Here is a 63750-nt window from a genome sequence, read left to right on the forward strand (position 1 = left end):
CGGTTTGGTGGGGTTATGGCAGAGTTTGCTTCAGACAAAAGATCCCCGGAGTATTTCTTCATGGGTAAGTCACAGTGCCTGTGTTGGCAACAGCCACCAGACCTGCTTTCATTCCGGGGCCCACAACACACACCACACATTCGATTAAGTGAAGGCCAACAAATCCCGAGTTGAACAGCACAGAAGTGGGCATTGTAGCCCCGTGTGGCACAATTTCTCTTCTTGGCATCAGCTTCCTCAGACCTCGTGGAACTCTTCTCTCAGCCAGTCCTTACATAGGATTTCACAGGCGAATTGTTGTGATCCTGTTGGAATAGCAGTGGAGAGCAGTGTGAGACAGGGCTCACCAATACACTCCTCCCGAGCTCCTGTGCAGCTGCTGGCCAGCAGGACAATGGTGGCAGTGTCACTGCTCAGTGCTTCCACTGCCAGCACCACAGTTAGACTTGTGCTCATCAGTTCTCCCTGTGTCTGCACACAGAGGCCCTCAGTGTGGGTTTGAGAATCAGAGCAAACCCTTCCATTGTTGAAAAGTAAAACTGCGCTGCTCAGTCATCCCAGGAACTGTTCAGCCAACCTAAGCAGGAATTGGCCAGCTCCCCTAGTCCAGAGAGCTGGGGGTGTTGGTCACATCTGATTTTAGGAATTTAAAATATTTTTCTTCCCCCTAGGAATTCTAGTTGGGTTTTCTGAAAATGCCACCTGTTACATGTCAGTTAGTATCTTTAAATAGCAATTATCTTCGACTGCCAGCAACTGCATCGCTCCATCCATTGGCAATCGCAACTTCTCCTTTACATTATAAGACTCAGGATTTTTCTGTTTTAACGTATTGCCCCTCAGGATGAACTCCCCAAATAAAATCCAATTTATACATTCATTTTTGCCATCTACATATGCCAAGTGTTAATGAATCCTGTCCTGCTTTGTCCATCAAGCTACCCTGACAGAGGAGCAGCTGGAGAGCTCCAGGCAAAGAGACAATCTTGGCTGCAAACATGAAAGGATTAAAGACATTACCGGAGGCACTGAGAGTTTGCTATAAATCAATTGTGAGCCAGAGTGTCCTATAGTAGTCAACTACCCATCACAGGACTATTAGCTAGGCTGTGAAGTTACTTTAAATATCCCCTTTTTCTTTATGGAGACCTTGGCTCTTGGTACACCTCAGTTCTAAAGCACTTTTGTTACATGCAACAGGGTCAGAACATTTAGCAAACTGCACAATCCTGTGGGAAAAGACAGGTAGATTATTATGTCCAGCAAAGCTTCTGTGGGAACTTAGGAGGCAGAATAAAACCATTTGGGTAGAAATTTAGCAGGGACATCCAGGTTACTGTAAAATACCTTGTGGCATCTTTATTGATTCAGAGCGAGGATATGTGGTTTATCTGTTCTCTTTTCTCTGAGCTGCTGCTTTAGTTGTACGTTGGACCACAGCTTCATCTCCAGATCCAGTTTATGCCTGGTGAATTCCCTGTGCCATGTCTTGGAACTCTTCCCTGCTTCATGTTCTTATGTTTGACACGGAAGTTTCAACAAGACAGCGCGGTGTTCTGGCCTTCACAATCATTGTTGACCATAAAGGAATAGATCCTGTGGTTCGAATAAGCCCATAGGTGTTTCACAGTTTTGCAGGGTAGATTGTAATGCTGGGTAAATAAGATTTTCTTGGGTCCTATGTATTTAGATCTCCGAAAGATTTAATCTGCTTCAGTCCTGAATAAGAATTACAAAAGCTATTCAGAGATGTTCATTCTAGGAAGCCTTGGGAAATGTTCTTGTAAATGGCATGGTTATATGCCATGCCATTCAATTATTGTTGGGCTAGTTTTCACAGGTATTTATAGAGCTGTATGCTGTACTATGTTACCACCATCAGAGGAAGTGCTAAAGAATGGGACATAAATATGATGAAAGCTTTTTTGAATTTGCACTCTTGGCTAAACTCTACAGCAGATTTTGGCTCTCTCATAATAGGCAATGTGCTCTGAGTGGAGCATGCTTGTAAAAGAAAAACAAAACAAAACAAAAGCCTGCTCCCCTTCATTACTAATCACACTAAATGCTGCTGTGACTCCTGTGTGATGGGGCAGCCAGTGCTGTCAGAAATGTGAGGCTGTTCATGACCTCTGACTACAGCTGTGGTACAGGAGCTGTGACAAGTTCAGTGCCAATGTTTCTTTTTGCAGCAGACAAAGCTACACTTGACAGTCGTGCTCAAATTCTTTAACTCTGGAGAATCCAGGTCTGAGTCTCCCTTGACATTGTGCATTGGGCCCTTCTCAAGGAGCTTCTAGGAATCTTGTTTATTCAACAGTGGGTGTTTTTTCTGTATCAGCCATTCTGGGTGACAGCCAGGATTTTGCATAGCAATTCTTAATATAGAATAAGTCTGCGATACACAAGCAACAGCTGCCCGGAGGGCTGAAAGAGAAAGCAGATCATCAGTATGACTTGGAGATACAAACACATGTTCATACATTTCAAAACAGTTCTATGGCTCTGTTTCACTGAACTCTGTAGCTGCTTTATGATAACTCATGCTCCTGTGACGAGATCAGCTCAAATGTAGTGTTTGGAGAAACCTTCAGCTACATTCAGAGTTTGCTTTGTAGGCAGAAGCACTGTGTAGGATTACCATCTTGCAGATAACATCTCCTTTTCTTGATTTCAAAGAACAGCACATTTTGCTCTCATACTTGAATCGACCTGCCAGCTATATCCAACTGGTTTCTTTCCTGTGCTTCCTTCTTGTGCTTTTTCCCCTCTCTGGACCTGAAAAATTGTTCTAGTTAAAAATAATCAATAATTACATCCTTGCATTTTCCAGTAGCCAGAATAAGTGTCCCCAAACAGCCTTGTCCCTTACCAGCAGCACATCTGTCTGTCTGTCCCCTGGAATAGTTTTTACTACAATTTACCAACCAAGCCTGTTCATCTTTTCCAGCCACTGAAATGTCTTCCTGAGAACTCGCATGCAGCAGTGCCAAGGTCAAGCACGTCTGTGTCGTTAGCTTTCTGTTGCTTGTGGTTTTGTGTTCAGTGATCTGTACTCCTCACTGCAGTTAGTTTTAAAACTTTTAAGTGTGGAACAGGAACCCTTTGTCCCATACAGTCTCCCACTGCTCTACTAAATGTATCAATGCTGGAGCTGAAGATGAGTTTCCAACAGCAGGCAAGGAGCAGCCTCCTAAAATTTTCTCCCTGTAGCCCCTCAGCTTTTGAAGATCCCGCTGTATTGGGAGATATAACAGTGTTTGTATATTGGAACATCTCTTTTTTTTTTTTGGAACATCTCCTTTACTAGTCCTGATCTTAAATTTGAGAATACACGAAGTACACAGAGTATCTGCTGAATGAAAGTTCAGCATTTGTGAGGAACAAAATGAATGCAGGGACTTTTTAAGGAACAGTTCAAGATACTGCTTCTTCACTTTTTTTCATTTGATGGATGAGGATGAAATTCTGGTTTGGCTGCATGGAAAACACAAGGAAAAACTCTGTGAGTTCCTAATGTGAAGTGTTCCATCACTGCTGGTTACAGTAAACAATGAAATGTATGTACCCTGCAAGCCTCAGCCATGGAGAGTAACAAAAACTACTGAGTGTGAATGAATCAACCTAGGTGACTTTCTCCCAGCTGTCAGCACTGCAGCATTGCTTTTCCTGCACAGCCAGAGCTCACAGTGTTTCTCCTATGTTACGCTCTCTTTGCTCCAGTTCCCGGATTCAAGTTGTGGTCCAGGCATTTTTCAGGGACAGACTAATTGTGGGTAAAAGTTTCAGGATGGCTGTGACATTTTCCCTGAGACTCTGAGTCATCATTCTGGCTTTGAAAGGTGCACTTAGATGGTGGATGCCTTAGGATATGAAATCATGTCTGGACCTGAAAGATATTAGTATTTGTTTCTCCATAGTAATGGGTACCCACACAAGCAGGAATTTGCCAGCAGTTAAGTCCACATGAATTCTCTACAATTTTTCTCTTCCTGTGCCTGGTTCTGTTATAGGTCTGTTCATGTATCTTGGGTTCAAGCACTACACTCCCAGTCAGTAATATTTTCTCTCCAAGATCCATAGCCCCATAAATTCTATCAAATTTTAAAATAAGAGTTGTTGGCAGAGTAGCCTCTGTGCAGACATGCAATACCAGAAATACCATCAAGCAGTCCTGCCATCGTGTGTAGGACCTCGCAGAGACTTTTAGTTTGTACTTAAGAGTTAAGTAATGAAATAATCTGCCTTTCTTCTTCTGATCTTATGTGCAGATCCTTTCTTCTGCAGTTAAGGAAGGGAGGTATAGAAGAGACTGACAGTAATTTCCTTACTGTAGAAAAAAAAAAAAAAACCTGCTGCACTGGTAACAGTAAATAACAAACACCAAAAAAACCACCAACGAACCAATCAACAAAAAAAAACACTTCATCAGAAGCTGCTGATGTTGATCACAGTCCTCAGTTTCTGTGCTGGATCACATGACTTAGCAAGTAGCTCCTAAAAGCCAGTGTCCTGACTGAAAGAGTGTAAGGCAAGGCTTCCCCAAGTGAAAGTTCTAACAAAACAAGCTAATTAAACCAAGCAGAAAACTCTGTGCAGCTGTCTCTGATTGCTTTTCGTTTGCAATATGCTGAGAATCAGGAGGCATTTAATTTTCTAATGAGTCACTTAAACATGATAATACGTTTCAAACTATCCCCTTTGCCTGGTAAATTGTCTTCACCTTCCTCCCACCTCACTCTCTTGCTTTGCAGCTACCTAAAAAGCAGCCCGTTGCACAGAGCAACGTCAGCCGAACTGACGGTTATGCCATTTCCTTCTTTGGCTTCTGTAACTCACCCTTGTCTTCAGGCAGCTGCAGATCACCCTAGTGCCCTGTCTGTCCTGTTATTTTCCCCTCCTACATGTGTTTCTCATCTTTTCCAACCACGCTTTTGCGCTACTTGTTTCTTGGTGCTCAACTGAGGGTTTCAGAGCCTAAGTTCTTCTAGGGAGGGGCACATTTGCCTCAAAGATTTTAATTCACACACAACCTCAGGAAAATCTCTTCAAATCATGTCTGGGTTCTAGGACTTGTCATCGCTGTCTCTGGGTCCCTGATGCCAGGAACAGGGCTGCTTGTTTTCTTGGTGGAGTATGAACAGCCAGCGGTTTGTTCAGTGTTGGTTACCCAGCCCAAAAAAGGAAGGAGCAGAACTATTTAAAATGGAAAAAGTGACTGTAACAGCCAGGTAAACATGCAACCAACGTCAAATAAAGCCAGACAGAGGGACACTGTGCCTAAGGACACACACTACCCAAGTGCCATGGGACAAACTATTGAGCTAGTTGCATTTCCTTTCAGATTAGTTTTGCATGGACTTTCCTGTTACCTTAACATATCTTTCTAATCACTCTAAAGAATAAAGAGCAGATGTCTTGAAAGATTCATTCATCTTTTTTTTCTAAAATGGGGATAAAAAAGAAAGCGCCTTTTCATCGCTTAGGTATTTGGGGGTGAGAATGCCTTGCTCTGTGGGACTTGCATGCAGGTGCATTAAGTGTCCCCTGAGTTGCAGGCAGCTGCATGCATGGCAGGTCTCTGCCATCGGGTCCCACATTTGCCTTCTTTAATGTCATAGTAATGTAACTGTTCTCAGTATTGTGTCTTCACATGGTGTCTGTTTCTATTTCGGATGTGTGGTACAGAACATGATGGCAAAGAACTATAGAAACTACTAAGTTGTAAAACCTCCTTTCTTCTTGATTATCAGATACAAGAACACAGACAAGAAGATATAAGAGGAAAAATTTCGAACAGACCACACAAAATTCACTCCTTTCTACGTAGTACTCTTCTATTTTTGTTGCACAACAGGCTGCAGTAGACAGTCTTCTCAAAATTTTCCAGATAAAAAAAGCTCTGTACCTTGACCTGACTTGCACCCTTCTCTTCTCTGTGCTGAGCTTTGTGCAGAGCTTCTGGCTAACACATGTGTTCCACTTTGTGAGTAAGCGTCGTTATTGTTTCTTTCTGCTGTGCAGTGGATGCCAAATTGGAGACCATGGCAGGGCTTTGTATTTTACAGTGGAAGCAGTTAGGAACAGGAGATGATTAAGGCTTTGCTTTCCATCCTGTTTTTTTTTTTTTCTTCTTTCCCCCCTCTTTTTTTTTAAAGGAACAGGATCTAGTGAAGCTTAGTTACTTTTGACATATGATACTATCCCATAGCAATGAATGAGATTAACATCATCCAACTTGTGGACCTCTCTAATTCTTTGCTCATTTTAACTGCTATGATTTGATTGCCACTGGTGGACAGTGTTTCTAGGTAAAACTGTGCCATAAAAACTACCATCCTCATCCTTTTCTTCTTTCCTTTTAGAGAATCTCACTTTTCATTTTAAGTCTATTCCTATTACAGAATTTCAGGTGAAACTTCCTCATGCTTCTTACAGTTGGTGTATTTCTCTATTGCTACTTACATCCTCATAGAAAAAGGAATTCTAGCTTCTGTCTTAGATACTGAAACATACAGGATGTTTCTGAATCTGTTCTTCGGATATCCTTCCAGTAAAGCATGTTCCAGCTGAGCATACCTGGATCTTGGGACTAGGAATCTTCAGTGCAAACTGAGAAGTCAACTGCTCCTTTTAATTTTTTTTTCAAGCAACTCTTGAAGTGTCTCCTTCCTGTGTGAAAGGTTATGTGTGTGTGTGTACATATAGTAGTTATTTATAAACACCATTAGCTTTGTGGATTTTTTTAAGCGTCCTCAGTATTTTCCAGCTAGAAATAGCTCTGTGAGAGTATCAGGCACTACTAGTCCTAGGCTGAGAAGGGACAGACTCTGGAATGAACTCTCCTGAATAGATGGAAGGAGGTGCTTTTAAACTTTTGGCTAGCAAACTACGAGTCCAGGATACACAGCAAGTTCTGCTTTGTTTAGTGAGTGGTGTGAAAAGATCTTCCTGTAACACGCCTTAAAAGGGAAGTTCTGATTGAAGTAGAGGTTTAGCTATGAGTCATGCAAGTGAAATGCCAGCTCTGTCTCTCAGACAAGTAAATTCAAATTCCTGAAAGTGGTCTTACCCCTGAGCCTCAAAGAACTTTGTCTTCTCTGGCTAGAAGCAATAAAAAGGAATGGGAAATTTCTTTCAGAAAAAAATCTTTTTAACAGAAGAGTCTCTTTCTCTCATGTTGCATAATAAGTAATTACAGGGATGGAGTAGGAAGCAACTGGTGATACCCAGTGGCTGCACAGTGACTACACAATAAATGGCCAGGAAGAAACTTGATTTCTTCAAGCAAGCGGCAGCTGTGAGGAAGTCCACAGTCATGATGATAAGCTCTGGGCAAGTTAATATAATTTTCTATGCATATATGTAGCTAGATCCTCTATACTTGCATATTTATAATTTGCTTGTTTTTTCATTTTCTTAGCAATCATTGAAAACTGTCATTTGTAGGGTTTTCTAGATTGGACATGACCTGTTAGCAGTTCTGTTAACTCTAAATCTTTGGGTCAGAATAAAAAATAATATTTTAAACAAAGTATTTGAAAATACTGAACGTTCTCATGAGAAATTTGTGTGGTCAAATCTGAGAGTGGGACTTGCTGTGCATGCTAGTGTGCACAGTCTGTAGTGCCACTGTCCCCTCATGGCTTGGGAGGGAAATGCAGGGAATTTTTCTAGCAGTAGAAAGGCTTGGCAAGACTCTGTGTCCTTGGAATTGCCCACAAAAGACAAAGAGCAAAATTAAAATACACTGCACAGAACCTGTGATACTTTGGCTGGCACTGCACCCAGAGACAGTGCACAAACAGTTCTTGTGGTCTGGTGGAAGCTGATGCCACATGCAAAGATGTGTATTGCATAAGAATAGATGAAGCAGTATACATTTACAACTTAGGAAAGAAGAATTTCATGCTCTAGTTTCCTTTTGTCCTGGAAAGAGATGATACTAAGGTAATGCTGGACTTGTGTATTTGCAGCAGCATTAGGGTGCCAGACATGAGTGTTATTTCCCTTATCCCTACAGTCTCTGTTCTGCCTAGTTCGGAACAAAACTAGGGTTGCAGATGTGCAGGGGCATACTCCTAACTTCCATGTTCTGTATTTGTTTCAGGCCTGGCCTTTGCTGGCAGTCTTATACCCAGATATCTTCATTATACTCTTAATGCATTTAATCTGATGATTTTTGGACTTTTATCATGAAATTTCTCTACACTCACACAACCCATTTGGCCAGAAGCCTCAAATCCTTTCAGCAACACAGTCCCAGGAAGAAGTTGGCTAAGATTTGTTTGGTACTGCTGCCATGTAGCTTACTAAACTGTCCCTGTACAGCATTACAGCACATTTTCAGCTCTGGTTTCAAAATATAAATAAGTCCTCTAGCAGCAGTGTTCGATTTTCTTGCCTTATATGCCTCACTGAGGAGTTAGAGTAGTTTTGAATGGTTTGGAGTATGTGCTTCCTGGACTGAGTTGCTCTTGGGACAAGAAACTTGAGAGGTGGAAGTCTTCTCATTTGTCTTCATGAGGTTTCCCAAGAATTCTGAAGAAATCACTGGCTGCTATTTTGGCGAGAGCCACATTTCTGTGTATCGCAATAGTCTTCCTTAGAGGTAGACTCAGTTGTTGTTTTGGATGCAAATGTGTGGATTTGACAAGATAGAGAGCAGACATTGGGAAGAGAAATCTGCTTAAATTCCTGTCTGAATCTGATTTTCCATAGGACTCTATGTATTGGTGGGAGCAGGGGCTCTGATGACCACAGTTGGATTATTTGGATGCTGCGGAGCATCGCGGGAATCTCAATGTTTACTTGGAGCAGTAAGTAAAAGGTTTTAAGGGCCTTATCTGTGCCAGAAGATCATGCATAAACATATATTTTGTGTTATTAGTGGAAAGATCTTTGCTGCCAATGATCTGAAAAGTCTCATGACCTTTTAATGGCTAATTTAACATCTGAAACTACCATGAAAGTCACTTCTTTTTCAACTCTGTTTCCGTATTACAAGAATTCCAACTTGGCTTTCTTCTCATTGATCCTGCTTACCAGTTTTCTCTATCAGTTACTGAGTCTGCTGTTTAGGCCTGGACAAGGATGAGAGATTGACTGGCAGTCCACATAAAGTACACTGTGCAAAGTAAATTAACGTAAGGTTCTCTTCTCCCTCTGCAGTTTTTTGCTTGCTTATTGGTGATATTTGCTGCTGAGATCACTGCTGGAGTATTTACCTTTATAGGCAAGAAAGGGGTGAGTAACAGTCTACTTCTATTGTAAGTACTGGTTTCCTATGACCAACTGCTCTACAGTCTGGGCCATGCACTGAAAAGCTTCCCAGAGACTTTTCCCAGGAAGATCCTCTGACATTCTTATCTCTAGTCAACAAAAAGCTTGTGTTCTCACAAGTCCCATTTCAAAATGAGATGCAGTTTTCACTCCCCATTTTAAAGGAAATCTACAGGTGCATTAAGCGTTATGTCCAAGAGAAACATCAAGCAGAACTGTATAAGGGGGCATAATTTGGGAATAGTGCAAATAATAGATCCAAGCAGTGAACTTCAATTAATGAGTATTTGACCAAACTGCGGAATACAGCATCTGTAGATTCTGCCTCATGTGGAGTCCCTCTGAATGCCATTGGGCCTCCAAAGCTCCCATATTTTCTATCATGTCTGCCTGAGTTTATACCAGAAATAATTTTCTGCACTGAAGGTTGATGACAAACTGAAAGTTTGCACTGGATTTCAGGTAAGACTTGTTTGCCTCTCACTTGAAAAGTCTGATTTCCACAGGTAATACAGGAAGCCCAGAAATTATATGAAGACATTTATGACGACTATATGAAAAATCCAGAAAAGGTCAATGGGACTATTTATCGCTACCACTCAGCTGTGAGTAGTCCTCCTGAGTTTAAATATCTTAAATATTTGCTGCTTCATAGTACCTTTTAAAATTCAGAATGCCACCCACTGAGATATAAAAGAATAGAATACAGAGGTGCTTAAACTGAAGCCAGAGTCTCATAACTGTGTTTCCTGATAGCTGTGACTGGGTTTCCAATCTCAAGTGATCTCTGCCTTTGAAAGTGAAAATGGCCAGGCGTTTGAATTTGAGCTAATGCTTCTAGTCTTTGTACAAAAGATGTGACTACTAAGGGTCTTTTGGCTTTTGAAGTCCAAGAATAAACACTCAAATACAGAGAGAAGTAGAAACATCAGAATCCATCTCTGCCTTTGTCAGAGAAAAAACTGTGTCCAGTGTCCCAGACCCTACAATGTTACCAATAATATTAATGGCAAATCCTATCACTAATGGCACAACACAGAGAAAGAACAAAAAGCACATAATAATGTGACTCAGCTGGGGCCACCCAGAAAGTTGATGTCTAACCCAGTTTAGGACCTGGGTAACTTCCTGAATCTCACTTGAGTTCCCTCTCTATCAACATTGCCTCCCACACAGATCAAGCCCCCCAAGTCCTTTGTTGCTCTTTACAGCATTCCCACATTCTTTATAACAAATATTTCACAACCTCGGACACTTCTGTCCTTCTCTCATGGCTGTTACTTCTGACCCCAAAAGGAATTCCAAGCATTTTGTAGGAGATACACAAACAGGAAAACAAACCCTCTAAAATGCTCTGATTTATCACCATCTCCAAACCTGCAAACCCAGCATTCTGTCCAAAAGCATACTCTGCTGCTCATCTCACATATCGCCCATTCTACGGCATGTGTTTTTTGAACTTTCTTTCTCTGTTTAAGAACCTCTATTTACTTGAAAGCCAGGAATCTGTACTTCCAAGTGCTTCATTGAGATATTATGATCAAAATCTCCTCTGGAAGATTTTGTCAATACATATTTGTTCATTGTGGCTTGTGACACTTGAAACTGATTTCTGAGACTTTTGTTCTGTGATTGGAACTGTGCCAAAGGCAGGACTGATACAGAGGATAAGTTTCAACTTGATCTACATTGTTTCCTTTTCTCAGTTATTTACTGTTGACAACTAACTCACTTTCAGTATGCAACAAGTCTATGGTTTCTCCCTTCTTCTGACTCTTTTCCCCCTCGCTTTCTCTTATATAGCTGCAATGCTGTGGTAAGGGTAGTACGGAACAACAAATGGGATTACCCTGTCCCGAAAACATCCAGATGCCAAAGGCAAGTGACCTCTGTTCCATTTTTTTCTAATGACTTTCCTATAGACATGTCATATTTTGAAAAACAATAAAACAATTCCCCTGGTGACAGGGAACAAGATACCGTAGATGGTGGCATCAGGATGACATGAGTTTTCTGGTCCTGCAAATTCTGTACCTTGCAAATTCCAGCACGGAAATTCCAAACGGAGTACGGTGAAGGTAAAAGGCAATTTGGAGGTCGTATTAAGCATGTCCAGCCTTCATTTCTCAAGCCTGCTCGTAGCCTCCTGTGGTAGGAGTGACAGTACTACATTATCTGAAAAACAAAATGGGACGGATAAAAGTCCTAAAGGAAATGCCCCATGGAAACTGAAATTTGGCAAATGACTGTCTTTGTCATGCTTAGGGACTCCTAACTGGAAGCTTTGTTGTTGTTGAAAAGGGTACAGTTGTTTTGATCTTTTTGGAATCTGCTTGTAGGCTCAGCATTAACCTGAAGGGCAAAACTTCTTGATTTAACATAGCCTGACAGAGAAGGGGTTTTAAATTTAGGGCAAACTGATTGTAAGATGACTTAAGCATGTCAGCCTGTACAGACAAGAGGTAAACAAGAAAACGTGAAAGTAGAAAAGAGAATATACCATGAAAATTGTCCAACAAAACACAAGGCATAGAAACAAGAATTAGGATAGTGATTCCAACAGCCTTTTTATATTCATCTGTTGCTTAGTGAGAAGAGTTGACAGAATAGGTTGCTGCATAATTTTCCAGGAATAAAAATATTTTAATTTTGTTTTTAATAGAATTGCCTTGTTGAAATCCAGAATGTAATTGATACTTATCTGCGTTTAGTTGGAATTGCTGGAATTGCAATTGCTGGCATCACAGTGAGTATAACCATGCTCTCTTTATCTAAATTTGAGCACAGAAACCTCTCCTTTATTTAAAGCTTTGTGGCAAATGTTTTGCAGCAGCTGATGAGATTCCTCAAAACTAAAGTTATTTTTTACCACTTTCAGTGTGTCCTCTCTCTGAGAATTGCTTATAACTGTGCAAACAAATCTGAGTGAATTCCAGTTTTACTGTTTCGTTTTGTGCCCCTAGATTCACTCCAGAATATCTACTGGTAATCTCATTTTGTTGTTGTTGTAATAGTAAGAAAGATGTGTGTACCTGGACTGAACTGAAAAGCAAAAAGCCACAGTAGCATCTTACCTATTCCAAAACAACTACTGTCTCTTTGAGATATCCATTCCTTAGATTTCATAATTCCCTCTCCAATTATCAGTTTTGTATGGATCTTGCTAAAGGAATGGAATATAAACTGCATAGTGTTAGAACAATATTTCTCACATAGATTTGCAGCACCTGGTTAAAGGTAGTTCATTTATCTAGTGATATCACCAAAGCACTTATCTTTCCTTATCTACAAATTCATATTGCCGTTTCCCCAAGATCTGCTCCTTAGTGTTGAAGCTGTGACCAATAGATGTCACCCTGCTGCAAGGATGTGGCAGGAGTGGGAAGTCTGTATCAAATGCAGTATTTAAGAGAGAGCCTTTTCCAAAGAGTTTGCCATGACTTCATTCAGATTCAGAAATCAGCAAGCGCATGGAGACCCTGAAGATTCAGAAATCAGGAAGAGCATGGAGTCCCTGAAGAACTGTAAAGTAATGAACCTCTAGCTGACCTGAGGAGCAGCAGGTTCATGGAGTGGGGTGGACACTTCAAAGTAGATGAAGGGTTTATGTATGGAGTGGGTAAAAAGGATTTAAATAAGCCTAGGTCACTTCAGGTGTGATTTGTATAATGTGATTCTGTACTCAAAAATACAAAGGAACACAAGTGAAACAAATTTCTGATAGTCTGGTCACTCCTCAAGGATACACTAGAAATATGGGCATCTGATCTATGCCTTCCCATCTTAGAGTAAAAGTTATGAAATTTTACCCTCTTTAACAGCAGAAACATGTCGCTGTATTTTTCTGTGAGTTTCTAACAAATGGAATATGGCTGGTCGGCTATCTCTTCTTTTTTAAGTGGGTATGTGGGGAGGGAGTGAGACTCATTAGCTTAACTGCATGTTAGTATTGACCATCTCCCATCAGCAGCAGTGAGGCCTCTAGAAGTAGCTGCTAACTCTGCTTTGGAGAATAAACCTGTGGCAAAAAGCATTTTTTGGAGACTCTGGCAACAGCCATTGTTCTGTTTTTAGCATTAGTTAATCATTTTTTAACATCCAGTTAACTGTTCCCTAACATGAATACAGTTTGGTATTTAATGTATGACCTTGCATAGTAACTGTTAAAAGCTTAGGCTTCTCTGCAGTACTGCAGTGCTCAACAGCAGTTCCACAGACTTGATTCCTCTGGAATGATTCTCTGCTCTTATTCAGAAGTGTTTATGCTGCTCCAGGTATAACCATTCTGGAATTCAGAACTTTTTGGTGCAGTACTCGGTGTAATGCCCACAGTCACAATTATTCTTGGCAATACAACTCATGTTAAGAATATTAATGTCTGGGAGCTGTTCCACTGGCCACAACATTTAGAATTTAGAACAAGTAAACCAGTGTGGGCAGATAAAATTTTGACTTTGAGTATCAGTGAAGCCTGTTTCGAGAAGCAGTTGCCTGCTATCCAGCAATGAGAGCCTTCAGATTGTTCTGATACAGAGACTGTTTTATAACTCTTTTGTAAGTGGATTCCTAAATTGCATTCCTTCTCTTCTAGATCTTTGGCATGATATTCAGCATGGTTCTCTGCTGTGCGATCCGTAATACAAGAGACATGATCTAAAATTCTCGCTGCACAACTATGTCCCAGGAGTCCCACACTAAACTTTACAAGAAGCGCTCTTCCTACCCAACTTAATAATTGTAATACATTTTATTTAGTGTTTTAACATACTGAAAAGAAAATATCCCATTAAGTGAGCCAAAAAAATGCATTAGTTATAAGAAAACTGAAATGAACCAAAAAAAAAAAGGGGGGAGTGTTTAAATGTTCTTTTTAATGAAAAAAATGGCATCTAAAACTAATTTGATTATTAATGTTTGTATATGTGCAATTAGGGGTTTACACATCTCTAGACACTATGTAAACACATATATATCTCTCCTTATAGATACATATGCACATAAGCAGTTATCTGTCTATTCAATACCTATTTAGGTAAATATGTGCATATGAAATACATGGTGTGTGCACATGTATGTAGGAATATTCTTCCCAGGCCTCACTGTGCAAGAGTGTGCACACATCCATAAGCTTACACAGCTTGAAACTCTTTCATATAGAACCCTTTTGCCAAAAATTAGTATAGAACAAATGCCTTTTTAAAAAAAATAAAACCCATGATCCATCTTGTAAGTATTTTTACCAAAGCCCAGAGGGAAAACAAAAAAACCTTTAAGGGCCTGCTCCTGCAATCCTGTATTCATGTACATAGTCCTGTTGACTTCAATGTCATGCATAGCCTGGATATTTTTTTTCTTTCTTTTTTTTTTTTTTTTGACTATAACCTTTATGCAGATGCAGAAATCTCTGGGGGAGAAAAAAATGCCCAAAGGTCTCCAACCTAAATGAAGAGGAGGGAAGAGGAGAAATACTGCCAAGATGCTCAGTCATTTATGAGCTATCACTGTGGAAAATGTGTTTAAGCTTCTCAGGCTAACCTGAGAGAATAAGTGAGTTAAAGGGGCCAATAATTTTTTTTTCAGATATGCCTTTATGCTGCAAGACTCTCTATATGGTAAATATGCTAGTGCAGGAGTGGGTTTGTATCCAGAAAAGCAGCAGCTTTGTCAGATAACCCGTGGAATCTGACTAACTGATCCAAGGCAGCCAGCTAAAGAGTGAAAATAGAGGGTTAATATCCTCTGTTTCTGCTTCTATGACTATCACAGCTTCCACGGGGCTCTTACCTCAGCCTCTCACCCTTTATTGTAGACGTAAAGGCAGAAAAGGTACGTAGGGCATTTTTACAGAGCCATAAAGTAAAATTTTGTACTGGCAGTTATGCATTGTATGAGGGATAAAAAAATACACTGTACTCTTGAAATACCTCAGGGCTTGTGTTTACATAGTTTGTTTTTTTAATATTTTTATTTTTCTAATTTTCATATTTATTCATATGAAAATGTCTTTTTAAAATAGCCTAAAAATATTCTCCCCAGGCGGAGAAAGTTAAGTACATTAAGGGCTCAAAATCTCTTTCGTTTTTGGCTTTTTCCAGATAATTCACCTTTTTAGGGAATTCATTTTTCCCAAGTAGATGTTTTCACAAAGAAAGGCCATGCTAGTAATGTCCACATAGCAGCTATGTCTCTCTCATTATTACTAAAACAGATTTCTGATGCAGTTGTGATTAGATTCTCTTATGTTCCATATTAAAACAATGGGCATGCTGTGGAAGAGTTTAACTAAATTATATATCTCAGTGAAATGGTTCATGACTTCTAACAGGACTGTGCATTTAAAAGTCATGGAATCTTCCAAGAAGGAAATGAGACTTCAGAAAATGTATCCATTCCAGTGCACACTGTTTGTATGGAATATATATCCCTTGAATTGTTCCTCTTTCCCCTTCCCAAAGAAACTCAAACTGCTATCACTTTTCTATTACTTGAGCATTGGAAAGTGTGCTGCTGTTTCATATTTCCTATTTAATTGACACTTCTTGCTTTCTTTTACATGGCTGTCCTTTCTCTTTGCAAATTGTTCAACCACAAACTTTGACTATCCAGTAATAACAGTGAGACAACTGTGCACTAAATGCAAGAGCAGCCAAGTATGCAGGAGAAACTGCCAAGTGCACAATTGGCAGCTGAAAGGGAGACAGTATATTGTGCACAAAAGAAGAGTTAGATTTGCATTCCTCTGTTCACAGGTGATGAGCCACAGATGTCATGCAAAGGTAGGGCCTGGGACTCTGCAAGCATCAGGCCAGGAAATTTGACCCTGATCAACCGCCTGCTCCTATGACAGTCTTAGGTGGGAAAATGACATTAGCAGCAAATCCTCGAAGGTCTCAAGCTGACACCAGGACTTAACTTCTCATAGCAGGTATCTACTGACTTAGCCAAAGCAATTCCTGGGTTCCAGAGACACTTGAGATTGTCCCTAAAACTGATTCTGCCCTATACAAGAAATGGGGTAGTGTTCAATTGGGCTTTCTCCCAGGGTGAGACTGATAGAAAGTAGAAACCTGTGGCGACAGTTGCACCTGCATCCTTTTTGCCATTCAGAGCAAGGCAGCTTTCCATGATGGCAGGAAAAAATAGGGTAATAGGCAGGCACACAGTTCAGGTTCCAAGATAACTGCCCTAAAAGGACAGATTTTTTTTGAAATAATGTTATCTCCTTCTCACAAACACACGGATCCCACATGTAGTAGGGTTAGTATTTTTTGAAACACGTCTATGCATACAACTAGGTTTTAACTCCTCAAACTTGAGGCATCAGAAAGTAATGAGATGACCAAAGGTTGCTTCTTGCTTACTCTTTCATGAGCAAGCTGGAATATGCCCATTCCTGCTTATGAGATACACTGAATACAAAGGCTGTTTGCAGAAACTTAATCTTGCTTCCCTGCTCCCTGGTTAGTGCTCCTCCCCCTCCAAAAATAAACAAAAAAGCCCCACACATCTAAGTGCCTTTTGAAAACAGGGGAAAATGGTACTAAGGAAGGATTTTATTATAAATTCAAACCTGAGCAGCCTACTTTCTAAGATTTTTTTTTCCTAAAGACTGCATTTGTTTTTTCAGATCATAATTGATGTCTACACTTTAGGGTAACTCTGCTGTTGGGGTATATGGGTATCCTCGCTGCATATCAGGGGCAGAATATGGGTTACTTGTTTAGTTTTCCAAATTACTGGTATAAACTTGAAAACCAGTTTGTTAGGCATCTACTAGTGCCATGAACAGCCAGAAATATAGTCTATTTTTCCATGGTAAGACACATAAGGCACTGGCAGGGCTGTTCAGCAGTTTTCTCTACACAGTCTTTGGCCCAATTTAATGGTCAGGTCACAGGCTGAGTTACGGCTATCAAGAGTGGATACAGAGTGTGCACAGTTTATTGTGCTGCTGCTCATTTGTTTCAACTGTGATACGGCAAAAATCTTCGGGTGTTTTTTGTTTGCTTGTTTGGTTGGTTGTTTTTTGCCAGCAATACAGAACCATTTCCAATAAACTATTCCAGGGGCATTGAGTAAGAAAGCTCTTCAAATGTAACTAAATTCAAACGAGATGTAAAATTCCAGAGGTACCCGCTTAGTCCTGTCCTGAGTACCTGATTTAGAGGAAAGGGATGAAAACCCTCCAGGTAATAATTATGAAAAAGCACCATACACATTTTCTTCTTAGCTTGTCAGCCAATTTGTTCTAAAGATAACGATGTAAATAGCTAATGCCTACATTACCTTAACATCGTTATTCTTGTTTTCCTTGTCTAGTGTTTCCCGAGTAATTCATTTCAGTGGGAACTTCATTTGTTACAGGAAAACCTCAGCCAGTTTTGATATCCGGCAGAGACCAAACAGGAGCTGTTGGAGAGCACTGCTCTGTAATACCCCTACATTACAGATTTATATTTCCCTTTTATTCAGCCCAAAAGTTACAAAATATAATTCATATATAATGAAAAATAAATGAATTCAAACGATACTTTTTCAGCCTTTGGAAACCAATGATTGATGGAAACCAATGTAAACAGCATCAGATGCTGTTTACAGAAAGTGTACCTAAGTTGAGCTGGTCAATCTTGCTTCCTCCTCTCTACTGGTGCTCTGCCCATGCCAATCTTCTGCACTACACAAGCCGCTTTATTACAGCATGCTTGCTGCTATAGCACGAGTTCTGATTTCAGACAGACCTGGGGTATCAGTTTATGACTGCTATAGCAGCATTATCTCTATGGCAGTTGTGAAAGAAAACAAGAAAAGGGCTGATACTTTTTCTGATGCTGAAATCACTTTCTACTTCTCTTTAGCGTGGTGTGTTCTGGAGGGGCGTTTATCGACTTTTCTGTGGTAAATTTCAAACAACATTCTAATAAAAATAACCTGAAACAGAAGACTAGCAGAGGGACCTTGTCTGCCACCCCCAGCAGCTCCCCGCCTCGGCCGCCGCCTCGCCTCACCTCAGATCCTCCCGCTCAGGCTGCCGCGCGTGGGATCGCGCAGCGGTCGGTGCCGGGAGCCAGGCCCAGCGCGCAGCTCCCTATCGGCGCAGTCGCCACGGTCCCTCATGGAGCCCGCCCGCTCCGGTGCCGGGGGTGACCACGGGGGTGACCGCGGGGGCGACCGTGGGGACGGCCCGGAAAGAGGCGCGAGGCGGGGGCCGCAACCGGCAGCTGCCGGAGCGTCGCCCGCGCTCGCCTCAGAGCCCCGCGCGCCCGGGACCCCGCCCTGGGGCGGGGCGAGGGGCGATGCTCGCTCCCTATTGGCTATTCGGGCGGCGGCGGCCCTGCGCTCGCTCCCTATTGGCTGTGGGAGCGGCGGGCGCGGCTTTGCCTTCAGCGCGGAGGCAGCGCGCGGTGCCGCTGAGGGAGCGGGGCCGAGCCGAGCCGAGCCGAGCCGAGCCGGGCCGGGCCGGGCCGGGCCGGGCCGGGCCGGGCCGGGCCGGGCCGGGCCGGGCCGGGCCGGGCCGGGCCGCGCAGAGCCGTGTCAGAGCGGCGCGGGCGCCGGGGAGCCTCGCCGGCTGGGAGCGCAGAAGCAGCAGCGCGGGGCGCTGGGGCGCGCGCGGGGGCCGGGCCTCCGTGCGGAGACCTCGGCAGGGCTGTGTCCGTCTCTCCCTCCGCCCTTGTCTTCCCTCGAGAAACGCTCCCTCAGGACAAGGCGCCTTGGCTTTTTCCGGGCTAGATTCTCCTCTAAGGGCTTGTCCCCGCCAGGCACGTCCCGCGCCTGGAGCCGAAGGGTTTTTTCTCCTGGCTCCTTTGCCCCGAGCGCGGTGACACCGCTGCTGCCTTCGGCGGGGTGACGCGGCCCCCTCGCTCTCCTCCATCCCGACTCCTCACACACGAGTGGGGCAAAGCGAGGGGCAGGAAACGCCGCGGGTGGCAGCGCGAGGCGGGAGGAAGGGGGAGCCCGGGGCAGCCCGGCCCGACTCGCTAAACAAAACCGACCTGTGCCGGGAGGGTCTCCACGTGCAGCCCCGGGCACGGCCTGCGACGGCCTCTGTGCAGCACCGACCTGCAGAGAAAACACGATCACAATCCAGGGCTGGCGTGGAGTCCGCGACAAGCGCGTAAATACCGCCAACCTCGTCCCCGACAACGATGTGGTTGTTATGTCCTAGCAGATTCCCTTCATCTTCTGCAGAGGCTTCGCTGCAGTCAAAATAAGACATTTGGATTAGAGCATGAGAGCTCAGAACCCTTCGTGACGCTGAAAACTGGAAAGCACGTTTTTATAGGAAAATAAAATGTCCCATTTGTAACATACACATCCTGGCATTCTGGTTTCTTTATTTAATATTTCACAACTTGAAATATCTTATTTCTTGGGAGCTACAGTAACAATTCTAAAGAAAAAAAAAAGCTAAAATAGAAAAAGTAAAAGTATTACTGAGCTTCAAAGTATAAGTGCTGCAATCAGTTTGACCCTGGTAACTCATAAAAGTGAAGTCAAGTCAATGACTGCTTCAGACACTTCTTAGCCAGACATGAGAACATCCTCTTTTTTTTTTTTATTCATGTTTCGTATATGTCAGAGTTTAATTTTTCAGCTTGATTAAATTGGTTTAATTACTCTGATTTACTTAAGTGGCCTTTTTGAATATAATATTTACATTTAAAAAAATGAAAGTAGAATTTTATTAAAATGAGCATAATGAATTTTCAACACATTGGCAATTTCAGCTGATTGAAATGCAAAACATGTAAAGCTCAGTTATCAATTTAAAAACTCATCTTGTTGTTCAGAAGATATTTCCAGACAGACTTATTAAAATTCAGCTCTTCCTCATGCTTTGAATGGAGCCGAAATTAATAAATCAGATGGTAATGGCACAAACAGGTTCTCCCATGGATATAACAGCTGCAGTATAGGTAGGATTAGAGCTGAGTTACTAATTTTTGTCTATGCCAGTAGGCAGAAATTACCATTTAGACTTTGCACCTGTACATGGGAATAAGGTTACATGGGACCAGCTTGGCAAGCTGAGTTACTTTCTCCTGGCAATTTATGCTATAAAAGAAGAGTATTACCTTTCCCTTATCTCTTGTCCCCCTATTCTAGATAGAGAGTACCCTGTGTAAAGAGATGGTGACAGGACACCATCTGTATAGAGCTGTACATTCACAGGGCCGAAGTAGTTCCGTTTCAGATTTATAAAATCTTTTTACTAGCATTTAATTCATTTACATGCCATTTTTTTTTCTGGTTGTATTTGCTAAGACATGCAGAATGGTAATCCTGATCCAGAAGTCAGGAGAGCCCTGTTTATGTCTCTGCTGTAGTCCTGCCTGCAATGCTTCTGCTTTAGCAAACGTTACATTTATTTGGGTAGGGGTAATTTAACCAAACTGCCTTTTCTGCTGCAACCCTGTCACTGGGTTCTACATGATTCTATATACTGAAATCCATCAAACTGGTCAGAAACCAGCTCTGGTGCTCAGTGGTGGGTCCGTTCTAGCTTGTCGCTGAGCCCTCAGCTCTAAAGCAACGGTAGCACTCCCAGGAGAGTGGCAGATTTAGGGAAAAAACAAACATTCGACTGGCTTACATTTATTTTCTTATTCTTGGGAAGCACTTCTCACCAGTACATGTGCAGCACATGAGATTCAGCTCACCTGCACCCCCAGCATGGGCCAGCTGACCTGTGGGGGGGAAAGAGAGTTTCTTGAGTTTCACTTGGATTTTGATGGTGTTACTTTCAAGAAGGGTGTTAAGACCTGAAATTTCACTGATACCTTCAATGCTTAGAGAAAGAAACAAGTCTTTCTTAAACTTGCAGTTTACAGTTGTAATGTGAAGGCTGTAAGAGTATGCCAAAATATAATATGTGTTCAGCAATAAAATTCTACACGTGGCCTTTTTTTTTTTTTTTGTAGTTCTTAAATATATTAAATGTTTTGTCTCTGAGCAACTCTTCACATAATATCTGACATTTATGAGCCAAGGTTCATACATCTGCATAATTATTTCCCCTCTCCCAGGTAAATTACAGGTCGGTTCTATGTATAAGCATGGGATTCTGTGATGCCTTTTTGTTTTTTGGGGGTTTTTGGGTTTTTTTTTTTTTTTTTTGCATGCTACTGGTTATCCAGTTCATTAACGTAACTCTAGAGATTCATCTTTAGAATAAAACTTTGTGCACACCAAGTTGCAAACCTGTTGTGAAATACGTTTATTTCTGTGCAGTTGCGAGTAGACAGCCGTACATTTCCACCACGCTGTTGGACGCTCACATGTTGCAGAGCTTTTGCGGTTTAGTGCAATAGTTTGTCCTAACCTTCTCATGCACACAGTCACTGTAGTCAGTGTTACATTTACCACACTTGCAGCTCACAGCCACAGGGTAGGAATAATACGGGATGGTGTGAAGAGGACAACCTGGAATCAGTGCTGTTTGATACAAAATCTCTTTATATGTGCACACATTCTGGGACAAAGCACTTTTGAGGAGCAGCTTCTTGCCATTGCTGTCCTACAAAGGAAAGAGAAATGCATTGTTTCACCAAAGCACACATGAATGACCCAAAATTCCTTTAGCATTTTCTCCAGTATACAAAAAGCAAACCTCTTCCTTCTTGCACTAGTTCTGGCATTTCTAATGCCCTTCAATTCCCATCTGTCCTTTAGAATCTGCATGAGTGGAGCTCACTGCCCTTGCAGAGATGTTCACCTTGCTTTTGTGTTTTTAACTGCATCCTGCTGCTTGGCTCGAGAGCTACCACTGTTCCATGATCTGTACTGGCTACCTACTGACCAAAGTGGAATTTAAAATGCTGTGTCGAGAGAAACTCAAGCACAGTCTCTGACATGCCTGTAGGTGAGATACTCTCCATTCTCCATAGCTAATTGTCACCACAGCGGCTCGTTGTTTCTACCACATGGAAAATTTGTGGGAGGAGAAGTTACAGAAGTAATTTGCATTAAGTAAGAGTAATTTAAAAATGTGCTTCTCACTTGCTCCATCTTGACCCCACAGCCTCACTATAGAGGCCCTCCAGTGACGTTTTAAACCCCTTGCTCCAGGAAGCTTGGCGTTTCTCATCCTTACTTCCACAATAAGCTAAGCTGGAAACATGTTGAGAATGATTTTTCTATCCATGACAACCACCACTAGATTAGGACAGTTTTCACACCATTTCCTACTGCAAACACACAAAAATGGGCATTTGTTTTGCAGTGATGGCCCTTACAGAAACACCTGCCTAAAACAGCATGCCCTTGTACCCGTGTCATGCAGAATCCGGCGCAGATGGTGGTGTTGATGGCCAGGCAGTAGGCGCACTCCCTCTTCTCCACGTGGATTATGTACTCAGAAGGAGCACAGAGTGATGCTGTCCGACCAAAAGCCAGGCTGAAGAGGAGAGACAGCAGAAAGAAGGGACTCATGCTAGATGGCGGGAAAAACAAACAAAACAAAATAAACAAACCCTAAGTTAAAATAAAGTTTTTTTTGCCCCAGCCCCACTCCCCCTCTTTTTTTTTTTTCCTCCAGAATTTCACAAGAACAGTTATGGTAGTTACAGAGTAGAAACAACCTTAACTTTTTTTTTTAGTTTGAGCCTGACAAACTCTTTCTAAATCTCAGACCTTGAATTGAAACAGTACCAACTGCTGAAAAGAAAAAAAAATGAACAGGCCAATAACATCAGATCATGTTCACCTGTTCCCATTAAAGCCTATTATGTAGAACTTCCCACTAATGGGAGATAAAACGCTGCCACAGAAAAATAACATGAGGTTTTCCTTCCCTGCAAAAGGACCTGAAAATGTGACATACATGAGAAAACATCACCTCCAGAATTAATGAGAGAAGGTAAAAAATATCAATGATTTAAAAATACTTTTTGTAGAAATCATCTTATATAATGTCCAAGAGAGGAAAACAAACTGTGCACATCAGATGTATCACTGTATTTTTTACTCGCAAGCTGACTTAGAGGTATGAAATACAGGAGCACTGCCAAATATTAAATAATAGATTCAAGCGAATGACAATAAAGTACATGAGCAAAGAGTTCAAATCAGCAAACCCCCTTTTTGTCTTTCCAAGCTGACTTTTTCCAGACCTGCTGGGGCATCCTGAGAACAAAGCCTGGATTAGCTCCAAGCCAATTCCAGGGTCTGCGCTATATCCCCTAACTACAAGCTGTCAATGACTGTCTGCGAACACCTGGACATCACCCTCTGGTTGCTCCCAGCTGCTAGTTTCCCATAGCAAAAGCCACTGCACGGTCCGGTTTACCCCGTAGCTGCAAGTCTGGAAAGACCAACCTCTCATCAGCTGATTTCTTCCCTATTACAGGAACTCGATTCTGCCTGGAGCTGGGAGAGGCAGTGACCCAGCACCAGCTCTGTCTGTGCTTTATACTCTCCTGGCTAATTCCAGGTTGATCTTACTGTTTATATAATTGCATCTGAATTGCTGCTTTCTTATCGCAGTCATCTATTGAAAATTCATCCTGAACCACAAAGCAAATGTGATAGGAACAAACGTGTCCATAATATCCTAACCTGGAAACTGGATCTGGAAATCTAATTATTTTAACAGTCATTCTTCCCTCGGGCTTTTAAATTAAACACTGCTTTTTAAAAGGTACTACTGATGAGTTTAATAGTTACAGAACCATAGTAGCATGACAGGGAGGCTAGCATGGAAATGGAGTCATTTTGAATCACAAATAAATAATTCTACTTTCTTGTTTGGGAAAAATTAATAAAGTCTGGCTCAGTTTGCTTGTTATGAAGCAGACACAACTGAGAGATGCAGTGATATACACATAAAATAACAAATCTCAAAGCAATTGCTTTACAGTGTGACCTAGGAACAACCTCGCTTCTCTAGCCAAAACATGCAAAGAAATTATTTGGCCTTGAAACTACAACCTGAGTATTCAACCAACAAATAACTCACTCTGAAATACTAACTGATAGGGATACAAGTTTAAGAAACAACTCTCTGTAGCACAACGAGAACAGAAGATTGCACAAATAATCAGCGAAGTCGGTCCCTGGAGACAGGAAAAACACTTTTGTGTTGGATGTTTGGAGGGATACCTGGGGAAGAGCAGAAGCGAGAGCCGGTTGAGCTGCCTCGTGTTTGCTGAGCACCAGGACGCCGGCGGCCGCCGCCTCCTCAGCTCCGGCACCTTCTCCATCGGCTTCTTCCCTGCTCTCCTGCTAACACCTCATCACTGAACTGCTGTTTGGGCTTGGATCCGATGTGTGTCTTACACAGAAACCACATTCCTGATTTACGTGAATGTGAGAAATATAATGAAGTTGAGGTTTACCTGATAAACCAGGTCACTTTGGACTTCTGACTGACTTTATACAGCCAGTCCTGACAGGTATTTAATTCTTGGATAATATTAGGCCTCGTTTTTCTGTCGTTCTAGGCTGCTGCACACAGCTTTGTGGCCTGGGCTAACTGAAACGAGCAGAGTGGATAGAAGGGATAATGTAACGGCAAAAGCTAAAACCAGCAATGAATAAATGAATAAAGAGTAAACAATCACTATTAGAAGTGGGAAAATGTAGGAAATTGGTATGAGGAAATAGAAAAAAAGGAGAAATTGTATCACAAAGGCCAACAGTAATGTCAAAGGACATCACTGGATGAAGACAAAGCAGATGGAGATGAAGTGCAGTCTTCAGTAAATTATTCTGCATTTGGAGAGGTGGCAGCTGATTAATTGACATATGCAATTTATTTAATATTTTAAACAAGTAATACATATGGAATAATATTTTTAAGTCAACACTCCAAAGCTAATGATCTTTTGCTTGCTAATGCTAATTTTAATGAGTCTTGGAATACTCAGGAAATTTCAAAACATTAATAAGATTGCTGATATTGTGCCAACGTTTAAAGAGAAAATTGACCTATGTAACTCTTAGATAGTCTGACATCTATCCCTGATAAATAAGGTAAAATAACAGAAAGTTGATACAGGACTGGAGCAATAAAGAATTAAAGGATGAGAGCATAATTAATGCCAGTCAAGATAGTGTTACATAAAATAGGTCATGTCACACAAACCTGATTTCATTCTTCGAGGTGATTGCAAATTGGGTTGTTAAGGCAACTACATAGACACTCCATCCTTAGTTCCATCTGTCCAGAGCCTTCCTGTCATGGAGGATTAGAACTATCATGCAGAGTCCAATGTGATGGATGCTGAATCCTGTGAATTTAATTTCAGAAGTGCATTTGCTCATTGCAACTCAGTTTCCTGCTGTGGGCTTTTTACCCAGCCTCTTAATGCAAAACAGTGCATTACACAGATATCTGACCAAGTATTAAGAATTAAAATTCATTTATCTGGAAGTGTGATAAATTGACCTAAGTGGACCCGCAAACTAACGTGAATATTGTTCCTGCTCTCACGCTAGCTCCATCCTAGCACAGACCCAGAAAGAAGCTCTTTGCTGCTTCCCCTTAGCCAGCCCATGTCAGAAATGCAGCAGTTTTTGCTAAGTGTTAGAGACATTCAAATTTCTCCAAAAATTTACACAAACTGTCAATCTGTGAGAAAAGCTTTGCCCTGGCTGTGAGATACAACTGCAGAATTCTTTCACTACTGCCTAAATGTCTGATGGCAGCAAGACCCCAGTAATACAGGGAGCAGCAAGACCAAGACTGATGGCAAAGTCTGCTGTGGCTCCCTGGTAATGCACAAGGTCTCATTCATCTAGTTTCCTAAAATCCATGGTTAAACATCTGATGTTTATCGATCCATTTCTTCGGTCACCCTCCTGCTGACCCACAGGCTATTCAGTAATACACATTTTTAATGCACTTCTACAGCTGTCAGCTTTGCAGCTCTGTGCTAGAACCGCCAGCTACACTCTTAATTATTTATCTTTAACCTTTCTATTCACTAAGCCAATCCATTCACTGACATCAGTTATTTACACTTTCATTAAGTGAAAAGCAGTATGCTGATCATCTACAAGAGGTGTTTTAAGTGATATCTGTAAACAGAATTCAGTAATCATAAGATTCTTGGGTTTGTTCCAGGAATCTCTGGAACTGTAAGGGTTCAGAGAGATTCAGTACATGCCTGAAGTAATATCCAAAAAAAAAAAAATCCCTGATCAATGCGTAAAATATTCCTGCTCACTCTCGTTCTGTTAGTAGGATAACAGAATGAAAATTTTGTAGAGTTTATGAGGAGGTTGATCCATAGAGCAGTGTGAAAAAGTCTTGTTTCCTGCATATAGCATTCTGGATATACCTCTCCATGCTTGCAGACAATGCTGGAATTAGAAAATACGTTGATAGAAGCAGACAAAAAAACAACCAAATTCCTAAAAGATTAGGATTCTAGCAGAAGAATTATTTCCAATTTCATGCAGTTGCAGAACTCCAGTGATGAAAGGAAGTAAGATCCTGACATGTTGCCACAGAAACGACATTTTGTTGTCGGGTTTTCCATTTAAACAGACCATGTCTGCGGAATTTTCAAAGTTAATCTGTGTCGAAGTGTCCATCACGGATATGACAAACTGTGAAGCCTGCAAAACTGAAGCTCCAAACAAAAATTAAATTGGCTCAAAGAAACTAGAGACTGTTTTTCTTCATTAGCCCTCTCCACATGGTATTCCTGGTAGAAGCAAGATAAATGACATTAAAACCTTGAGTATCAAGGGAAAGAAAAGTCTCCAGGAATTTAAGGATGACAGTAACACCATTACTTATACTGAGGTTTTTTGTTACCAGGTAACTGTTAACTGTTAACTGTTTTGTTAATCCTTTGCACTTAGAAATTTAATGGATTAACGTTTGTGCTTTAAGAAGAGTTGTCTTTTTTAGTAATTACTGCATCTAAGGATTTTTTTTAACATATACTTTTAACGAAGGAGCCTGTAATACCTTCCCTCCATACTTTTGAGCAAAATTGTTTATAGGGATTCTTCCAGTACAGTGTCTTATTATGAAAGAAGACAACAACAAACAAACAAACTTTTTAAGCCCACTGTAAAATAAAATCAGCATCTACTGACATGTAGTGCTCACCTTTGGTAAGATTATATAGCTAGATTCAAATGGATGAGCTCAGTCCTAGCGTGGTTATCCAGCCTAATCTCCAACTCCATCGCAAATTCACCGGTTACCATGGCAACATTTGGGTTCACCCAGCCCTCCAAGGAGCGGATTCCAGAGCCTGAATAAACAGGAACACACTAAGACACTGGATCTGTAATTGCATAGTCATGGCAAATAATTGACAAAATAATTTTTAAATACCTCTTGGAAGCACCTTCCTCAGACACAATGTACCCAGACGTGCTTGGGTTTGGCCAATCCAAACTGGTTTACATTCTTCTCAAGTAAGATAGAAAATGTGAGACTTCTGTACTTGTCAGCATAATCGCTTTGTTCGATTTAAAATACCTGTAATGCTGTGTCAGGTTTTATTACTATTCTAGCTAACTCTTTCATGACACAGTATCTAATTAAAAACACTGCTCTACAACAAACAGACTAAGGAAGTATTTTCTTTGGATCACCTGCTAGAGCTGTCCTCTCTACATGGTGTTAACACAAGCTAGGAGTCTCCTTTGTTATATCTCTCAGTGTTATCCACTACAAATACTAAACAGGACTAGGTAATAACAGTGTCTGTAATATTCACTAAAAAAGTCAACATTTGAGTAAACTCCTCAATACTCTATAGTAATGGAATAACACAAAGTAGTTTCCTATGCTTTTAAATCCATGAGGGACAAACTATGCTAAACTGACTTTACAATATTTTAAGCGAGATCTAAGATAATGTTGATACATATAGGGAATGTTAAGTTGTTATAATAGATCTGCTTAAAATATCAAACACCTCTCCAGGAAGAAAGGCATTGTAACTTCTCAGAAAGTTTACTTACACAACACATTCCATTTAGAAAATATGGAGAAGAAAAACACCAACTTCTTTAAGACCTTTGGAAAATATTTATAGTTACATACAACAGCAGCAGTATCAATGCTCAACACATAAAGTACAAGGAATCCAAACAATTAACCTGAACACACAATTGCTAATTGGAAACAATGAAACACTTAAGTTTTGCCGCCCACTTCAGAAGAAACCAAAATTTTGATTTTTAGATAGATGTACCTGTAGTCTTCTTTTTATCTTTAGGGATTGAAGTATTTTTTTTTCTTGTTGTGGAACCAATATTAAGCCAGGATTAACACCAGAATCTATTTTGTTCTAAGTTATTTCTATGCTTGTACGGAAAAAGCTGTTAGTCCTTAGGAAGGAATGTCTGGTCATTTAGATCTGTGTTCTAATACATAAAGTGACAACATTTAGTTCCACATTTCACATTTCAGACAATTCATTTAATGTAATCTCAAAATTGAGTTTACAACCTGAAAATATAAGTGTGCATATCCTATTCCCTATGAATATGAACTGTTTTAAAATCTAAGTAACTATTACTGAAAATACAATTTTAAACATTTCAGAACTGTTTTAGCATACTGAAGTAGTGGCTATTGAAAACAAAGCAGTCATAAAAGGTAGGAACCTGTAAAATGAACCCAAAACAATACAACTTCCACTAACAGCTCACTTAAAACATTCAGCACTTAACTAACTGGATAATATTCTTTTTTAAATTATTATTAAAAAGAGGAAATTTAACACAACTGAATTTCTTCAAAAACAGTATTTTCAATGGCAGACTGTTAACTTTAAAAACGGTTTTCCTTTTTCAAGCACTTAGTTATACTAGTTTCCAAATTAAAACATAAGCTATTTTTTGTCTCAAGGCTTCTCACAGCTTAGGGAATGAAATACAGGAAACGCTGTACAGGTAGATGAAGTTATGTATCTATCAAGATTATTCATATGAAGGACATAAATGGAAATCCTGAATACTGAATATCTACTGAATAAGATAAAAAAAATGCAACAGTGTACCAACTCTGAAAGAATAATAATTGTGTTGTACTAATCAAAGAATGTTAATTTCAAGCAAAGAGTTTTTCGGCTTCTTTCATTTTTCTTTTCCTGTCCATTTTAGAAACTTCAGTCCATCCAGCTTCTCGCATTTTTCTCATACTTGTCATTTTCAGTGCAGAGCCTGTAGTTTTTAAGTTTGATGTTGTTGGTTTCTAAGAAGACAAATAAAGCCATCCATTAATTTCTGCACTAAATTTGATTAGTTGTGTATTTTAATTTAAAGAGAAACTAAGATACCTTTTTCGGTGTCATAGCACATAACTGCAAAGCAGAAGGATAATCTTTGTATAATTTCCTACAGATTTCTTCATCTGAAACTATGCTCTTAAAAAAAAAAAGTTAATTAATTCAGAAATTGCTTTTCTTTTACCTTGGAAATACTAGATTGTGAGAAAAAGTTAAATTATTATTATAAAGCATCTACAGCATCTACAAGCTTCAACATGAAGCATGTAAAAATTATTAAAATTATTTTTTATTTTATAGAGTAGTACTTATTTGCGATAGGGTTGCCCATTTGGTATACTTAAATTGTCTCCAGAAAAGACAATGAAATAAAAAGATACAGATACATTTTGTCCTGCTTATAGAACCTCACATCCTACATTCATTCTTAGATGTGGCAGTGTACATAACAAATCATTATAGCACACTATTAGTTTTAGAATTTTACCAGGAGGTCACTATGTTCAGAGCTATCTGACTGAGTATCCAACTGCAGAAGCACTTTTTGCTTTTTCCTCATATATCCTTCTGAAGGCAGATCTGTGCTTTCACTTTGCAGCTTACGTACTGGGGGAGTCTTTACAACATATGTCTAGGAAAAAAAAAGATCGTATCTAAAACTCCATTTTCAGTGGTTCTTCTAGAATGTAAAACTAAACCTATAAGCCAGGTTGCATCAAAGATCCAAACAAAAGCAAAAAATATAATATATTTTTTTGTATTGCCAAACAGGAAAAAGAACAGAAAGTCCCAAAGACTTTCACCATATCCACCCTCTATCTCATGGGCATATATTCAGTTCATACTCTGAATTACACAAAGAACACAAGCAAACCTACAGGAAGAAGTTTTCAGAAAGCCACTGACAGAGATACCAAGAATTAAACACACACACACACACACACTCTTAGAAGATAAACTTCTGTTTGTTTGCAATATTGAATCTTTAGAAAGGTTAAAACAAAAATTACCATCATTCTTTTGTTCCAATATAAACATTTCATGTGAGCTTTTGACAAGGTAGAACCATAAGGCTTTATGGTTATAACAAAGCAGTCAGGAACATACTGATAAATCTTACAGCTACTGATAATTCTTACAGCTAGACAAGCTTTTTTCTGTTTCATAAGCGAAAAACCTGCCCTTTACAAACAGACAATACTTTCTTTTAATAGTAAGTAAAAAACAACAATAACAACAAAAATTAGTCATGTTATTGAATTCACAGGCCCTCTTAAAACAAGTAGTTTTAGTCCCATTTACCAAGAAGGGAAGACAAATGAGGTAACAGAGTAAGAAAAATGGAACACAGTTGGAACCCTTTCACAAACTGTTTTCTAGTTATCACTGAAGAATTCATATATTCTTGTGGCCATCTACCTTTTAAATCCCTGTTTATCACAAAGAAAAATAGTGTTTCTAGAGCATTAAAAAATACACTCAAAGTACACCGTAAGAACTGTAAGTTACAAACCTTGAACATTGGACTGCACAAGGTACTTCTTGCAGGTCCTGAAGAAGTTTCTTTATTTTCCACTACATTGACTTTTATAGGAATATAATTTGGAGATGATCTTTTTTTTGAATCAATAGATGCAAAATCCAGATTTAGATGAGGTTTAGGAGTCTCAAAAAAGTGAGTCTGTATTTTCTAAAATGTAAAAAGGCTTAAATTAAGAGCAAATTGATGTCTTCTGTCCAGTAACATTTAACATGAAACTTCAACCAGTATGCATACATACAAATGTCATCAAATTCTATCATTAATTAATAATAAAACTAAAACTACCTTGTGCTTCTTTTCTATTTCAGGAACTGTATTTTTGGGAGGTTCTTTTGCAAGACTCTTCTAAAAAGAAAAAAAGGAAAAAGATGTTTTGTCATAGGAAGTAATAAATCTTACTTTAGTTGTTGTACACACGCTCAGCATAATTAAGCACACTCTTCATCCCCAAGATGCATGTCATGGCTGTCATTATTATAGTTCAAAAGCATGTCACATAGTGTTATATTAACAAAAAACGTACCTTTTCTTCTATTTCTGCTTTAAGCTGTTCCTCAAGGGATGACAGTTCACTTTTCAAATGCAGTAACTCATTTTCCTGAAGGCAATTAGATAATACAAACGTTAACTACTCTTAACCTGGAAAGAAAAAACTCAAAACAGACCTAATAAAGCACTAAATTCCTAAGATATTCATTATAAACATAAGCAAAATATCATCTGTTCAATACAGCTAACTTGCTAAGAGGTACCTAGAATTCATTTTCTGAATAATTCAACTTCTGTGAAGAGAAATGTCAGAAAGATACCAACTTTTGGGTAGACATTATAGCACTACACTTTTACAGAGTCTTGAGATATTGACTCTTAAAACTTTTCTCCAAGCTAAGCTTCCTAGAAAGGAAAAATGGAGGGAAAAAAGGCAACTTTTTCAACAAAAAGAATTTTTAATACTTGGGAGAAGGGGGAAAAAAGAAAACTAATAAAAAAATAACTTAACCGGGTGGTATGGTTAGACTATGTGCACTATCAGGAAAGGTGGGCACGAAAGCACAGCTTCCCCTATTTATTTTAAAAAAGAGCTAATGTTTGAACACACATTAGAGTCAGTAAGTAAATGCAGTACATGGAAATTGGTCAGTTATCTTCACTACTTTTCAGTGTAATTAAAGAAAAAAAGCATTTAAGAGGAAGAATTCTATTATAATATTTATACTGGAGCAGCATAGCAGCCTCTCTATTAAATTACTCACTGCTGAAGTGTCTGTCTTACCAAGGATCTTTTTTCTGATGACAGCTCATGCTCCTTTATCTTAAAAAGGTTTAATTCTGTATCTTTCTCTTCGACCATTTTATCATATTGGTGCTGCATTAAAAAAACAAATATCCAAAGCCTAATTATTTGACTAATTGTTATAATTATAGATATATCTAACCTTAAAACCTCACTTTTTTTCTTTTTCCAGATAAAACTACTTTGGAGCTGGAGAAAGCACTACGAACAAACATTTAGACCTCTGCAGACCTCTGCAGCACAACAGAAAATGTACAAGCAGTGTTATTTTGTAGGTGACAGACAATGACTTATCTCTAGGCAGCGATGTGTTTAAGCAAAGAAACAAAAAGTTAGCCATATTATTTTTCTCATAATGCTAAATATACTGCAAAATAGGTCAATTAAAATACATTTTGCTAAACTAAAGGCACTAAGAAGTTCTCATAAAACTGACAGACACATATTTTGACATTGACGCATATTGCATGAGGATAATATCAAATGAAGCCTGAATACAAAGAAATCCTGACAAACACAAAAATATATATTCCTTTATTCAGCCCAGATATAACATCTTGAAAAACACAACTTCAAAGGACTGCTGCCATAACCACACGTTATGTAAAGCATTTAGGGACCTATGATGTGACTAGTTCACATCCCTCCATGATTCCTAAAAATTTAGGTTTTATCTGCCAGTAGGCTTTTTTTTATTCTGAAAATGAGTTTATTTTTAGTTATTGAAAGTCAAGCACATGCTCAAACTCATTTCCAAGCATCAGATCTTTATTATCATTTGTAATACTCTGGCATTGAAACGTTTTTATTTAACACAGTATCACACACTACACATCACAGAAATCGTTAAAAATTCCCACCTTGTGCTTTTCCATAAGTGCTACCATCTCAGCAATCTTGTGTTGACATCGGACATCAGTTTCCTTCTGTATTACTGTTGCTTCATCAGCCAGTAACCTCATCTTTTCTACCTGTTAGTAGTAAGTTTCTTCTAATAATGAATAATTAAGAACAACATGCTAACAAAAATCTCAGTTTAATTTCTTCCCTCCCCCTGGGTGCAAGGTATAGTTTTCTCACGTAGTCTTTATTTTCTTTAAAGATCCTTCTCAAATCCTTCACCTTTTACACTTTTTTTTTTTTTTTTTTTTTTTTAAAGATGCCCCAGTAAAATCTAGGTCTCATGTAAAACCTTTTACCTGCGGCAAATAAGCGCAAAGTAGAACCCTGAGCAGTAAGGAATAACCGAGTAGCAATTCAAGCACTTTGCCCTAACATTTTTTGACATTATCCTCAAAACTGTAGGCATGAAAATATAAATATTAGGAACGTTATCATCTTATTTGCTTAAAGTATATTTGCACCAAGAATATAATTTCTGTGGACAATATCCTGACAAAAAGATTTTTTGGTTAGGTACTTATTTTTGAAGACATACAAAAATATTTCAATTTAAGAAGGTATGCAAGAATATTTCAACTTTCAACACTGTTGTGTTGTAACATTTGTTCACAGGCATGCAGTTCCATTCATGTCTATTAAACTGCTACATATGTGTGAGAAGTCTGGCCTATATAGCTTCATAAAACGTATCTTTGATAAGTTATACCACTTAAGAATTAAAGTTGCAGCAGTAACATTTAACAACTCTCACCTCTTCAAGAAGTTTATCTTCAGTTAGTTTTTTTGCTTCGATTTCTTTTTGATAGATATCAGCTGCGTCCTTATGTTGCTTGTTGATATTTTCTATCTCTAACTCTAATTTAGTCACCTTTTGAGAATGCAGAATTACTCCTGTTATTTATTCTTGAACAACTAAGCCCTTAAAAAATACTTCAGAACAGAATGAATGATGCTGTACTTTTCAGATATATGACTACACCCTTTCTTATTTATCATTCAGGTTTTCTCATAAAGAGCTGAATTTTATCCTGAAGACCATTTGATTGCCCTCAGAGCAGTCTACATCTATCTTGAAGTGTGGTAGACAAAACTGAACACTATTCTAATGAGAGACTCACCAGTGCAGAGCAGAAACTGCCTAAAATGAATAACATACCTATATTTTATTTGCTCCTTTTATTTTTCCAGTAGGAAGACATTACTGATAAATGTTCAGTATAATAGGGACTAAAAAAATAGGTATTTGGGGGAAGAGAATTCCTTGAAATGTGATGTCTATCTCTTACAAATGTCTGATACTCCATTTTCCAATGATAAAACATGTAACATCTTCCAGAAATTGAGTCCATTGTTGTCAAATGTTGAATGCTGTGTCCTAGCTCCATAAAAAAATTAAGCACATGCTTACCATTAATAACTGAGACTTAAGAAATACATTGTCTTTGCATTTGACCGTTGTCTTCTACATGAAGTTATATAAACCTACCTTCCCTTCATAAATACTTGTTTTCTTGATTTCTGCTGTAATTTTCTTTTTCATCACTTTATTCTGTTAAAATAAAATACATGCTAATGTTTAATAAATTAACAGAATCATGTAATAATGGCATAAATCAGTCTGGAATCCTCAAAATTCCAGTTCTCAATAAGCTGAGAACTCTCTCTTTGTTATCTATTTCTGCAGTTCAGGTTCCAGATCAATTCTCCAGGCAAAAAACTGCTCAGCTTCTTTACTAACTCTGTCTTTTATGCTTTGTGACCTTATGAAAGGCTTCCCTTCCATAAGACGAGGAAGAAACCCCAGGATGCATGGCACCTCTGCCTCCTGTGGTATGTGGCTTATATAGAACATCAATTTACTCCTGTGCTGTGCTATAAAGGAAGAATCGATGATATAATGACTTACTCATTCCAAAATCAGGGAGAAAATACTGCTGACAGGAAATATGTCATTACAAAAAAAATCCAGAGACAGATTTTGACATATTTCTATAATTATTTACAGTTGGTAAAGTATATGGATGATACCATGTGCTAACTTAAAATAATAAAAGTCCAAAACAATATTTCTATACCCGCATTAAAAAAAGCGAACAAAAACTTTAAAAGTAAATAAAACACCAGATAATTTACAAATCAAGTTAACTCCAAAGGTTATTCTTTAATTTGCTCAGAGGTAAGATTACAAAAAGAAAACGAAACAAAAAAGAAAATGCTATAAATTACCTAGCTATATCAAATTCATTACATCAGACTGTAATTGTTGAATAGCAGCAGTAACCACAAAATGTCTGCATGTTTTATGGATTTGTGACTTTAAACTGGGCCTACCTCTTGTTGCAGGCCTTCTATATACTTGGTTTTATTTTCCATCTGCTTCTTTAAATTATTCAACTAAAAGAGATATTTCAAACATTTGAAACATTGAAATAGCATTTATAGCAGTTTTCTAACAAACAACATGAGAAATTTTTGTCAAAGTGCTTAAACATGTACAACGCACTGGCTAGATTAATTTGTAAATTTGTAAGTCTGTAAACTTAAAACTGAACTTTAAAACTCTAATAATGTAAAATCTTAGCATGTGTTTTGGTCCCATTAGAAGTAATGGGGCTTGCACAAATTTACAACTTAATTTCCAAACTTTTTAAAGTTCATTTTTAAGTTTACAGACTTACAAATATGAAATACTGTTAGAATTTTGCTAGCCCAACGTAAGACTAATACTAATGAAATGGTTTGTTAGCAGCTTTGGAGCTTCACCACAAAAAATAAAATATATTTAAATACATGCAATCTTATTTGAAATACCAAAATTCTCTACTATTTCTGAAAAAAAATGAATGGTTATACCTTATTTTCTAGAATCTTCAACTGCTTTTCCTTTCTTGAAATTTCATTTTCAATACTTCTAGTCTGAAATTATAATAGTTTTTAAATCTGGTCAAAAATGACAAATAAATTAATACTTTATATTTATTTGTAGAAGATGGCTAAGATAACTATTCCATGCCGTGATTATCTTCTAATTTATTTTTATTTAAGTATTGAAAGCCAGCGTGAGAGTCTGTGTGAAAACAGAGTAAGAAAATAAAAATATTTGCATACAGCTATAAGTTCTACTACATACTAAAAGCTAAACCCTACCCCATACATCACTAAATGTTACAGATGAAAAGACGAAAAAAAAAGGGAGAAAAAAAAAAACAAAAAAAAAGGGGAGAAAAGAAAAAAGGAAAAAGAAAGAAATAGAAAAGGAAGAGAAAAAGAAATGGCTTGTTTGCATCCCTGAAATAAAACAAATCTGGTCTCATAAGCCTCCATGTAAAGATTAAATTTACTAGTGGAAGTCCCCGTCTTTTAAGAATAAAAGGTTAAGCATATGTACTTATGTTGATTTACTTAGTAACAGTGTTAAAGAGACAAAAATCTCTCCAAAAGGCTGTATCTCAAAAAAGCATCTGCAGGGAAAAAAAATCGAAATTTTACATTTATATTGTCCCCTATAGGTAATGTTATACTTTTATATGTTAAAGCACATGACGGTCATACATTTTCTTCACTTTCATCCAGTTTACTTTTAATCTCTTCACCCTTCTTTGCCATCTTTTCCTTCCAGGACTCTAGTTCATTTCTAAAGGCCAAATAAATGAGTATTAGTAAAAATTTTAAAACTTCAGAGTTCTTTCACTGCTATTGAAAAAAAGAGATATTTTAGTTTCTAAAAGAACTTGCTTTGTTAAAACAACTAATATTCATGAGAGTTTGATAAGCTGTTCACCGAAAATATGCAAAAGTGAGTGGTAGGTTAAAAAAATGCCTACTAGATATTAAGTACGGGAAAAAAATCTTATATCTTCAGTGAAACATATTCTAATCTTTAAGACTGTAAAGTACATACGAAATATGGAAGGCTGCTCATTAATGCAGCTTGGGTGAGACAAAGGCTGGGTGAAAGGTTAATGTTTAGTCATTTATTTTTTTACCACATTTCACCCGTAATTTCTATTTGCTTTTTACTTTCTTCACAAATAGCATAATCCAAAAATACTACTAGAAATCACGTAACACAGCATATGAGCACACTACTAACATTAAGTACTGATAGAATCAAGATTATTTCTTTAAACAATATTATCCTTTAATATGATTTCTACTTGCCTCAACTGGCTGTTTTCTTCTTCCAGGTTTTCTAATAACTTCTTTGTATTTTCTTCTTTTTTTCTGTTATCCTAGGAAAAGGCATATGCAAGTAAAATGAGTAAAATGCAAAGTGAGAACTCTGATAGTATCTCAGTCTACCTTATTACAAGGGTAATTACACTTACTTTTATTTTTAAATACAAATGCAGTTTCAAATATATCCTATGATTTATATGTTCTCCTTCAAAAACAGATAAGAGTTTATAACTTGCCTCACAACTTTCTTGCAGCTTCTTGAGTTCTGCAGCTATATGACTTTTCTCCTGTGCTATCTGCTCCTTTTCTAATAAAAGCTTACTGAAATCCACTGTTAGTTGCTCATTCTTTAGCCTAATTTAAAATACAGGGTCAGAGAAAAATGAACACGTATTTTCAAATTTCATTTTAAGTCCAATTTAAATGTTACAAACATATTATAAAAACTGTCACAAAAAGTTCAGGCCTGCGTCTGCAAATTCAAGCTTTTTAACAAAATTAGTATAGAGCAATAGTGATGTGAAGAGGTTCTCAAAGGAAGAGGAGGAAAGAAAGTGAGAAACAACTTTCAAATAATGGTTGCTGGAAAAGACCTAGTCCAACATCCAGCTCAAAGCAGGGTCAACATTCCGAAGTACTTTCGCTTCATGTTAATTCATACAAGTCACAGAGATACTGAACAATTACATGCATAAAAATATAAAAATATATTTTATTAATGTAAATATATAAAGGCTGTCATACTGTGCGCTTAAGTTCAAACATTTTAGAAAAAATTATCTCATAGTATATTACAGTGACTTCTGTGTAGCAGAAATATATCAAAGAAATGCAAAATTTTCAGAAAAGATCGTACATCTTCTGTTCAAGATCTGCATTCAGTGTCATAATCTGTTTTAAACAGGCTTCTTTGTTTTCCAGTGTGTCAGTCAGCTGTACTTTCAAATCAAGTATTTCCTTCTGCAGAAGAAAGTGTTGAGTGTACATATGAAAATCACAATTGATTAAAGCTGCCAGAAATTAACAGACAACATAAAGCTTCAAGTTAAAATGAAACTGCAGACATGCCATAAATTAACCAGTCTGTATCCCTACATCTCTGTAGGGTAAATGCATGTGTGAGGTACCTAATTCTCACGTGTACTGTGTCTTCCTATTATATACTCCAACTAAATACTCTGCTGAAGTTACTTTTCTCCAAGCATTTAAATAACAACATACAAAGACACTGTTGCCTTATACATCATGTTTTTGTTACTTAAAATTAAAACAAACCAACAAAAAAAACAGCATTCTAGTACTGTAAGTTAGTATAAGCACACGTCTTGCATGCATGCTGAACTATGATGTAAAACTCTTCCCTTAGAAATGGGGAATGTAATATAACTTATTTTATAATATGTAAATGCTTTGAATACTATTTCCTCTGAATCTCTAGTGATACAGTGCTACTACACATAGGCAGTTGATTTAAAACACACAAAGTATGTATGTTTGTGTATCTGTGCATGCATGTGTGCACACATGTATGAATGCAGTGGGTATGTTTAATTTTCAAACACAGCAGATAACAAACTTCTAGAGTTTGTTGATGGCACAAACAGATGACACACGTGAACATGAACAAGACCGTAAACTCTCAATAAAAGGAAGAGGAAAGGGATGTTTCTTCTAACATCCTTAATACACTGACTGTAGGAATGTAATATATAAGTATATATTATTCTATATAGCATCTACTACCACATTGTAAGGAGTGCAGTACTGTTGCACTGGCCACACTCATGAAGACATTTCCTATATTCTTATATTCAAGCACTGATGTGTAATCTAATAATTTATTAAAACAAATTATAATCGCCCTTTTTTCAGACCTCTCTAACTTGGAGAATATTTTTCATTTCTTTTTCTCTCTCCTCCAATTGTTCAACAGTAGTCTCAAGATATTGTTTCTCCGTTAGAAGTCCTTGAACTTTTTCCTATTTAAGAACATTAATAAAACTCAGTTTACGAAATTGCATGTTCAGTATATGTACAATAAGCAACTTATATAAAAAAAAGGAAAAAAAGCAAAAAAGGTAATCTTTCTATCCAGAGGGAGCAGTATTTGAATAAGCGTTAAAGAAGCAGCAAAGGACCACAAAGCTCAAGACAAAGAGAAACAAAACAAAACAAGCAAAACAGTGGGAAAAATAAAGTCCTTCAAAAACAGATGAAATACTTAAAAAGACAAGTGAGACACTTGATAGGGTAAGCAACAATATGACAGATCAGAAAGTGTTTCACAGGGCATTTAAGCTACTTAAAATGCAAGAGAGACTTCATATGAAAAGTAAATGCCATGAGACTAGTAAAAGAAAGAATATTTACCAGTGTTTCTGATAGCTCTTCTAGTTGCCTTTCTTTGTCACACTTTATTTTAGTCATCTCTTCTACAGCAAATGCAATGTAAAATTTATTAGGCAGAAATAATTTTATATAATTGTCAGACAGTACAAAGCATTGGTCCCTTAACAGTACCCAGTTTGCAAGACTCACTTCATTAAGTTCAGAAATCTTAAAGCTAAACCTAAACCTATCTTATGACTTTACTGAATGGCAGAACTGAAAGAATTATTCAAAAAGACATTAGAGAACACTTATCTGAAGAGAAGCTAACTGTTCATTTAAAAAAGATTCAGACTCTATTATATTTTCTACAATCCTGGTTTCAAGTAAACATGGATTGTAAAAATGTCTATGACAAACTAGTCTCAGTATTCGTGCATATGCACTTCTACAAAAAAAAAAGTTGTACTATATTCAGATAGTCATATGGATATGCTGAAAAAGAAACCTATATACTAGCAAATTAATTTGAAATGTGTTTTCTACGTGCACCTTCACACTAATGGTGTTTTCACAACTACAGGACATCAGACTCATTTTTGCTCTGGGAAGTATCACAGTCTTATCTCATCTTGGTCCAGAAAACCAACCGCAGTTTGAACAGTTTTACCATAAAATGCCCTCAATGCATCGGAAATCATGAAATCATATTTCTCATCTATCATTTATAGACTAGAGATATTTAGAAACACCTGCTGCACTGGGGTAACAGTGCTAAAGGTAGGTCTGGGGCTAAGGAGTGCCTATCTAGGAATCATAGGATAGCAAAACAATATTTAAAGACATGCAAGAACTGAGGGCAGATCCTAAAGAGTCCCTGTATTTCCTGGAATAAGTGACACAAATATCGTAAATAACACTTTGGAGATGCTCCGTTAAAAAGGAGAAAAAAAGGGGGAAAAAATCACTCAGGAGTTATATAGTATGATATTCAGCATCAGAGGACCACAAGCTACAACACAAGATTCTAAAATGGATACTGCACAGGGATGGTATATTTTCAGTAGCATTTACCTTAGCTTAGTTTATTTGCTTTTTTTTTCCCTACAGACTTACCTAGTTCACCACATTTCTTTCTGAGCTCCAGTGTAAGCAGTTTGGACTCATCTTCATACTTCTTCAATCTAGGAAAATCATATGGCTTTTTTCATCCGTATAGTACACAGGACTAGATTTGAAAGTTTAATGATAATAAGACGAAGTCCTACTGCAAGCATTTTAAATACATCTGCCTTTCAACAAGCAGATGATATAACTATCTGCAACAAGTATCAAAATACACTATAACAATTCCTGAACATCAGATATAAAAATAAACTAATACATACACATAGGATTATGAAAATCAGAGATCAAAAATTTACTTTCTCATCAACCAGGATAACTACCAAATACATATATATACACGCATGTATATTTAGACCATAAACTCATCTACCTAGAAGACACATTAATGCAAAGTACCTCAAAACACCGATTCTTAAAATACTTGGTTTGATAAATTACTAAAAATACTGTTCTTTTCTTATACTTAGAAGGGTTGATTTTAGTTGCTATCAAGTTCTTTGACAAATACATAATTTTTAAAATTTTGGACAACCTGGAATAATAATAGTGCTTGGTATTAAACAGTACTATTATTAGATAAGGAAGAATATCATTCTCACTAAATGTTTTACTTTTTAAGAAGGATTTTCAAGTACTGAATGAGATTATTTAGCTAAGAGTTGCACCTACATAGTCAGAAACCATAACCATCTTTATGTGTTAAACCTAGGTACTGTAGTTCTACAGTTATTACTATTAAAAAAGTACACCAGATCATACACATAATTTAATTTTATTCACACAGCACATAATCTAGCACTTTATCCTTAAGGTCACTCTATGAATGTAAACTGCTTGGTTTACCTGTTTTGTTCTTTTTCCAGTACACTTTTCAAATTAGAAATTGAAGTTTCAAATTCATCTACCATGGATGCATGCAGCGCCTTAGTTTCTTTACATTCTTCCATCTGAGCTTCTTTTTCTCCAGTGACTTGAATTAATGTTTTCACTGCAGTCTGCAATTCAGTTTCTAAGCTCTTCTGAACATCCTTTAAAAAATATTTAAAAATTCTATATATGTGCTTTCACAACTACCTACAATTAAAGTTCTATATGTGAAGTATCAGTAGTTATTTTTCAATTATTTATGCAATCTACTTATACTAGAAAATTATAAACAATCTCTACCTCTGTCTTTTGCAATGAAACTTTAGCTTCTTCTAGTTCTGCCCTCAAATGATCCTGAATAATCTGGGATTCTTTTAACATCTTCCCTTCATGTCCTATGCAGAAATATACATGCTTACATTTAATAACTTGTTTAATAAAAGTACTTGCATTTCTGTTTTAGAAATAAATACATTCCTACAACTTATTAAAGCTACATAATATGCTTATCTAAACTGTTGAAGAAAAAGATGCTTATTCAAGTAAGTTTCCTCAATGATATATGATTATAAGTTTGCAAAACTGAAGGAATTATCTCTTTGCAATTTTCAAAAACTTTCATTATTTGCCCAATAACAACAACAAAAAATGCTTCAAAAATAATTGCTCTTCCTGTCCCAGTCATTCCTTTGCCTTTTTCTTAATAGGATTCTATTTAAATAGAAAAGCTGCAGTGTTTGGGAGTGCCAGTGGGGAAGGGTTATTTGGTGAAGATACGAATGTATGTCTAGGTGAACAAAGAACAATGCAACCATTTATGGACTAGTGAATAGCTATTAGATATTAAGTCCCTTCACTAATTTTACATGAAAGGATTCAATCCAGTAACTAGAAAACAATATTGTATCTCTTATCATTTTTATTGTACTCATACAACTGAAATGGAACAATTCCCATAATATAGGCATTGTTACACAATGTGCTGATAAAAGTTATTTGTTATGGAAAAGGAATGATGGGGTATATAGCAGTTTTATAGTGGCATAACTATATTCACACCAGGTTTATTGACAAGCAAAATGAGAAGAAAAAAATCCCTCACCATGAAACTGCCATGTCAGTAGGAAAACAGACTGTAGCATAAGACCTAAGAGAAAAATCACTGATCGGAAATAAGGGCCTATATTTTATACCTAAGCAGATTATACTAATAATTCAGATCTTAAATCCCCAACTTCTGATCCACACAAGACTGATCTGCAAGGTCCCAAAGATGTGCTTATGAATAGTAACAAGTTAACATTATCATGATGCTGTTTCCAGTTTTTCTTATCACCAACAATATTTTAATATAATTGAGTTCATTCTTACTTGCTGTTTCTTCTAAGTCATCAATCTTACTTTTTGATTCCTGCAACTGAGTTCTGATATTTCTTATGATTTCATCTTTTTCACCGTTCTGTACGGTCAAGACTGATATCTAACAAAAGTAAAGTTATATTATAATCAAGTCTAGAAAAGATGACAGATTTGTATCTTCATTTGTTTGTTAAATATAATTAGTATTCAAGCTGGTATCATTCTATTTAAATAAGGTGACTTTACCCAAATATTGGTCATGTCATTCTTTAGATAAAAAAAGTCAGTTCAAAATCAGAACATGAGTTCCAACAGATTAAGGATGCTGGCGCATAACTAAAGTCAGAAGTCCCAAACTATGGAACACAGTTCTAGCTGTTACTTCTTTTATATTTAGTGATGCTCTGAAACACTCCTTGCCTCTTTCTGATGAGGCATCCATCTTCAGATGAACCAAAAATTCTTGACCTTTTCAGCCACAGACTCAGGCCCTGCTTTTCAGTCAACTGCTTACACAAATCATCAATTCTTATCATATTTAATTTCTTCTGCCAACTCCGTCTTCCTTCATAGCTATCTCACAATCAATGCCAAAAATCTATTCCGACCTCAAGCTTAAAACCTCTCTTATCAGCTCATGCAGCAAATAAAGGGGGCTACAAGGGCTGATGAATGCTTTGCTAATTTTGTGCTTCTGCACAAGGCATTTTTATACAAGCAAGTTTATGTATAAAGCATAGGACAAAGATTCAGCGTTTACATGGTGCTTTTAAATCCTGTTACAAAGATATCTCTCATTACGATACAGCAGTCTAATTCATATTTTATCCCAAATAATATAAGGATCACACATTTAAAACGGCATTTGCAATGTTAACTTTCATCCTTCCAAAAGCCTATTTTATAATCAAATCACTTTTAAAATAATTATTTTCTTTTCATGCATCAGTAAGTCATGAAAGCAAAAGAGTTCGAATATTAGTTTAAGAATCTGTAGGTTCTACAAAAACAAACCTGTTTTTCTTTCACACTGACTTCCAGTTCGTATTCTTTTTCACACTTGTCCAGCTTTTCTGCTTCTTCTTTTACTTTTGAGATACAGGAGTATCAATAGTTAATTTACTAATTAAAATATACTTTAAGTTAAACTTAATTTCCATTGTAAGTAAGCGGGACTCTCACATTTGAAACACATCTCCAGTCTGGTGTTCTCTGCTTGCACACGAAGTTCTTCAAATGCCATTATCATCCTCTAAAAACAACACTCAATATGTATATTCACATAGAACTAAGTACTTTCCATAACAAACTACTACAAGCTCCTATTCGTATGTATATGCTTTTTAAAAACTAAATTCAGAGTAAACAATTTTGAATTAAAACACATAATTATTAGAAGATAGAAGCATAAACAGCTATGTGCTCAAGACAAACTAGTTCAGGGATATTTTCACTTGTCCATGTTTGTAGGTCCCTAGCACAACAGACAAACTGTTGTGCATTTCCTAGCTGCCTAGCTACTAAACTAGGTATAATTAATATTTAACTGTTGCCCTGCATGCTCTTTGATTCCCCTTAGTATTGGATTCATCACACTCACAAAAAAATGCCTCACGTTTCTTAAGTATAAATATAAAATGCTCTCATTTTTCATAGTGGAAAAGTTAATAATAAAAATATAACGGCTTAAAGCAATTTGCAACATTGCAAGAAAAAAAACAAATCTTCCTCAAGCCAAGGAAGCAAATTAACGAAAGATTTAATATTCACACCTTATTTTTCTTATTCCACACATAATCATCAGTTTTTATCATCTTGTTATTGCTGTAGCTTATTCAAAACTGAAAGTTTTTATGCAAGTGTACTATATTTTTCACCACAGAAATTTAATTTCCCATTAAAGTTCTATTTCTGCAAATACCAAGAATGTTTCAATCCTGCTGAGTCATCTCTATTATACATATACACATATGTACATACCCACGTGTGTATAAGTATCTACATGTGTATTTATTACATATTTAAATTATACAAAAAGGTGTCTCTAGAGGAAAAAAAAAAAGTGGGATTGACTTGATTTTTGCTCAGAGATGATAGCCAAGTACATTATTTCACTACAATGAGAGACCTACATCCTACACTCGGTTTTCCCCTCTACCTAACTGTGCCAATACTCGGTTCCCACCTCCAGGAAAATGCCTCAGTGAATCCCCCCTCAACTTTTTGCTGAAGCTGACACAATGTGCAGAAAGGACTGTAAGGACAAGAGAAATGAGCACATACTGAAATACAAGAAATGCCACTGAAATACCATTTAAAAAAGACTTCTTTAGTGTAAAAGTGATTGAACACAGGTAAAGGCGGACTCAGAGAGGATACTATTCCATCCTTGGGAGATATTCAAAGCATGACCTGACACAGGACTGAGCAACCTGCACACCTGACCGTGCAAGGGACTGGACTACACGAACTGCAGAAGTCCCTGCTACCCTGTACTATTCTGTGAAATCAGTAGATGAGTGAAAAGGAGTACAAAACAAAGACAGAAGCTAGGGAAGTCACCTAACACTAAGATCTACATACTCCAAGCGATTGTTAATGCATTTTATCCAGTAAATCTGTTGCATGCAATACAACAGCAATACTTCAAGAGAGACTGAAAAATCAGAGTTCCAGTGTCCCAAACTGGGAGGGGTGGGGAAGGGTGTCCAAAGTTTTATCCGCTGTTTGACTTGAATAACAAACATATGAACATACATATGTAACTCAGATCATATGCCGAGCAAACTCGGTAAGCTACATCACTTACTTCAACGTTGTTATTAAGTTCCACATACAGTTGTCTTGTTTCTTCTCTTTCATGTTCATCTATCAAAATAACAATGTACTAAAAAGTTTTACTTTGAAAAAGAACTTTAGCTGTCCAAGCCATCCTGCTCAACAGCAATGCTAAATTCCGAAGAATTATGTATTCTTTTCTTATTTTAGCAAGTCAGTGTGTGCCAAAGGTTATACAATCCAAAGAAAACGTATTTTCCATTGAGATATTAAGCAAGCTCAGCTTTTACTTTTTTTTTTTTTTTTTTTTTTGCAGGAGGAATGTAATTCTTTATCAATTTATATAAATATTAATAGTATCAATGCTATTAAATAATACTGCGCTAAAATGTCATGTATTTGAAAAGTGGTTATAAAGGTTCTGTATTTACTTTCAGCAGACATCCATACAACTATGTTCTATCTCCATCTTTTTATTTGAACAATTCCGGTTTCATAATGCTATTGATGCTATATCGTAATACTGATGCTATTTTTATTCCTCAAGAAAACAATTCAGGATAAATCAGAATGTAAGAGTAAGAAACAGTTAACCAAGAAATACAGTGAATCTATACACAGGTGTTTGCAGAGGCAAAACAAAAAAAGAGGCAGTCCCTTCGGATATATCTAAGATAAAGTCAGCAGAAGATTATTTAGATATTAAAATAACAATTCTGGATTTGATATAGATTAAAATCTCAAGTCAATAATATATTTTAATACTTTTTAAAAAAAGTTTCATTTACTCAATCAGCCTTCTGGTGTTGGTCAATTTAGTGCAGGCCTAACTCATCCAGCCATAATAACGCTATTTCCTCTAGTCTGCTAGAGGAAATAGAAAAGATAAGTGGAGTAGATTCAGCTGCCTAAAAACAGGCATGAAGTGCCATCTGACATGACCTAAAATATCCAAGGTACCTGGATGGGACTGACAAATGTGACAGGGCTTGAAAAGATCGGCATTCTTCTGGCTAATCGATATTATTCATGGTAGCTGAAAATTTGTTTCAAAGTTTCAGCAACTGAATTTCCCCAGTCATATAATCTTTAAACAAAAATCAAACTAATGTTAGAAGAAAAGCTTTGAATTTAGCACCACAAAAACACAGACACTAAATTTCACATCTAAATTTCATTCTGATCCACTGAGCCACACACATTTTATCCCACCTGGAAAATAACTCGGAACAAAATGACAGCCTTTTCCTTAAAAAAAAAAAAAAGCATACAAATTTATAGAAAGCGAGTACTTTGATAAATAAAGATTTAAATAGCATTTACATTTGGTGGACTTCTCCGTGAAACGAGCACAGGTTTCCTTGAGCAGATTACACATATGCTTTGAAGCACTGTTTCTGGAAGAAGGAAAAAATACCTTAATATGTTTTTTTCAGGGATGATGGTACTTTGCATACATAAAATAATGACAATGTAAAAGCTTGATGAGCTTAACAATTTAATACCTATTTTTAACTGCCCATATTAATAGTTCTTAGCAAGAAAACTTCATTTTTACAAAAACATATTTAAATGTATTACTTACTCTTTTAAAAGATCCTTATTTTCACATATTTCATCTTCAAGTTTTAAACTTAGTTTTTCATTTTCAAACTGATTTTAAGGGACAAGTACAGAAAGATACAGTTATTGAAAAACATTCCAGAACTGGAACTTTCACTTTTCAAGTCTCACATTAAAATGTTTTTTCTGCATCAGAAAATAGAAATCCATTTTATCGGAAATGACATGCTGAGCAATCTTTTGTTACAGTTTGTTCAAAGATAATAAAAACCCAGTAATTTACCAGCAATTGAAATACTTAAGGTGTGTATCCATAGGTACACTCACGCAACTTTGTGAATACACATTTTCACAGGACAAAAATTAAGCTCAAAGACAAAGGGCTATCAAAGATGTTCAAACTAGTTAATTAAGATCTGTCTATTTAATTTAGGCATTCAATAGTACAATACTGGCCTGCAATTCTTGAATGGCTTTACGCTGTGCTTCAATAATCTTTCTATTTTCTTGCAATTTTCTCTCTTTCTGCTTCAGTTCTGATTCTACAGTTACTTTCCATCTCTTGATCTTCTCAGCCTCTTTGTAGAGTTTTGAATATAATTCATTCATTGTTTCTCTACTCTATTGAAAATTCAGAATTTAATCTCAAATACTATTTAATCAACATTTTAGATACACACTTATCTCAGAAACATCAAAGGAATATTTTTCGTCACAGATAGTGGTACAAGCATCTATACAACCAAGAAAAAATTTAATGCATTCATTGTGCATGTATCAACACACATCACAGAAGTAAGGAACACAAATAGAATGCAAATGAGCACAAAACACCCCACGGACAGTCTGAAATTTTAGCTATGATATCATTTAAGGTTATCCTTTTATTCTGGCTGCATCGATGTATCATTACAATCATGACTGTATTTTAATAGCTACTAGGGATAAAAGAAGTTTGGTCCTTGGGAGATGAAAATGATTACACAGACAGTTAGAAATAAGTTCAATTTTATTGCAGCAAACAGCATTCCATATCCGGGAAGCACAGTCAGCTCCTACTAATAATTAGCTTATTCAAAGTTGCAATAAGGCAGAACAATTTCAGTAAAAAGGCCAAGAAAAACAAACGAATGCTTGAGGAAGCCACTCCACTAAAATAATAAAGTCAAAAAAACCAACTGGAACAATTTTTCTAAGACTTCTCTAACTTGAATGCTTTTGTCTTTCAATGGATTTTTTAGAACCAGGTTCACAAAGATATTTAAACATCTTTATTACCAAAATCGTATTCTAATTAATCTTAAAACTCCTAAAATCCCCAGGCACTTAAAAAAATAAAAGAAAAAAAGAAAACTGCCTTCATATCTACAAGTTTACCCCTAGGCATGTTTACTACATCTTAAGTACTTTCTCTAAATAATATAGAATTAAACAGGTGATACGGAAAATAATTCTTCCTCTCTGTCTAACCTATCCACGGGATGGTGCTTATGAAACTGTTTCAAGAACAAATTAAATATTAGGAAGCCCTAAGAAAACAAATTTCCAAAGTATGTACTTAACTGACCTCTTCATCTATATCAGACCAAGGTTTTACTTGCTTTGAAATTGCATCTGGAACATGGACAGATTTTGATAAATCTATTAAAAAAGCAACAATAACAGAGTAACAGGTATGACATTGTGAAGTTAGTCATGAAAAACATTCAAGATGATAGTCAAATAATCAAAATATATATATTGTGCAAGATTAATGTTCATTTTAGGCTTACCTGAATCAGTGATTTCATCATGGTTGGGTGCACTTGTCATTACAAAGGGCAAATTAAAATCATCACCCGGGCATTTGCTAAAACCCTGGATAAAGTTAAAAATTAGCTTCTTATAGTTAAGTTTGAAAAGCAGGATTACAAATCCCAGAAAAACAAACAAACAAAAAAAAACAACTAAAGTGAAAACAGAACTTTCCATTAATAAATCAACTGCAGAGTATTTTAAAAGCACAAGATAATGAAAATCCTTTTGATCTCTCCTGATTGCTTTCTAACTCACTGTGGTTTTTAGAACTGTCTGTCCTTTGTAGTTGGCTTTATAAACTAGACTATCTGTGACCCTAGAAGTGGATGTTTTTCATTAGTTATAAAGTAATTTGCTATTACATGCTTGTTCACAGTTGCATGGTAAAAAACACATTAAGCCAAGTGATTTTTTTCCTTAAGTCCAATATTTATGTTTTTTTTTTCTTCACCAATAATATTTTCTGAAATGGACCTGATAAACTTCTGTGCCTTTTAGCACACCTTGGCAAATCAATTTTTCATGCTAAAATTTTGTCTGGTACACAGCATAATTAATCACTTTCTGTCATATTTGAATCTAAGTATATTCAAAAAGAAATCTCAGCATGAAAAAACTTGTGGAATTCAGAGCATTTAGAGCCTAGTGACAGCACACTTTCACTCTGCATTTGATTGTGGTGGGAGCAATAAATCCAAGCGAGCCCAAACTAGACTTTGTATCCTTCCCAACTTACTGCTCTGAATTATCCACATCAAGCATCCACTATTTGTCACTGGCAGTTAAAGGTTAAAATACATAGCAAACAGCTGAGACAATGAGTCTTTGGGGTTGTGAAAACATAAAAGCGGAAAATGTAGGTCCAGTTCCCAAGGTCTCATAGATTTGCCAATTCAGAATTCTTCCATTCTAATTATATCCAGGACTCATGGCAACCAAAATTGAAAATGCTCGTCTTCCTGCCAGCCCTAATGGTTTACAGTAAAACAATGTCGTGAACATCCTTCCCAGGATGGAAGCCCCGGGCTTTGCCAGGGCCCATTGCTTGGGTTCTCCCACCCGCCACGATCACCCGCCACTGCCTCAGCAGCCTGACCTGGCCAAGCCCTGTAGCCCGAGCGCTGGCCTGGGGCTTAACTGCAGACACCTGGCCGCCGCTCAGCCGCGGTGGCACAAACAGCTTAAACGGCTTTTCCTTCTCCATGGCCTTGGAGGAAAGGACAGTGCCTCAGGTATGGCCACGCCGTGGCTCGCCACGCTGAGGGAGAGCGAGGAGGCGGGAAGCGGCGGCGCGCGGGGAACGCAAAATGGAGAGCCGCAAAGGCAGCGCCTCAGGGGGAGCAGGGCCGCGCGACCCGGGGGAACGCGGGAAGGCGCCCGGGCGCGGCGGCGGCAACGGCCGGCGGGAGCCCGCGGGGCTCGGCGCCGCCTAGTGCAGGTCCCAGATCTCGCAGAGCAGGGCCGTCAGCCGCGGGTCCCTAGTCCGCCATGTCACCAGCACCTCCGCGTGGCTGTGGTTGAGCGTGCGCAGCTCCGTGAGGCGCCCGATGAGGCGGGCGAAGTGCTGCGGGTCGTCGGGGTGGTGGATCTTGGAGTACTTGTAGAGGATGTCCAGGAGCGGCTCCTGCAGCTCCTCCACGTGCCGCTTGTCCCTCAGGAGCGGGCGGTCTGCGGGAGGTGGCGTTACCGGGGGGTTAAAGCGGGTTAAAAGCAACGCCAGTGAGTTACAGCGGCTGGTCTCGTGGTTTTACCTGAAAAAAAGACGGTCGCTGCGAGGAGCAGGGCATATTCTGTCTCTGTCACTTTAAGTTCTCCCATGCTTCTGTAGAAGTAAAACAGCGCAGTAATAAACTCCTCGGTTATACCTTGGAAATGAAATAAAATCAGAATGTTAGTAAAGAAATAGGCATTGTGAGTCATCTTTGCCTATTCTTTCAAAGTTCAGGCTGTTCACCTCATGAAACTGTTAATAAGCTTAGTATAGCTCAAGGGTTCCTTATCCTTGGACATAAGTAGAGGCAAAAGCCTCCTCCTCCCATGAAGGAATAGTGCCGGGATGGCATCGGATCAGCTCAGAGCAGAGGGGAGAAGTGGGATACAGGCCACAGCACCACTCGGGGCGCTCAGCGAGTTACACACTTCCACATGTGTTCTTCCAGAGGTCTCCATTACCTGTGGTCGTAGTGGAAGTTGGGCTGTCTTCGCTGTGAGACATGTCCATGGAATAAATGGCATTCTTGTCAAGGTTTTGAATGTGGCAACATGTCCCATTGTCAGCAAATCTTCCGTGACCTGCAGCAAGTGTGACAGTTCACAGCTAAACATAATGCTGCTTTGAACATTTGGCTGCATCTGGTTTGCAGGTAGGTACCTGAAACTGTGTATATTGTTCTCAATCCCATGAAGAGGGAGCAGATAAATTGGATTTTTTGGTTTTTTGGCATACACCAGCAGGTTTATTTGTTGCGTTATTGCTAGTCAAAATAATCTGTTGTGTCAAATTTATGTCATTGTTATAGCTAATGTTATTCATTCACCTCATAGTTTGTTCTGCAGACACTCACAAATGTTGCTGTTTGCAGAATAAACGGTGCTATATTTGAGTGGACAATTACTTGAAATTCAATGAATAAAAACAAATGGCAGTTATGGCTGAACTACTGGTGTTAATACAAAGCTTATAGGTGAAACTTACTGTCACTTGTTGATGGGCATTCACTAATTTTTTGGTTGTATATCTGGGCTGAACGCAAAAACATTGCTTCAACTGTTGACCCTTTTAGTAGTGCAACTTGATCTTCACTAGCTAAACTTGCAAATCCTGCAGAGAAAGATATTGTTAAGACTTGAAGTTGTGGCTGCCTCTAAGCTCCTAATACAGGTTGATAAAATGACATTTTAATAAATATCTTTAATGGAAAGCAGGAGCACTATTTAAAAGACCTATGTACCAAAGGCTAGACTCTTACTTTTTTTCTTGCTACTTTGCAGACCAAACAAAAAAGATTTTGTGCTTAGAAGATTCAGAGGAAGATTTAAAAAGGCAAAATGGGAATAAGCAAGACTTTATCAAAAATTTGCTCATACCTTGCTATTACCTGATACATGTCACATAACCAAATGCCTTATAAATTTGTTCTATTGCTAAGTGAATGTGAATATTCTTATCCATTGAAATCTGATATGTTTTAAAATTGTATTCATCTGTTCACTAACTCATTATCTATACTTATAATTCTGGAGCAAATTATGTTGTTAATACTGATCAAAGCAGAGTGTGAAACACAACTTCAAGAAAAAATTACATCAAATGTCTGTTTTAGACATGTCTGTTAACTTTTGTCAGAGAAATTTACAATTTAGAGTAATAAATTATCAACATCCCCATCAAATGTTATTTTGTCAATATTAAACTGAATTGCAGTGGATGTTATCACATGCTCCCTTGTTCTTGTATTGCAGGAAAATATGAGCAGGATCACCCAGCACGTCCCTCCTGTGCTGCCTTTTCTTTGAAGGTACGTTTCTTGTCTTTGATGACTGCAATGAATTGCAAACTTTATCTTGAGCAAGTTATTATTTTAACACATACTCTGAAATCCAATTAAGTTTGCAAGTGTTACGTGTTTTGAAGTAGATATACTTTTCAGAGAATGTTTTTTTCTGTGTCACACATGGAAATGAAATCTAATTATAGTAAAAATTTGGAGACAGTCCAGATTTGTCCTTATGAAAGAAGATGTAGGAAACTACTAGCAAGTACTGTCAAATGGTTATCCAGGTCATCAGTGTTTGAAGACAAGATAATCAGTTGAATAAGAATTTTCCGAAAGCGTATATATTTCTTTCAGACGAATGCCACCAGTATGGTATCTGCCTCTTAAAATAATGCGTCAGACATACAGTGTAACATTTTCCAAAAGAGGGAACTTACCTGGGAGTCTTTTTGTGAAATCAACTAATACTTGTACATGAACAACTGCTGTCTCGGAGAGACGCAGAAAACTTTCCTCTGGACTTGCAGTTTCTTGTAGCTGCATGAAAGAGTGTTTAGACTTTTGATATAAGCAAATATAACGTTTAGGATAATAACTCAGTAATGCAGGGTGATTGTTCTGTATACATACAAACTTCTTTGTTTCCTCAAGGGGAATTGTGTATTTTTGATGTGCTGCTACAATGTGGTCAAGAAGTTGATGCTCCCCAGGAGTGAGTTCCATCTTCTCTGTGATCTGTTAAAAAAGTAAATCAATCCAATGACAATTTGTTAAGGCAAAAATAAATTATAGATACTTCAAATAGAAAAATATCTCACTTTTCCAGGTCTTGTTGTAGATGATACATGCTTACTATTCAGTCCTTCATCTTCTAGTTTTATGTTGCAAAGAAAACTGCTCTTCTGTTTGAAATTTTTCCTGAGTCGCTTTGACTTGCACTGTACTTCAGTCAGCAAACCTATGAGGCATAGAAGTGTGTAGGAATGCACCTTAAAGGAACACTGTTTCCTAGAGAATATGGCAAAACACTATTCATTAGGTGAATTTGCGTTCATTATCCATCAAAGGCCTGAGTGTTTGCTATCTTTTCATGTTACTTTAGGTGTGACTCTGTAACATGTAAGCATGAGCATGGAAAAAATACTATGCTTTTTTTTTTTTCTTTCTGCAAAAATGAAATTGCAGTTGTTAGACTTGTGGCTGTCTTGTCAAGATTCACGATATTTAGCTGCCTTTTGGTAGTAATTTTGTGTGTGCGTGTGTAAATGCTTTGAACATCAATCTTCCTAACTTCAGGAGATTCTTTCCCAATACTGATGGTTTCTATGGATAGCAATGTTGCAGATCCTGCAGGCTCCATAGTTAAATTTTCCTGCAGCAAAAATTATATTCAGACCGATACCTCTTAGTTCTGATGACGAGAAGGGGTAGTTTTTGAGAAATAATCAATTCTCACAATTTCTAAAAGTAGCCAGCAGAGGAGGACTTACATTCCGCTAGCATTCCCACAGCCTTACACTTCTTCAAGCGACATTCCTGGCACTTTCTTCGCATGTACATGTCCATTTCACAGTGACCACCGTTCTTGCATCGATACACTGCGTTTTTAGTGATGCTGCGCCGAAAGAAGCCTGCAGACAAGAATTGGGTTATGACTGAGAAAAATGGAAGGACCTTTATCTCATAAAGACCTAAAAAAATAATGTTTATTGGGTTTTTTGTTTATTTGCTTTTGGTTTTGTTTTTTTTGACAATTAAAGCATCACCTTGATTTTTAAATTTGCTCTTTAGCAGCACAATAATAATGACTTGTTGATATTTTCTAAGCAATATTAATTGCTATTTTTCCTACCTGATCAAGAAAACTCCCATATAGTAAACAAAAAGTATAGCTAATAAATAATGTAGTATTTTATTTAAATTTTGTGACAAGTTAAAATTAATAATATTGAGGTAACTAAAAACTTTTATGAGAATATCAAAACCTGATTAAACAGGCACAATTCTAGTGAATAACTGATATCAAAATCAGTTGCATGAAATTCTTGTGTTAAATATATACTATGAAAATACTTCTTAAAATTAAATATTTTATATTAAAATACTTTTAAAGTTATAATAAAGTGAATCAGGAGTCAGGTTCTTAGAGAAAGGTTTTCTAATACAAATTACAAACCTCTGTAGAAATGACAACTTAAAAATTAACGAAATCTGTTTCTTAAAATCACAGGTGTGGAGTCTTACCATATTATGTTGAGCACTGTGGGGCAACATTCCTGGTTAAGTTAAACGTATTTACCTCTTACCTTTACAGCCTTCACAGGTAAGTGCATTGTAATGATAGCCTGAGGCCTTGTCACCACACACAACACAGAGCTCCTCCTGTCCCTTCATTCGCAAGGAAGAGTGGTTTAATCGTGGCCTTTTGAGTCCTTGATACCCACTGTCATCAATGCGGGAAGCCATGAAGTGGGGCTTGTTTAATTCACAGTTGCTGATTATATACTGCCCGTCACCGTATTGAGAGTCCAGGCCATATGTGCTGTACTGAGATTGTGAAGGTTGTGGCTGCAGCACTTGAGGAGGATACTGAACTGTGGAATATTGGCAGTAAGGAGCAGTCTGAAAATCTGTGTCTTGCAGCTGATAATTGAAGTGATCTGGTAAAACATCTGGATAAAGAAATTGAGATTAAATAAAAAATAATGGAGAATATCTTGATGTTAGCTACTTCATGGATTTTTTTAAAAAAAATTATAGATTAAATATTTAAGCATAAATATTAGAAGTATACATTTTAAATGACTCATTCTTTTTAAATGTGCTGCTTGTAACGTTCTTAAGTAAAATCTCGGGAGTAGTAATAGTGGCTTGGTAACAGTTTGGGAATTGTGGATGCCACTTGATTCTTGTTAGTAATCGATTGACTATAATGTATCAACTGAGTATGTAGTTGCACTCAGATTTATATTTTCATACTGTTTTTATTTTATTTTCCTCACTACAGAATAATATTTTTCCTCTGAGTAATTAAATGTGATAGTGAAATGTGTGTTAAGAAAGCTCATGCAGCATATATATCATGTTCAATTTTGTGCTTGTTCAAATCTCTCTATTTTTAGAGCTTTATTTTTAAATTGGAGGGGTTTTTTTTCTTTTTATGAAGAAGATTGAAGGTCTTTCTGTTTCTAATAGACATTAGGTCTTGCTTTCACTCATCCAAAATTAGATTACTGATTGCAATTATAGTTATATTTTTTATAGTTTATATTTTGTGCAAGTCAAAAAGGGGTACTGTAATCTTTATATGAATTCATCTGTCAGCTATTTAAGTTTTGTACAAAAATCAGTTTAAGCACAGTCTAGTATATTTGAACATAATATGGACTTGGTAGTGAAATATGTGGCTTTCTAACAGCTTTGTAAAGATAAACTAAAAAGATGAAAGGAATGATAATTTCCAAGACCTTCATTTTACTATGCTGCTTTTTCTTAGTTTTAAAATTCTGCTTTACTCACCGTAGTACTGAATGGGCTCAGCAAGACAGTACCCATCAGGTACTGTGACAAATGTATTTGCCATATTTTCCTCAAAATTGCACTGTTTCATCCACTTTGGTGTACAGTAGACTTTTGAGAAGGAAACCTAGAAAAATGGAAATGTAAGAGAAACATCACTTGAGGAAAAATGGATGGGTAGGATTAGCTAGGGAGCCGAAAACAGGAAATTTCAGTGTATGAAACTATTTGACTATTTCAATGTATGAAACATCATAAAAAATCAGAGAGGTGGAAATTCACACAATATTTGCAGTGAGTTTACAAAATGTTGGCCTATACTAATAAGGCTTGTGCTAATAAGGATTGGGTATAGAGTCCATTTATGCATCTTCAAGGCATATTTAGACCTGAATTTAGACTGAATTTAGTACTGTATTTAGAACTCTTCAGCTAGTGATTTTACAGAGAACAATTTGGGGAAACAATTTACACCTAACCTTTGGAGAATCTTCAACAGGAAGAAATTAAAAGGAGCTTTCTTGGTAGAAAAAAAAGAATGTTTGCAGAATGAGTTAGGACATGAGCAAAGTGTGAAATTTGTGGACTTCCTGATTCTTCACAAAGATTGGCTTTTAGTAACTTCACTTCATGTACTTTTTTTTTCTTTGCCTCACTTAACCACGATATAATTTAGATTAGGTTACACATTTAAAAGTTTGTCTTCCTTCAAGAGTTGACGGCCTCATCTGAAGGGCCAAAAATCAAAGGACCTACGTAGGATGTACTGCCATCTGGAGTTGCCTTTCTCTGTCCCTTCATAATTGAAGGAATCCGGGCTTCCCATCTGGGTGCTTTGACTGTCTATATTAGCCTTATATTTGCTGTAACGTAGTGCACTAAGCTTTCAGTGACCCAGTCAGTGCAGAATACCCGTCTTACTAAAACTGACTCAGTTACTTTACTTTGTAGAGAGGTTCTAAAGAAGTGTTCTGAAAATTCTTAAAAGAGAGCTTAAGAAAAGAAAAAAAAAAAAAAAGAGTATCTACATGGAGATCAGTGGCAGCTGGTTTTGAGTATATTTAAATACAGGCAAGCTCTAGTATTACTTCAGCAGTTGGGTGATCCTGGGGAAGCCGCTGCAGTGTTAAGTAGGAAATGTTTTCTTTGGCCCTTCTTTTTTCTCTGCATTGTGGAATGTTGGCAAAAACCTCACAGGTTACAAGTATGTTGTGTCCGATGCCTATAGAAGAAAAACACTCTGCAAGACTCTTTGTGAACCTTTCATAGGTTTTCCTTGAGCAAATGGGAAGGACAAGAAAGATGAAAAAGGCAAATAAATATTTGGAAGAAGTAAGTGGTAGGTGTACCACAGGACTATATATTATATGCAGAATTAACTAGTTGGGTTTAAATATCTCTGAAAGCCTCACATGTTAGGCTTGGTGTGATTCCTGTGCCTTGGTGTGATTCCTGTTACAGCTGAGAAACTCATTTCAGAGAATCTGAACTGAAGTCATTTCCTGAAATATACGTGTTCTTCCCCCCAAACTGACTTATCTTTGGAACTGAACACTTTCCCTGTGTTGCCAGCAGAAGGTGAAAAGATGCAGTAAGACTGGAATGCTGCTTTTATATTATCTCTACTAGTAAATATTTGGTTGAAACAGAAATGACTCAGTGAATCAGGAGGTCCTTATCAGCAAGATCAATTTGGCCTGGGCAAAGTCTGCATTTTTTTCCATCAAAAAAAGTGTCTTTGCTAAAGAAATATGTTTCTGGATTCCAGTAGTTTCTTTAAATAGTAATAATACTAGAAAATTATTAGAACATTAAATCCCATGTTTATTTGAGGAATGTTATATCATCTTGAAATGAAACTTAATTATCAGAATATCTTTGCATAAGATGTTAATAGCAGTATTTCCTAACGTTTGAGAACTGTTCTGAAATAAAATTCCACTGGTCTTTTTTAAAACAAAATTATAGCAAATGGAACTTAATTCTCTAAGAAAAGTTTTGTGATACGTAAGATTGACTGTAGTAATCATGCCTTACAACCTTTGCCCCTTTGAAATATTCTATTCTTTTTTTTATGTGAATCCGTCAGTAGGACAGAAGCCTTCTCTGAATTTTGGGAGTCATTGAACTTTTATGATGCTATATACGCTGATCTCCGAAGAGTTCAGCAACCATCGCTAATCTCTCGCACCTCACTAGAAGGGAACAAGGACTTCAAGGACTTCTTCAGCCCACACACATATACTTTAACCCTTTGCCATGCAACAAAGTAAATTTTGCCTGTGCACAAAGCTTAGCTATGGACTCTGAGGTTGGTGGAATCCTTGATAGAACATAGCACACATGTCCAATACTTAATTTTTCAAAACAATAATTTGGACAAATTTGAAATCAGACTAGACTGTCAGTGACAGCCATGCTATTCCCAAAACATAGTCCTTTATATCCGTTTTTCTCCTGAGTACTCAAAATACAGTTGTACTTGTGTGTGTATGTGTGTGTGCCTTAGAAAGAAAAAAGAAATATCTTCCAAGAGATGATAAAATTTGTAGGATAATAAAAAGTTGTAATAATGTAATTGTAAAAAGTTGCAATCATTTAAAACTAAATAAGAAGAAACCTTCAGTAACCTGTTTTGCAGAACACAATCATTAATGCAGTTAGGATGAAATTCTTAGTTCTTTGTAGAGCAAATTGACTTGGGACTTCATTTTTACCCAGAGGAAGATACAACTTAGAGTCTGAACTGCTTAAGCAGTTTTGACCAAGTTGTTCTTTTATAGATTTATTTTTGTCAGTGATCAGTCTTCTCAACAAACAACATTCAATATATAGTGAATATGTGTTGATTCAGGAATTTGGTTACCCATATAGAAATATAGAATATAAAAATTCAGCAATTCAGTTATTGGTTCTAATGGAGAGACTTTAAAATTCATCAAAAAAGGAAACTTCTTTTTCCAAAGCAGTTAGTTAATGAAAGTAAGATGTGACCACAGAACAGTTAATAATGCTTGGAGTAAAATACATATGGCAAATCTGTTTATTGTTATTTATGGCATAAGCTGTTTTTTATAATTTTTATTGCCATAAAATATTTCATCATAAAATATCATCAACTTGTATTATCATCAAATTTATTATGAGGCAAAGTATATTTCTTACAGAAGATTCTCCAGGCAGCTCTTCAAGATGTCTATATTGTTATCATAAATACTTTGACAGCTGTGTCACAGGGATTTTTTTTGTTTAAAGGGAATGTTAGTAGCTCAAGCTGGAGCCTTCAACATATATCTAGCATACCTTGTAGGAAGCATACTGAACAAGCAGTGATGCTAGGCAGTATGTTTTTATAACAGTGATAAACGTGGTGCTTTTTTTTTAATGGGAAGCATTTTTAATACTTTTTTTCCAAAGGTATGATTTTTATATATATATAATGAGATTAGAGATTTTCTGTAGCTTATGGTTTTCGTAACCGAAAGCTTGGGGAAGAAGGCAAGTAACTAAATTACTTTACTCTGTATGTCAGACACAGGTAATTCTTAGCAATAAGTCCCATCGTGATTGTGATGAGAGCTCTTCAGGCCCACAGTCTTTCACAAAATATGAACGAAATCATACTATTTAGTGTTGAGATTTGGTGTTTCACTCTACTATCTGTAAAGAAAATTACATCCCCTCGTCCTCCAAAATAATCGTGCACCTCAGAGCAGCATATGTAATTACAGAACTGCTGTAAAAAATTCTTGGCAGCTAGGATACCTAATTTTAAAGCGTATGTTTTCTATTCTAATCAGCTGTTTTAAAAGCAAGAAAACAAACAAAAGCCTCAGATATTTTCACATGACAAATTGGTTTATGGCTAGAAAAATACTTTGCAATTCCAAAGCATTCGGAGCAGTGAATGAAATACTTACACTAGCTCCAGAGAGAGTCTCTTCTTTCCAGAGCAAATCTGTTGGGATGTAGCAGTGATTCCAGCTCCGCTTCCCGCTGTAGCAAGCCGGGCCTTTTCCCTATTTATCAGTTCCTTTGCATACACGAGGCTCCAGACACTCTGCAGAGTAAAGCTGCAGGCTCTGAGACACGAACTTCCCACACAGCCTTTCCTGGGGTCGAAGCAAGGGCAGCTGCAAGTCCACATAAATCAAATAATAACTGGGTCATCAGGGACAGAGGCCATGAGGACCCTCACGTCACTGTTTCCCAGAGTTCTCCCAGTTCGATTACTAAATATTTTGCTTTCTTGGTAGAATCTGAAACTGTCCCATTTAGATTGCTTAACATCAGCATATCTGACTGTTAACAGATAATGCTCACTGCTTGGTCAGAGAAAATAGCACAGTAGTATTACTTGGATATCGCTACGGTACCTGATAATGGAATTTGGGAGCATTTGCCTAGGGCAGTATCTCCAAACACAGAACACTTACCTTGTTTTCTATATTTTAACTCAGAAATACCTGTGCAACATATTGGGATTAATCTGTACCTTCAGAAGAGGCAATGACTTCTTAGCAACTTTTGTTGCTATTAATTTTGTAAAATTTAATTCTTACAAAAGCAAAGAAGTTTGTTCTTTGTGAACATTTTCTTACAAATTAATCATTGCAACTTGGGGCTTTCATCACTTCCTAGATATGAGATGTGATCCTTCGGACAAAGGCATTTTCTGGTTAAGCATCATGTCATGAGACTTGCTGTCTAATATGGTACATAGAAGATGGCAGATATCTTAATCCCAGAAAAAGGATCACCTTTCTTCTGTGTTAAACATATGTATTAACATTATTTTTACAGATCAGTTCCCTTCTTGAAGCTTAGGCTGACAATAAAAATGTGAGCCCTTGGAGTCTTCTTCAAACACATAAAGAACTGCTGAAAAGAGGAGGAAAATAAACTGTTTTTCATGCTTGTAAAGAATGCAAGCAATAAAAAGTTTATTTAGGAACAAGGAGCATTTAAATTAGGTAATAGAGGACATACCTATAATGGTAAAAGTAACAGTTATTTTTACAAAATATTTATAAACAATAATAAATTGACTGTGTATTCATCATCACTGGAGCTTTTGTAGATTAGATTGGACTAATTTAGAGAATTTATGAATTGTTCTTTCAGAGTTAATGTGAAAGGAGAAGAGACTTCTGAGGTAGCTTCTAGCTCTATTTTCTGTACTTTTTCTTGCATAGGTCATTCTTGTAAAATGCTGCTAAGCCGTCTGATCAGCAACATGCCTAATTGCATTTTAATATGAAAAGTAAATCACCGCATGCTTCAAGCAAGCTTTGCTAGAGGTGCCTTTAAAAAAAGAACAACAGAAACCTGTGACTCTGAAATGGGCTGAAAATAAGAGCAGATATGTGCGTGTTGTGAGCCTGAATCTTGGCGCAGAATAAAGGATGCATGTTCTTCCTGCAGAATAATCACTTCTGATGATGACATGAGTGTTGCCTGAGCACCTCATGTCATCCTACTTTAGCAGCCTCATTTCCATCATTAACCTGTAGCATCTCTAGTCTCAGCTGCATGGGATGGCTACCTTCATGCCTTTGTCTAGAGAGTTCCAAACTGCAGATCAGAAGAGAGCTTTCTACAGATCAATCTGTGTCAAGAGAAACTATTTTCAAGCAGAAATTATTTTTAGCAGAATTCTCTGTTCATCTGAACTGTCTTTTCCAGATCCCTGTAACTCGGTTGGTATTTGAATAGTTAAAGGAAATCCTATCTTCTCCAGCTGGGTCTTCTCCACATAACTGACCCATTCTGCTTGATCTGGTATTGGATTGTTTACGCAACTTTAGTAATTAACCACTATCAGCCTCATTAATGAAACATAAACCACCTCTTCTGGTCATTTATAAAGCACTTGTCAAACAGAAATTAAGCAAAGGGCAGAATCCCAGCACAGTAACAGTCCTTCAAAAGCTACTGGGACTCTGACTACAAGTCATTCCGGTCACTTTGGTCACTTTGTTGTTGTTTTTTCAGTAAAAATAAAGGACAACTGATGACATTGTCTATTGCTTTTGGCTAACTCTCTACGAAAGCATCTGAGATCTGTCACATAAGGGCAATGATGCCTGGCCAACTATTTTAGCCATTTTAGTGCAAAATACTCATGTTCCTGCTCATTACTGTAAATCATTAAATGATTAAAGCAAGAGTCAAATACTAAGCAGTTGGGAAACCATGGAAAACAATTGCTAATTATGGTAATGGTTGTTATATATGAGTTTAAGATTATATTCAAATATAGATTACTTCAATAAGGGATTACAGCTCTCCTGTTAGTAAACTGCTCTGAACAACATTAAAGAAGGTTGAGTACTAACAGCTTATATAGATGTTTAGGCTTTGTCTTTACCTATTTTTAGTATTAGAGAAATAATCATAGAAGTAGAGTGAAGGAGTAATTCATAGCAAATGTGTGTTCTGAGAACTAAAGTTGACAGTTTCTTGAGAAACCCATGAAAAACATGCAGGCTTTCTCTTCACCCTTTCTCCTGGTTTATTTACTAATCTTAAATGGTGCAGTGGGTCTGGCACTGTTAGGATATTTTGCTCAATCAGCACAAAACCTCATGACTGACATTTTTTGGATGTTGATGTTATCTTGTACTTCTGGCTCTCAACAGAGAGAAAGATTTAGTTTGAATAGGATGTTCATTTGTTGCATGTGCAGTAGTTTTAGCTGTTGGAGCATGTGTTCAAAGGTAATATCAGGGCTAGGAGCTACTGTAGTAGGAAATTGTCCTTTGCTGCCTTCTAGGCATTTTGCATGCAAAACTTTGAGAGTCAGAGAAAGCTCTTTCTGGAATAGCATCAACCTCTATACAGGCATCAGCTCTGAAGAGGATTGCAAGGAAGGGAAGAATTGCAGGACTGTCTGTCAAAGGTGACTTGTTTAATATTATTATGAATCCAAAAAGTGATTAATCTAGATGTTTGATAAACACACGCTTGTTTTATTGTCAATATTTGCCTCTCTCTCCTGCAACAGAGTGTTCATCTTTGCTGGTTTCACTTGTGACTTAAGAATATCAGTGTAGTAGGTCAGCCTCAGCCTTACTGAAGTGCTTTAGGTCCAACATAATACAAATGATAAAACAAAGCATGAATGTGAGATTTTATTGGTAATACAAATGATTCACCATATGCTGTGCTGCTTCTATAGATTTTAAGCGTGTGCTCTTTTGGGCAACAAGGTTTGTATGTCATTTCATTTGACCTCTGCTTTGCAAAAGCCCTTATCATCCCTAAAGGTATTTTTAAATACAGCAGTATTCAGCAAGACACAATGTGGATTAATGAAGGTATAACCAAAGCTTGATTACACTTTGCTTCAATCACGTTAAAATTGATAGTTAGTAGGGAACACTTGCAATGTGTCTTCAAGCACTGAGATTCTTAAATCAGCAAAAGTACATTGAAGAAAAGCCAAATTGTGGGCCTAATTTTCACAAAGCAAAATGTCTTGACATTCTGCATTAAGAATTATAAAATAATTAT

The 63750-nt window shown here is 37.4% G+C and overlaps 4 protein-coding genes across 5 annotated transcripts in view; 1 reads left to right on the forward strand and 3 right to left on the reverse strand.

Moving 5' to 3' along the window:
* The window catches only part of TSPAN2 (tetraspanin 2), a 17215-nt gene extending 2703 nt beyond the window's left edge, over nt 1-14512 (forward strand). Inside the window, exons 2-8 of the mRNA XM_088526851.1 lie at nt 1-64; nt 8722-8819; nt 9172-9246; nt 9789-9887; nt 11086-11160; nt 11945-12028; nt 13874-14512. The exon at nt 1-64 is cut by the window's left edge and continues 39 nt beyond it. Of these exons, the coding sequence (XP_088382977.1) occupies nt 1-64; nt 8722-8819; nt 9172-9246; nt 9789-9887; nt 11086-11160; nt 11945-12028; nt 13874-13939 (561 nt within the window). The 3' untranslated portion in view covers nt 13940-14512. The remainder of the gene's footprint in view (nt 65-8721; nt 8820-9171; nt 9247-9788; nt 9888-11085; nt 11161-11944; nt 12029-13873) is intronic.
* Nucleotides 14513-21388: 6876 nt separating this feature from the next.
* On the reverse strand, nt 21389-25450 carry LOC104581246 (thyroid stimulating hormone subunit beta). 2 transcript variants are annotated; one of them, XM_088526930.1, is made up of 3 exons: nt 25364-25450; nt 22549-22711; nt 21389-21796 (listed from the first exon to the last, which is right to left on the reverse strand). In XM_088526930.1, exons 2-3 carry the CDS (start codon nt 22708-22710, stop codon nt 21554-21556), a joined length of 405 nt encoding a protein of 134 aa, XP_088383056.1. In that variant the 5' UTR covers nt 22711; nt 25364-25450; the 3' UTR covers nt 21389-21553. The 2 variants fall into 2 exon arrangements, with proteins under 2 accessions (XP_088383056.1, XP_010227121.1); XM_010228819.2 differs by lacking the exon at nt 25364-25450 and having other exon boundaries at nt 22549-22730.
* A 4864-nt stretch (nt 25451-30314) lies between these two features.
* On the reverse strand, nt 30315-49603 carry LOC148594311 (synaptonemal complex protein 1-like). Its single transcript, XM_088526918.1, has 23 exons — nt 49195-49603; nt 48990-49036; nt 47445-47512; nt 47183-47256; nt 45891-45949; nt 44264-44333; nt 44096-44169; nt 43094-43202; nt 42023-42117; nt 41699-41883; nt 40844-40911; nt 39770-39831; nt 39283-39378; nt 37382-37452; nt 36773-36854; nt 36074-36136; nt 34707-34769; nt 33972-34088; nt 33178-33288; nt 32297-32389; nt 31547-31621; nt 31309-31368; nt 30315-30326 (listed from the first exon to the last, which is right to left on the reverse strand). Exons 1-23 carry the CDS (start codon nt 49391-49393, stop codon nt 30315-30317), a joined length of 1953 nt encoding a protein of 650 aa, XP_088383044.1. The 5' UTR covers nt 49394-49603.
* A 1045-nt stretch (nt 49604-50648) lies between these two features.
* Nucleotides 50649-60344, reverse strand: LOC104573977 (bile acid receptor). The gene is made up of 11 exons (XM_010221216.2): nt 60156-60344; nt 56236-56362; nt 55023-55388; nt 54207-54347; nt 53535-53674; nt 53347-53451; nt 53154-53253; nt 51915-52040; nt 51392-51511; nt 50971-51084; nt 50649-50887 (listed from the first exon to the last, which is right to left on the reverse strand). Exons 2-11 carry the CDS (start codon nt 56324-56326, stop codon nt 50649-50651), a joined length of 1542 nt encoding a protein of 513 aa, XP_010219518.2. The 5' UTR covers nt 56327-56362; nt 60156-60344.
* Between the last annotated feature and the right edge of the window lie 3406 nt (nt 60345-63750).

Source organism: Tinamus guttatus, unplaced genomic scaffold (genome assembly GCF_059628265.1).
Source record: "Tinamus guttatus ecotype Peru unplaced genomic scaffold, ASM5962826v1 Tinamus_guttatus_pri_ptg000259l, whole genome shotgun sequence".
NCBI classification, from domain to species: Eukaryota; Metazoa; Chordata; class Aves; order Tinamiformes; family Tinamidae; genus Tinamus; species Tinamus guttatus.

Bases quoted from the DNA above. Each gene is read 5' to 3' on its own strand.
- LOC104581246 (XM_088526930.1), bottom strand. From the start codon at position 22,710: ATGAGTCCCTTCTTTCTGCTGTCTCTCCTCTTCAGCCTGGCTTTTGGT. The intron at 21,797-22,548 runs GTACAAGGGCAT...TTTCCTTTGTAG, and splicing joins CCGGATTCTGCATGACACGG to GACAGCAATGGCAAGAAGCT.
- LOC148594311 (XM_088526918.1), bottom strand. From the start codon at position 49,393: ATGGAAAGTTCTGTTTTCACTTTAGTTGTTTTTTTTTGTTTGTTTGTT. The intron at 47,513-48,989 runs GTCAGTTAAGTA...CCTTAAAATCAG, and splicing joins GGTCTGATATAGATGAAGAG to TTTGAAAATGAAAAACTAAG. The intron at 44,170-44,263 runs GTGAGAGTCCCG...GTATCTCAAAAG, and splicing joins ACTGGAGATGTGTTTCAAAT to TAAAAGAAGAAGCAGAAAAG.
- LOC104573977 (XM_010221216.2), bottom strand. From the start codon at position 56,326: ATGAAACAGTGCAATTTTGAGGAAAATATGGCAAATACATTTGTCACA. The intron at 53,254-53,346 runs GTATGTATACAG...TCTTTCATGCAG, and splicing joins TTGAGGAAACAAAGAAGTTT to CTACAAGAAACTGCAAGTCC. The intron at 51,085-51,391 runs GTAATGGAGACC...TTCATTTCCAAG, and splicing joins AACTTCCACTACGACCACAG to GTATAACCGAGGAGTTTATT.